We start from the raw sequence: 72,089 nt of genomic DNA, 5'->3' as shown, positions 1-72,089 counted from the left end.
GATGAAACTACAACTCCACCGAATTTTTAGAAAGTAAGCTATTTCCTTTTAGCCTATCAGCAATTTCTTTTCTCCTGTTACTTTGACCGGCAATTACAACTTTTAACTAGTAACCGGTGAGAACAATCTGACAGCAATTAGCTAAGGCAACTAAAAAAAAGTGTACCTTGAAAAAGCCCTAGAATTCGACACACACCCCTAACGTGGGGCCAGTTTAAGACGTAACAACGCATTCCTCGCTTTTGTTTTCCATAAGCAGTACAAGCATAAAGATCCTAAAAACATTTTATGATCCACACAACCGAATTCTTCCCAAGACTTGAAGTCGCTGGATGACATCTGACCTTCTTCAATCAGTCTACAGTATACTTCGACTACCAGCCACTTGGGGTCAATTGGGCGAACTGACACCACCAGTAGGAGGCAACCCGACAGGGACAAGTCCTTCAAAAGCAAAATGATGACAGACTCTAAGGAAGCGCTCTCAATTCTGCCGTCTCTGGCTTCCTTTGCGTGGGGCCCAGGTAGCAAGCGTTCTCAATTCGTCTTTTGGCCAAAATCTGGCGCCAGGTTTCAAACGCGTATTCGCAGCCTGCCACCAAAGTGAAGCCGGGAGAGGACCGCTTCGCTGGACCCTGGGAGGGTGCGAATCAGGAGCGGGGCGGCTGCGGGATACAGCGATCCGATCTCTCCCCAAGGCCAGTGTGGCCGTCCCTCCACCCTGGGAAGCGCTACCGGACCGAGGAGAGACTTCACTTCCACCAAAGTGCACTCTGTAGCGCTCTCGGAGCTGGGGGCTCATGCGGTGCTGGCGCTCTTAGAAGAGCCCTCAACTGCCCGGGATAAGAGGTGGGCGGCAAACAAGCAGCGAACTTACCCAGTTTCTTCCACATGGCGAGGTGACAAGCGAGGAAGCCTTTGCGGATGGCAGCGCAAACCTTCGCCGGCTCGGACGAGGTGAATCCCTTCTGCTTCTTGATGAAACCCCACAAATGCTCCCGGGCAAACTGTGCCGCCTCCCGCCCGCCGTGCCCGTCGCACACGGCGAAAAATGCCACTGAGGAACGGCGGCGGCAGCAGCGACCGGGAGCTGGCGAGGCCGCGGCGTCCGGGGGAGGGTCGCGAGCCTCTCGGGGTGCCACCGCTGGGTCTTTCCCAGAGACTTCGCTGCCACCAACAGCCGGCGGTGACGGCTGCGGAAGCGACGGCTGAGAGAGCGACCGCAGCGACCAGGGCTTTTCTTCAGCCGTCGGCTCGGGCTCCACCACGATTTGAGTAACGTCCTCCATGTACTTCCTCCCGCCCTGGTCGGAGAAGACGCTCACTCCCAGCGAGTACAGCCCCGCCATGGCCGGCTGGCTGGGATCCCGCCGGTCCCACGCAGCCCGCCGAATCCGGCGGCGGGAGACACACTCCGCGCCCGCCCGCCAACTATTGTTTATCTTCGACGACGCCGAGAGGGGGGAGGGGGCGGTCCCGGAGGGGGGGGCGCACGATGTCGGGACTTGTCCGCGAGAGCTGGGCCAGAGCTCTAGGGCGAGAGGAGGCAAGCAGCTGCGCCTGCGCAGTATGCTTCCCCGCCTGCCCGCGCCCACCACACAAATCAGACGTTCTCCCCGGCTGTCGTCACTCGGCTCTCTGGACCCGACCAATCCGGAGTCGAGTTGGAGCAAGCCCGCCCTCCGCCCCCAAACCTCGCTCCTCCCAGCAACGGCCGGGCTCCGTCCCCCTGCGCGGGCTATGGGCCAGCGCGCGGCGGCCTGGCTTTCTCTTTTGCTCTGGGTGTTTTCGCCCTCCGGGTTTTCGTCCCAGGCAGAGCACTTACCGAGCAACTTGGGTTGTCACCTTTTTGGCTCAGTCGCCAGAATCGTAATGCAGCCTATTGGCCTTGACGTTACGCCGCTCGCCTTGCTGGGATAGTCGCGTACGTTCGGGCCTCCCACGAGTGTGGAGAAGCTGGGCGGTGGGGGAGACCTTCTATTCCTTGAAGTGAAATGGCGGGAAACCTCACCTCGGAAGGTCGTTTGTGAGCAGGCTGGAAAAAGTGTGGCATTCTTTGATGTGGATTTGGGTGGGATGTATCCGACTGGGAGTTGAAGCAAGCAATCCAGTTTGTGTTGTTAAGGAAACTTGGGGAAATTTCCACCATCCGCTGAACAGTCTCGTTTCACATAACTAGGTATGTCGGAGACTTAAAAGGGTTATATTTTAACTAATTTTAAATAGATCTTTTAAGCTTTTGGTAAGCCTAGTATTTTTCCCAACGAGCCCTGGGTACGCATTTTACTCCTTTGGTGGTATCACTTGAAGTTATCACCTGAAAATAACTTAGGAAACTGCCAGGCACTCCAGTCCTCTAACAATTTGGTTATGTTCCCACCCTTTCTCCCAGTACGCTGTATTCTAAGCACTGAAACCTTTGCCCCGATTTCCACAAATGAAGCCTCGGAGTAGGCAGGTTAGTTTGTTCTCTGCAGCCAACTTTCTTGCAGTGCATCAGTTTAAACCTCACTTTAAAAAAAAAAGAAAGAAAAGTTCACTTTTTCCGGATTTAGCCACTTCGTCAATTCTCCGGTGTGCCCTTTCCTGTCCAGTTTTTGAGTCTCAAATGGAATTATACTGATACAGAGATAGGAGTGGGGAAAATGTTCAACAATTGGAACCAAAAAAAAAAAAATTGGCACAAGAGGTACAAATAGAAAAACTCTTTGAACCAATAAAAATATGAATAACCAAATCAGATCAAAATGTAGAAAATCTGAATTACATAAAATTACAGTTAGGTAGAAAATAAATGTAGTCAGAGATAAGCCCCTACATCAAAATACACTAGACCAGATAGTTTCAAAAGTGAAAATACTTGGAAAAAGTCCCAGCTTGTTTCGAAAGATGATCACAATCCAGGTATCAAAACCTAACAATCATTAACACTAGAAAGAAATCTATAGACTATTTTATAACTGTATATGCAAAAATCCTAAATGAAAAATTAGCAATTCTAATCCAGTAGCCTCCAAACCACAAGACCTGCAAGAGAGAACAATTTGTGTAGTTCCTTATTTTTCATCTTCAACAGTTTACCCACCTTTGCCCCCTCCCTAGAGATTACAAAAAAGATAATTCCACCATGCTTTATAATCCTTTTCATTTAATCGCAACCAGTAGCCTCCAGGTCATATACCATTACCCTGATTAGCATCTCCATACTACCCTCTACTTCTATTAATTCGATTCAGTGTCTACTTTTCACCAACCATTCTAACCATTTCACTCCACACTTGAGATTTCAACATCTGTTAACAGCCATTTCCCCTTTATTCTTCACCTCTTCTCTAAATGTTCCCATCAACTTCCTGTTCCAACTGAAAACTGGTTTATCACCTGACAAGACTACCTCTCTTGCAACTTTCCAAGTAGAGGAGATTGTTTGACTTCTTACAGTTATTCTTATCTTCAAACCTGCTCATCATTTTGCCTTCAAATCATTTTTTTCTTTCTCCTTCAAAAACCCAAGCTCTTTTAAAGTTATTGCCAACTGCTACTATGCCAAGATGTCATCACCTACTGATCCCTAGGAAATCCTTCATTTGTTCACGGTTCACTGTCTTCCTTTCTTCCACTATTTTAGTCATTTCTCAGCCACTTTTTCAAAATGTTATCCACATTTCCCATCCAACACCCCCGCTTCTCAGTTCCTCATTTTCTTCTTCATAAAGTGGCCTTGCTACTGTTAAAGGTAAATCCTCCATTTGTGTTCAAGATCCTTTCTCTTCTCTCTTTCAGAGCTTTGCTCCACCATCTATCCTTTCTTGCTCCTACCCCATCAGTTTTTCCTTTTCTACGGAGTCATTTCCATCTGCGCATAGGCATGTTCTGGTTTCTCTTTTAATTAACAACAACAACAAAAACTACCTTGACTACCCCATCTCTCTGCTCCTCTTCACAGGAAGCTTCTTTGAAAGAGTTGTCTCTATCTAAATTCTACTTCTAATTCCTACCTCGTAATTTCTCCTAAACCTATTCCAAACAAGCAACCATCCTCAACATTCTTTTAAGACCATTTTTGTGACATAACCAGACTTCTCTATTTCCAAAGCTAATGATGTCTTTTCTGTTACTGACTCTGCTCCAAATGAAGAAGAAAACAGAACCACTGTTTCCTTCTTGAAACTTGGTGGCAAGTAAAACCATCACTTCTTTTTTTAAAACTTATTCTCTTGGCTTAAAAGAAACCGCACTCCTGATTTTCTTCCTACCTCATTGACAAACCACACCTTCTCATTTTCAATTGCTGATTTCTCCCTAGCTGGACCTTAAATTGTTGGGAGAGGCCAGGGCTTGGTACCTGGCTCTTTTCTGTCTATATGCTCTCCCTGGGTAACACCATCCAGGACTATAGCTCTCCTCGCACAGTCTTACCCACATCAGTAAGCATCACCATACACAATGCTGTTCAAGCCAAAAAAGCCTAGGAGCTGGGGCACCTGGGTGGCTCAGTCGGTTAAGCACCTGACTTTGGCTCAGGTTATGATCCCAGGGTCCTGGAATGGAGGCCTGTGTCGGGCTCTGTGCTCAGCGGGGAGTCGGCTTCTCCGTCTCCCTCTGCTCCTCCCCTCAATTGTTCTATCTCTCTCTCTCTCTCAAATAAATAAATAAATTAAATAAATAAATAAATAAAATCTTAGGGGAAAAAAACAGAGTTTTTTTATTCTTCTCTTTCTTCTATTCTCCTCCCTACTCCACCCTCCCGCCAATTTCCAGTCCTTCTAATTCATCAGCAAATCCTTTCGACTAAATCTCCAAAATCAATATTGAACCTACCACTTCTCACTAACCCCACCACTATCATCCCAGTCCAAGCCACTATTACCCCCTGCTTGGACCACTACATTAGTCTCCCCACAAGTCTCTTTTCTTTCACTCTTGACCCCCTGCAGTCCTTTTTCCACCAGCTACTACCATGATCTTTCAAAATCATAAATCAGGTCAAGTCATTCTGCTACTCACTACACTCCATGACTTCCCATCACATTTAAAATAATTTGTATGGGGGGGTAGGGAAATAGATAAAATAAGTGAAGAGGATTAAGAGGTACAATATTCCAGTTCTAAAATGAATAAGACACGAGGATGCAATGCACAGCATAGGGAATATAGTCAATAATAGTATAACAACTTTGTATGGTGACAGATGGTAGCTAGAATTTTACTGGTGACCATTTCATAATGCATATAAATATCAAATCAACTATGTTGTACACGTGAAACTAATACAATATTGCATGTCAATTATTCTTTAATAAAAATAATAAAATAATATAATATACAAACTCCTTATGAAAACCTACATGAGGGCGCCTGGGTGGCTCAGTCTGTTACCGGCTGCCTTTGCCTCAGGTCATGATCCCAGAGTTCTGGGATCAAGCCCTGAGTCAGGCTCCTTGCTCAGCTCTTCTCTCTCTGCCTGCTGCTCTTTCTGCTTGTGCTCTCTTGTGCTCTCTTTCTCTGACAAATAAATAAAATCTTTATATATATATGTGTGTCTGTGTGTGTATATATATATTCTGTATATATATACACACACACATTTTTTTTTCTTTTTACCTAGAAGTTCCCCTGCTAGGAATTCATCATACAGGCATCTTTGCAAAAGGTACATATGTACGGACTTTCACAGCAGCAGTGTTTATAATAATAAGGGAATTTTTTTTAAGTACTAGAAGAAAATACGGGATAGAATATACTAAAAAACCTGTTGAGATTTCCTTTCTTACATTTCCAGTGATGTTATGCTTAAAATGTCCTTTTAACTTTTGAGATCAATTAAATAAGACTAAAATTTCATATTTTCTTCTAGTATTTTTAATGGCTGAAATGTGTTTTGACATTCAAATTTCTCTGGAATTATTCTGGCATGAAGTGAATTTAAATTTCTTTCAAATAACTGTGTTTCCCAATGTCTTTTGTGAAATGATCCATTTTGTATCTATTGGTTAGTGATACTCCCATTATTAGATAGTAGGTTTTTATACACCCTTGGATCTATTTCAGGGTTAACTACTCCTATGCACTGATTTGTTGATTTGGGAGTCATATCTTGCTTTTCCTGGGTTCAAAGTCTTCAAATGTAGACAGTAAGAATTAATCTTAGAAGCAAAATAAGAATCTAATTAATTTGCTATTTTTCCTTCCTATAGCTAGAAAAATCATTAACATCTACTAAGTATTAGTCTGTTGTTCACCTATTAGAGCCAGCCTGTGTGTTTAGAACTGTGAGATAATGTGTCTCAACAGGTTAAATTCTGTGAATCTGCCTTTACTCTGACTCGGTTGTTTTGCAACTCAGTATTTGACAAAATAATCAGTCTAAGCTGGCTACCACTGTCACATTCATTGTGTGCAAACGTAAACTAGTAGGAGACACAAAACTAGAATCATTCCTGTCGGAGTCCCAAAGGTGTCAAACCTGTATCTGTTCTTAATTAGCCATGGAAATTCAGTCTGTCATGTTTTCTGCAGATAACTAGTTGCAGAGTCATTAATGTGGAAATAATATTCGTACTATTTCTCGTTGGATAGCTCTACTTACACACTTAGCTTAGCCTTTTCTTCTTAAGAGAACTACTCTTGAACTTATTGCTTTTCCTTGATGAAAGTTCCATTTTTTTCCTTTTCTGATAAGTGACACAAAAGTTACTTAAATAATTTGGAAAAATCTTTTTTCTTTCTTGAATTACTGTGCGCTTTAGTTTTACTCAGCAGTACTCTTTACTGTGTTTCTTTTGGAGAAAATGTTAAGTTCCCAATAGTGTGCCCTTCAGAATTAGAGACAAAATCAGAGACCACCTTTAAGATAGAAATCAGTAAAATTTAAACATTACATTTTTTTAAATTTTTATTTTTTGAGTGGGAGGGGTAGAGGGAGAGAAAGAATCTTAAGCAGGCTCCAGACTCGGCATGGAGCCCAAGACGGGGCTCAATCTCACAACCTTGAGATCACGACCCTGAGATCCTGACTCAAGTTGAAATCAAGAGTCAGATGTGGGTGCATGGGTGGCTCAGCCGTTAAGCATCTGTCTTCAGCTCAGGTCCTGATCCCAGGGTCCTGGAATCAAGCCCCGCATCAAGCCCCGCATCAAGCCCTTCATCAAGCCCCGCATCAAGCCCCCGCATCAGGCTCCCTGCTCAGCAGGAAGCCTGCTTCTCCCTCTCACACTCCCTCTCTTGCTGTCTCTCTCTGGTTTTTTTAATAAATTTTAATAAATTTAAAAAAAAGTCAGATGCTTAACCAACTGAGCCACCAGGTGCCCCCATTTGTTTTTAGATGCTAACAAGATCATTTGGTTTCTGAGGTAGAGTAGGAGCAGATTATTTAGAACACTCACTGCATCCCCTATGCTGAGCTGTGAGGCATAACACTAATTTATTTTTTTTCATGATTTCTTCCTCCATCCAGTCTGTGGGACCTTAGTGAACTTAGAAGGGACTTCAAAACTGACTATTAAAGGTGAACTTTTAAATCACCTACATAGGGGCATCTGGGTGGCTCAGTCAGTTGAGTGTCTGCCTTTGGCTTGGGTCCTGGGATCCAGCCCCGAGTCTGGCTCCTTCCTCAACAGGCAGCCTGCTTCTCCCTCTCCCTCTGCCTGCTGCTCCCCCTGCTTGTGTTCTCTCTCTCATTCTCTCTCTCTGTGTCAAAAAAAAAAAAAAAAACTTTAAGTAAATCACCTATGTAAAGAAGGGAAGCTCACACATTTAAGTGACTATTGGCAAGAACACTTATAGTTTGCTTCTTTCAAGATTTATTTATTTATTTGACAGAGAGAGAGAGCAGGAGGAGGGGCAGAGGGAGAGAATCCTTCAAGCAGACTACCCGCAGAGTGTGGAGCCCAACATGGGGCTTGATTCCAAGACCCATGAGATCGTGACCTGAGCCGAAACCAAGAGTCAGTGGCTTAACTGACTGAGCCACCCAGGCTCCCCTAGTTTGCTTTAGATTTAAATCTTTTATAATTTTTTTTCCTAGGATATTCTCTCATCAGAAAAATCTTGAGTTTTTTTCCCCTTAGCATGTGCTTTAACAGAGAAATCTATTTCACTTTCTAGCTGTTTAATTTGGTACCGACTATGTTGTACCTAACTCCTAAGTTGTTTGTGGGAAAATAGTACATGGGAAATTGTCTAGGAGAGGGCCTGCATACAATAAGCATTCAGTTAATGTTATCTCTTTCCATTTGTTTTGTTTGTTTGTTTTTAAAGATTTTATTTATCTATTTATTTATTTATTTGACAGAGAGAGAGAGAACATGAGCACAGGCAGGGGAGGCAGCAGGCAGAGGGAGAGGGGGAAAAAGGTTTCCCACTGAGCAGGGGGCCCGATGCAGGACTCAATCCCAGGACCCTGAGATCATGACTGAACCGAAGGGAGACACTTAACCGACTGAGTGTTGGTTAACCCCACCATTTGCTATTTTTTTAAGATTTGTTTTTTTAAAGACTTATATATTATTTTAGAGAGAGAAAAAGGGAGCACAAGCATGCACACTCGAGTAGAGGAGCAGAGGGAGAGGAGAGAATCTCCAGCAGATGCCCCACCGTGCTTGGAGCCTGAGGTGGGGCTCAATTCCATGACCCTGAGAGCATGATCTGAGCTGAAATCAAGAGTCAGACGCCTAACTGACTGAGCCACCCAGGCATCCCTCTTACCATTTGTTTTAAAGTTATTAACGTTATAAATGTTATTAATTATTTCTATTAAACTTCTTGATTAATTTTTCTCAATATGGTAAGTTTTATTTTTCACCTTACTCTCCCATAATCTGGCCTCCATCCTCTTTACCTTCCTGAACCTCTTCTTACCTCCTTCTTACCAATTTCAATCTCAATTCTCTTGCTCATGGACTTCTCTGTTTAATTTATAGCTTTTGCCACACACATACATGCATACCTTAAATATTTATTTTAATTTGCATGAACACATATTCATTTGTCAATCTTTCAAAGTAGGGCCAAGACCTCTACTTTGCATATGAGTCCACCGTTTGGAATTCAGCATCCCTTCTTTTTTCATAAACCACATCAATAGTGTATCACCTAAGACTTTCAGTTTTGACTTCTTTATAGTGGAACGATAACTTAAAAACATATGCAAAGTGCTTGCAATGCAGAATCCTTCTGGGTTTTATAATTTACCCAAACACCATCAATCTTTTACAGTTGTCACACATATACCTAATTCACAGCAGTTTCTTTTATTGATTTGCCTTTATTAAATTTTTCTAAAGCATTGAACTTAATTTTCATGGAGATAAATTATTTTTCCTCCCATTCATATTTCATCATGTTGCACAACATTTAATTAAACAAGAACAACTGGAATAAACAGGTTTGTGAACCAGCATTGACTCACCATGTGGGAGCAGTGGTGCGTGGATGTAACAGAGAATTAAAGTCTACCCCCAAAAGGATGTCAAAATATCTGTGATATTTTATTTTATTTAAATAGGTCAAAAAAGTGTGAGGAAAATATTAACAATCTTCAATCCTTGGTAGTGAGGATACAGGTGTTCATTTTAGTGTTCTCTATATTTTCTGTATTAAAAACAAGTTCTCATAGAGAAAAAGCAAATGATTCTATAGGACTGTATGAGGAGGAAAACTAATGGAGAAACTAAAGATCTTAGATACTGGCATGTCCCAGAGAAGGTTATCCTGTGCCTGGTCCTCTCTGTGAACTAAGCCTGGGGGAAGTCAATTGAATCCCTCCACATGGTTTGAGGATCAGATGTTCCAAAGTGTTCGCCTCATTTTCTTGGGAAGGCAGTCAGCAACCTCCAAGCCTTACCTCTCCACTCTGTCCACCATGGTAAGGCATCAGGAGAGTAGAAATGGCTGCCTTGGGATTTAGGAAAATGTATCCAAGGCCCCTTTCACCATTCAAGTTAAGTAAAGCCTCAGATATGGGAGACTCTGAATGGAATCAGGCCATATGAATTATTTGAAAGAATGCCCAATTTCCTAAAATCAACAACAGGAGAAACAACAGTTGTTGGTGAGGATGTGAGGAAAGGGGAATCCTCTTGCACTGCTGGTGAGAATGCAAACTGGTGCAGCCCTCTGGAAAACAGGATGAAGTTTCCTCAAAAAGTTAAAAATAGAACTACCCTATGATCCAGGAATTGCACTAATAGGTATTTACCCAAAGAATACAGAAATACTAATTCAAAGGGATACATGCACCTCAACGTTTATAACATTATCTACAATGCCCAAATTATGAAAATAGCCCAATAGCCAAGTGTCCATCTACTGATAAATGGGTGAGGAAGATCTGGTATATATGCAGAGATATACGCGTAATGGACTATTACTCAGCCATAAAAAAAGAATTAAATCTTACCATTTGCAACCACGTGTATAGAGCTAGAGAGTATTATGCTAAGTGAAGTAAGTCGGTCAGAGAAAGACAAATACCATATGATTTCACTCATGTGGAATTTAAGAAACAAAACAAAGAGAAAAAGGAAGAAGAGAAAAAAAGAGAGAGAAAGGGGGGCAAACCAAGAAACAGACTCTTAACTATAGAGAACAAACTGATGGTCACCAGGGGGAGGTGGGGGGATGGGTAAAATAGATGATGGGGATTAAGGAGTGTACTTACGGTGAGCACCAGGTGATATATGGAATTGTTGAATCATACACCTGAAACTAATACAACATTGTATGTTAACTAACTGGAATTTAAATTAAAACTTTTTTTTAAAAAGAACACTCAATTTATTGAAATTAATTTTTCATTAACTTGGGGGAAGTGGGGGTATTAAATATAAACATAATTATAGAAAATAAGTTTCCATTCCTCCCCGACCTGAGTATGTATAATCACTATATCCAGATGTCTTTGATTTTCTCCAAGACATTTTGGAAAATATTAGGTAAGGCTGTGTGATGCACTCTATAGATTCTTGTTTTCTTTTTTTTTCCTTTTATTTTTTTATTTTTTGCCGTCTTAAGCATCCTTTGCTTGATTTTTGCATTTCCTTTAATAAATAAGTGCCTTTCTTCTGATGCAACTAGGAAGGAATTTTTTTTTTAAAGATTTTATTTATTTATTCGACAGAGATAGAGACAGCCAGCGAGAGGGGGAGCACAAGCAGGGGGAGTGGGCCTGCTTCTTCCTCTCCCGCTCCCCCTGCTTGTGTTCCCTCTCTCGCTGGCTGTCTCTATCTCTGTTGCATATATAAATAAAATCTTTAAAAATAAATAAATAAATAAAACGCTTTTTTGGGAATCACTATCTGAATACAGAAGGCTAAGAAATAGCCTAACACATTTATAAACTCATAGTGGGGTAGTACACACATACGAAGGAAAAAGGAGAGGGAGAAAGAGAGCAGCTAAGCACAATATACTCCTATTCAGATATCCTTTCCTTGTAGCTTGTCTTGCTGGAGAGTCTTGAAGGTGGTTGTCATAGGTGGTCTATAGTTTATCCAGGTTCTAAGTAGGGCTTCTAGAGAAGATTTAAGTGATCCTGAGGGTGTAGAGAAGTAACAGGACTGAAAACCACAATTATGATGAAACAAGATATTCTGCCTAGAGGAGCGTAGTAATTTGTTAAATATAAATTCCGTAGTGGCAATATTGATGGATCTGTCATACTGTCAGCAAGAAATATAGAAATGTGGGTATTCCTTGAAAATCCATTTGAAATGATAGACGTGGTCATCCATCTCTGTGATTGGTGAGCAGGGAACTCAGAGATTCTTCAAGAATCTCTAAGATTCTTTCAGGCATGGGGTTGTGAGAAACCTACTAGAGACATGTGATGCTGGTACAACACAAAGTCTACTGTGGACAAAGTTTATGGAGAGTGAGTAGAGTGCATACAGCCCCCTACGGTCTCATTATCCCATGGAGAGGTAAGCTTGGGTCAGACACACCTGAACATTCTATAAATAGTGCTCCAGGAAAACACACACACACACACACACACACACACACACACACACACAAACCCTGCCCCAAGCTGCTCTATGTATCCACAGAGAAATGAGAGGAGTAGAGGATGCTAATCAACCAGAGTTTTTTAGTTGGAGGAATAGCCATGAATACAATAGGGACATTCTGTGGGACAATTGTCTAAAGGAGTTCAAATACCAGTGCTGGTATCTGCTAGTAGTATTGTAGCCCTTCCTACTGAGCCACATCATTTCATCTAAGCCAGCTCTTTGCCAGGCTACTCAAGGGTAGAGAGGATTGCCTTTGCAATCCAGCAGATAAAGGGCTTGTCTCCTCTTACTCTGAAATCTGGGATTTAAATGAAAGGTAACACTTAGAAGGGAAGGAACCATTCATGCAGGCAGATACCACTGAAAATTGCTTGGCAATGAGTAGTCTAGTGGGGATTAGTCAGGAAATAAAATGTGCCATTATGAGAACACGTCAGATCTATAAAAAGTATAATCTCTGAGATAAAATCCAGGGTATCCTAGAAATGTTTGGTTACCAATCTCTTCAATCTCTGGGAACCAGGGCCTCCCAGGTCAGTCCTTGAGCTAAGCACAGATAGCCTTAGTGTGGTCTAAGGCATGTGTATCATGTGGAACTTCCCCAGAACACTCTGCTTATACCCTATTGCCAGATTTTATTCACATGGTCACACGAATTTATGGAAGGCCCGGGAATGAATTCCTCTTTCTGAATGGGCCATGTGCCCAGATTAAAATTCTACAGCAATCTATACCAAACCCCACACGATAGCATAATTAAAAAATAATTTGTTTAAAATAAAATAGGGGGGCGCCTGGGTGGCACAGCGGTTAAGCGTCTGTCTTTGGCTCAGGGCGTGATCCCGGCGTTATGGGATCGAGCCCCACATCAGGCTCCTCTGCTATGAGCCTGCTTCTTCCTCTCCCACTCCCCCTGCTTGTGTTCTCTCTCTCGCTGGCTGTCTCTATCTCTGTCAAATGAATAAATAAATAAAATCTTTAAAAAAATAAAATAAAATAAAATAGGGATGACTGGGTGGCTCAGTCCGGTCAAGTGTCTAACTCCTGGTTTTGGCTTGGGTCCTAATCTCAGGGTGGTGAGATCGAGCCCCAAACTGGGCTCCACACTTACTGTAGAGTGGAGTCCACTTAAGGATTCTCTCCCTCTGCCCCTCCCAATTGTTCTCTCTCCCAAATAAATAAAGCTTAAAAAAAAAAGAATTTGTTATATAAATGTGAGGGTGTTTAGTGGAACCAAAGGGCAGGGAGCCTACCAGGCCTAATTAGGACCTTGAATAGGGACTTGTCAGAAACCAAACCAAGGCACTTGTCCTCTTTATCTTTCCAGGGGCATAAAGGGCCGCAATTCCGCCTTTCTCAGCAGACCAGCCTTAACTGCTTATCAGCACATTCACTCAGCAAATACTGACTAAGCACTTACCATGGACTAGGACTGTTCCAGGCACTGGGGATAGAGAAAGGAATCAAACAGACAAAAAACATGTACTTCCAGGGGCACCTGGGTGGCTCAGTCGTTAAGTGTCTGCCTTCAGCTCAGGGCGTGGTCCTGGAGTCCTGGGATCGAGCCCCACATTGGGCTCCTCCGCTGGGAGCCTGCTTCTTCCTCTCCCACTCCCTCTGCTTGTGTTCCCTCTCTTGCTGGCTGTCTCTCTCTCTGTCAAATAAATAAATAAAATCTTTACCAAAAAAAAAATGTACTTCCAAAATATTCATCCATGCTCCTCTAGTCTGTGTGTCCTTTTAAATGCAAGGACATGTAATTTTTGGACCTCCTGTTCCTATTTTTCAATTGCAATTCTCCCACATAATTATGTGGGAGGTCTTAGAACGCCAAAGAAAATTGGTTTCAGGTTAGAATAATTCAGCCTCCAGACCTAGTATCAGCAAAGGATACCACTGAGCCTCTGGTATAGTGAAAGAGGGTTCTGGAGCCTAGCCAGACCTCTTTTCTGACTTCTCTGTTCCAGGTGCCCCTTCAGCTGTTCAGAGAGTTGTTTCTGAGATTTCAGTTGAGGGCTAGGAGCTGGGAGTCACCATGACAGTGCTGAGATGGCTGGCCTCCATGCAAAACATGGAGAAAGAGAGAAAAATTAGTGTCTGCTGGGAAACTAAAGTAGAAAACCAAACAGTGCAAATAAAATGTCAGTCTAAAGGGAACGAGCTGAGAGAGGAAAAACAGGTACAAGGAAACGAGACAACAGGAGGCAACAAGATGAGTAAGTAAGTTTGGGAGGTGTATTATTCAAGATTAAATCCAGAGGAAGCACAGACATTAGGACCGGTTGATCCAGTGATTCAGTGATGCCATACGACCCAGCTCATTCTTCACCTAGAGTTATAGGATGGTTGCCCGTAGCCACCAACTTACAAGCTGCCCCCATATAATGGGGGGAAAAGAATGGCTTTCCAGAGCTCTTTCTCAAGTACAGAATCTTCCTAGAAATCTTCAGGAAGCCTTTCTTAGGGCTTATTAGAACTAGGTTACACGGAATTACCTTTAGACCAGTGGGTCTCAACCATAGGCAATTTTTCTCCTGAGAAGACATTTAACCATCTCTGGAGACATTTTTGGTTGTCACAACTGGGAGAGGGGAGTGCTACTACCATCTGGTGGGGTAGAGGTCAAGGATGCTACTAAATGTTCTGCAATGCACAGGACAACACCCACAATAAATTAAACTGCCCCAAAATGTCCAGAGTGTTGAGACTGGGAAAACCTGTTTTAGACCAAGTAGGCACAGTCCTCTGAAGCCCCCAGACGGGGTGTGGGAGGGGTGCATACCAGAGAAAAACTGATAACAAGTGGCCAGAGAAGTAGGAGAAGATGGAAAAAATATCCTGTTCAAAACCCAAAGGAAAATTTTAAGGCAGATATGGCCAGTAATAGCAAATGCTGTAGAGAGGTCAAGTAGGTTTATGACTGAAAACCATCCAGTGGATTTATCAATAAGGGGTTACTTATTACCTTTGCTCAAGAAGTTCCAGGAGGGTAATAGGGACCAAAGTTAGGCTGATACAGAGCGAATGAGAGGTGGTGACCAAGACCTCTTAATTATGGTATAGGCAAATCATTCAAGAAGTTTGTGAATGGAAGGAGAGAGAGAAGTAGCTGAAGGGTCAGAGAATCATTTGTTTAATTATTATTATTATTATTATTTTGTTTTTAAATCGTGAAGAGAGAGGATCGTTTTTAAAATGCTGACAGGAAAATCCAAGAGAGTGAAGGGAAAAAGAGAGGGGAAAAAGGAAACCGCCATCTACAGTAGCGCTTCTCAAACTTTTTTTTTTAAAGATTTTTTTATTTATTTGTCAAAGAAAGAGAGAGCACAAACAGGGGGAGTGGCAGGCAGAGGGAGAAACAGGCTTCCTGCTGAGCAGGCAGCCCGACATGGGGCTCTATCCCAGGTCCCCGAGATGACCTGTGCTGAAGGCAGACGCTTAACCAACTGAGCCATGCTGGCGCCTCCTTCTCAAACTTCAATATGCATGTGAGTCACCTGGGGATCTTGGAATCACCTGTGGGAGTCTATTAAATGCATATTCTGATTCAGTACGTCTGGGGTGGAGCCTACGAGTCTAGAGTTCTAACAAGCTCCCAGGTGATATCAGTGCTGCTGGTCCATGGGCCCCACTTTGAATAGTAAGAATTTACAGCAGTGGTTCTCAAACTGATGTGTGCATTAGAATCACCTTGTGGGCTTGTTAAAACAGAGGTTGCCGGGCCCCACTCCCAGAGTGGGAGTACATCTGGGATTGGGCACAAGAATTTGCATTTCTAACAAGCTCCAAGGTGCTGCTGATGCTGCTAGTACAGGGATCACACTCTGAGAATCATTGATTCAGTGTATATGTGGAGAAAATCACCTTCGAAGAAAGATCGCTTCACCACTGAGAAAATAAGGAAAAGGCAAAAATTGACAGGGCTACAGATAAGCTGGTAGATTTGGAGGGAGGTAGGATGCTGAAGAATTTACTGCTTATTGGCCTGTATCTTCTCTGTGAAGTAGCAGTAAAATGATCATCTGAGAGCAAAGAGAGAGGATGAAGGGATAAGGAACTATAAATATTAGGTAAAGCCTATTGCCCTACAATTAGCTCTCCTCATAACACCATACGAAAAGTCTGTTTGTTTTGTTACTTATTAAGGCAATGTTTTGCAATTAATTCACCCAGACAAGTTGACCAGGAAGTTATGTGGTGCAGTGGAAGAATTAGCAAGATTTTCCTTTGGCTGGTAACTAGAAACTCCTGCTTTGGAAATTTCCAAGCTTGAATCTTGTTGACAATGTGCTTTGATGTAGAAATGAAGCAATTCAATGGTTTTAAAAGGCAGAATGACATAGAATTTATGAAGGGGTAGACTCTAGAATGAGAGGCTCTGGTTTCTTTTCTCTTTTTCTAATTATTATTAATTTTTAAAGTAGGCTCCATGCTCAGTGTGGATCCCAGTGCAGGCTTGAACTCAGGACCCTGAAATCAGGAGTCAGATACTCAACTGACTGAGCCACCCAGGTGCCCTGAGGCCCTGGTTTCTTTCTTTCTTTCTCTGCCTCTCTCTCTTTGTTTCTTAGAGCACACACACGCATATGAGAGGAGCAGAGATAGAGGGACAACCAGACTCTGCACTCAGTGTGGGGCCCGACATGGGGCTCGATCTCAAGACTTTGAGGTCATGACCTGAGCAGAAACCAAGAGGCGGACGCTAAACCAACTGAGCCACCCAGGCGCCCTGAGGTTCTGGTTTCTAATCCTGCCTTAACCACACACCAGTGTGAAACCTTAAGCAAGCATGTTAACTTCTCTTAGCTTTAATTTCTCACTTGCAAAATGGGGATAAGAATGGGAACGGTACCTATCTCACAGAGTTTTGGGGAGAATGAAACAAGATAATGTAGTAAGTACATGGCACCATGTCTGTCACAGGAAATGCTTCAAGTCAGTTTATCATTTGAATCTATTTCACTAATATCTCTGCATCTAGAGCCACACCCATCTTCATCCACAATTCCAGATGACAATTCATACGAAGTTGTGAAAAATGTATACATCATTGTTACTGTAATACCTAACATTTATTGAGCCATTTTTGTGTGTGTGCTAGGCATTGTTTTAAGCTCTTTACATGTATGAATTCAAGTGACCCTCACAATAGCTCCATGAGAGGCATTCTATTATCCTCATTTTGTAGGTGAGGAAACTGACACCTGAAGAAAATACTTTACTCAAAGTCACACAGAAAATAAGTGGTAGAGTTTGATCCCACACAGTCTAACTCCAGGGCTATATTCTCAACCACCTCATGGTATAGCCTCTTCAGGGCTTCACAATGTGAATTCAGGTCAGATGAAGTGTCAAATAAGTCGATCAAATGAGGCACCTTTCATTTGGTATTAATAAATTTTGGGATTCCAGAGTCTAGGAACAACTGCTTTCAGTTTTGTTCAGATCCCAAGTGGTGATCACTAGGGTATATGTAGTACCAATTCACCAGAGATTAGCTTTAAGCATATTACTTCACACAAACTCTCAAGTTTCCTCTTTAGGCTGCCAACTAATTATTTTTATTCAACTGGACTACTATGATACTTTAAAAGTACAGTTTATGTGGAATGAAAAATTATAATACTGGTCACTATTTGTTGAATGGAATGCCTATTTCATGCTGGGTTCCTTATACGCTCTAGCCTTAATAAAACAGCTCTGCAAAGGTAAATACTCATACGCCATTTTAACAGATAAGAATCTGAAGATAAAAATTTTCTGGGAGGGGCGTCTGGGTGGCTCAGTCAGTTAAGCAATCGCCTCTTGGTTTCAGCTCAGGTCATGATCTCAGGGTTGTGAGATTGAGTCCTGCTTCTCATCAGTCTCTGCACTCAATGGGGAATCTGTTGGAGATTCTCTTTCCCCCAGCCCTCCTCCTCTGCTCCTCCCCTGCTTGCCCACATGTGCACTCTCTCTCCCTCTCTCTCTCTGAAATAAATAAATAAAATCTTTTTAAAAAAATTGCTGGCAGTCAGGAAAGTTTCCCTATCTCCCATACTGTAGAATGAAAATAGTTATTTCCAAAAAAGTAGTGTACATTGAACTCTCACAACTTCAGGGTCTGCCAATCTCTCTAACAGGGCTTTACTTTTAATTTGTAAGGTGCTTTTTATATCTGGTTCTGGGTAACTGATAATCCTATTCAACACCTCCTGTACTGCAGCATAGTAAGGAGGAGGAAACAAATCAATAAACAAACATATAGTACAAAACACTTGTCCCTAAGGAAAAGTGACAATATTGTTGAGATTAGATCCATGGAAAAAGATCCAGAAGATGAAGTGAAGTGATACATGTCCCAGTTGTAGGTTGATCGGATGGAGGTGAAGGTAGGGAGTGAGTGAGAGGGGGCAGAGAGATTGTTTAAAACACATTTCCTCCACTTCATCTGGTGATGGAATGATTTCCTTATGTTCCTTTTCGGAAGCTTGAGTCTCATAGACTTTTCGGTGAGTGACTCTTGGACATGTTTCATGGTATGGAGTATAATGAATTCTTCCCTCCACCTCCTCCTCAACAAATACACCTCCCTACCCAAGATAAAGTTCAACTGGTCCATACCCTTGCCTTTGGGCAAGATAGTCTCTCTTCTATTCCAGTTCTCTGAGGTAGCCCACTCCTATCCCACCCTGTTCCCCAGTCCTAGGACTGTTGGTAGGACAAATAATTAATATAAATTAAATAGAATGACTTGGAAGTTATTGAATGATAGAACCAAACTAGACCAACTCCCACGTGACCCACTAGCTGCCCAGCTTGGATATCATGATACAGAATCCACTGAGACCTTTTCTGAATATCAGCCATCTCAGGAGATCACCTGAACCCAGACACCAGGATTTCATCTAGAGGCCAGCTCAACTCACCTATTATTCTTGGATTTTACCCAAAATACAGGCAACTCATCATTTAACCACTCTTTTTTTTTCTTTTCTACACTTCCAAACCAATATCACTTTATTCTCTCATTCCTGACTCATCATCCCACTGCTCCCTTCCCTAAAATATTTTTTCACTGTGCCTTCTTGATATTTATTTCCATTATAAACAAACTCCCCCACACTCTCTTCTCCCCTATAATCTTCCCTTCCTCCTTTCCTTCTTGTCTTATCCTGAAAATCCTACTTCTGGTACTATTCTTTTGAAGTTAGGGGGCTTATGGTCTCTCCTAATCCACACATTATAGGGGCTGATGGGAATTTTGAATTTTTCTCCTTTCCATTATTATTAAATCAGTATTCCTCTCAGATGGGTACAAATCCTTCTACCACTCTTCTTTCTCATCTTCCAGGTTATGGTCACTATTCTACACTTAGAAGAAGAGCTTGCAGTACTCGGCTCTTATCTACCTCTAAACCCTATATTGTGCCGGCACTCTGATAACTTCACTTTCCTTGGAAAATTAAACCCCAAACCTCATGCTTTCATGACTTACTCAAGTGACGTACATCCTTCACTCCAAGTCAACCAGACTCAGCACAGGACCATTCTAGAAACTGCTCCACATTAGAAACCTTTGACTCTGTTAGAGTTACCATTCTCTATCTTCCACCTCTGACATGCTCTAACTTTCACCACTACTGTTCTTAGGTCATAAAGAGACCTATTGTTTCTTTTCTTTTTCCAGCTTCATTGACATTTGGCTGACAAGTACTTACAGGTTTTTGAGCTTTCTTCTCTTCCTGACCTATCAGCCCCTTCACTGTTTCGTTTCTTTCACTCTTTAGTCTGACCTCCATGGCTTGTCACCTCGAATACTCTTTTAGAAGCGCTCTCACCTCCCTCACAACCCTTCCTTCTTCAATCAACTTGCACATCAAAACACCATCTCTGAAATAAATCCCATACCCTACAGAAGACACGAACAGACATTTGTCCAAAGAAGACATCCAAATGGCCAACAGACACATGAAAAAATGCTCAACATCACTCAGCATCAGGGAAATACAAATCCGAACTACAATGAGATACTACCTCACACCAGTCAGATTGGCTAAAATTAACAAGACAGGAAACAACAGATGTTGGTGAGGGTGTAAGGAAAGGAGAACCCTCTTGCACTGTTGGTGGGAATGCAAGCTGGTGCAGCCACTCTGGGAAACAGGATGGAGGTTCCTCAAAAAGTTAAAAATAGAGGTACCCTATGACCCAACAATTGCACTACTAGGTATTTACCCAAAAGATACAAACGTAGTGGGGCGCCTGGGTGGCACAGCGGTTGAGCGTGTGCCTTCGGCTCAGGGTGTGATCCTGGCATTATGGGATCGAGCCCCACATCAGGCTCCTCCACTATGAGCCTGCTTCTTCCTCTCCCACTCCCCCTGCTTGTGTTCCCTCTCTCGCTGGCTGTCTCTATCTCTGTCAAATAAATAAATAAAATTAAAAAAAAAAAAAAGATACAAACGTAGTGATCCAAAGAGGCACCTGCACCCCAATGTTTATAGCAGCAATGTCCACGATAGCCAAACTATGGAAAGAGCCCAGCTATCCATCAACAGATGAATGGATAAAGACTATGTGGTATGTGTATATATATATATATATATATATATACACATACACATACATACAATGGCATATTACTCGGCCTTCAAAAAAATGAAATCTTGCCATTTGCAATGACATGGATGGAACTAGAGGGTATTATGCTAAGCGAACTAAGTCAGTCAGAGAAAGACAAATATCATATGATTTCACTCATATGTGGAATTTAAGAAACAAAACAGAAGGACATATGGGTAGGCAAAGAAAAATAAAATAAGATGAAAACAGAAAGGGAGTCAAACCATAAGAGACTCTTAACTCTAAAAAACAAACTGAGGGTTGCTGGCGGGAAGGTGGGGAATGGAGAATGGGGTAACTGGGTGATGTTCATTAAGGAGGGCGCTTAATATAATGAGCACTGGGTGTTATACGCAACTGTTGAATCACTGAACTCTACCTCTGAAACTAATAATACACTATATGTTAATTGAATTTAAAAAATTAAATTAAATTAAAAAATTAAAATAAAATAAATCCTGTGCCCTTTTCTCTGCCCCATACCAATAATGATAAAGAATACCATGAGGAAAAATTCTGGTAACAAATTTCTGGATCTGCAGGGGCAGAGAAATGCTTGAGAACCTCATATCTTGTCCTTGGTTGAGTCCCCTCCTATTTTCTCACATCTTTCCAAGCTTTCCCCATTCACTTTCAGCCCCCTTAAATGCAGAGCTACTCACTCAGCAGCTCACTCTCTCTCTCTCTTTAAAGATTTTATTGATTTATTTATTTATTTTTATTTATTTATTTATTTATTTGTCAGAGAGCACAAGCAGGGGGAGCGGCAGCAGAGGGAGAAGCAGCCTCCCCGCTGAGCAGGGAGCCCAATGTGAGGCTCGATCCCAGGACGCTGGGATGAGCTGAGCCAAAGGCAGACGCTTAACTGACTGAGTCACGCAGGCGCCCCTCTGCGGCTCATTCTTGACGTTCTTATTTCACTTTCATGTTATGTCTTTGTACAGATCTTTTTGGTCAGTTTTGGTAATTTTTATTTGTCTCAAATGTTTCACTTAATCCAGATTTCTGACACAATACCTATTTTTTTTTTTAACTTACATCCGCAGAAGGAAAGTGACTGAATCATAGAGAAAAAGCGGAACAAAGAGATTGGACAAAAAGCGCATATTGCTCCTCCTTTTGATTGACCCGTCCTCAGTAATGGGAGCTAATAATCTCTTCCTACTTAAGCTAGTTTGAGTTGGATTTGTCATGACCAAAAGTATCTTAACTAATATATCTATCTCTTGTGTATGCTGTTTATCTTTTTCTTCCATGTTTCATGAGAGTCACAGACCCAGTGTTCTCCTTCAGTATTCATATTTGAGTGAGGTTAAGTCTAGATCAGCAAACGATAGCCCATGGGCCATATCTGGCCAGCCACCTATTTTGTTTTTACAACCCACAAGCTAAGAATGGTTTTTATATTTTTTGATGATTACGTTTTAAATGATTTTATAACTATCGGCATAATAGCCTTGATTGTGTCTCTTGGCTCACAAAGCCTAAAATGTTTACCTATCTGGCCCTTTAAGAAAAACCTTGTCGACCTCTGACTTAGATAGACATTATAATTGACTAAAAATATTGTGCATTTATTTTTCTTGGGGACCTCACTATTTACCTGGCCTCTGTGGGAATCCTTCATTATGTGGGTTTAAATAATCAGTTCAGCATTTCAGCATCCTGCACAGGACTGAGAGGAAGTCAGAGTCATGGGTCATCTCACCTAGAAGTTTGTCTTGGTGAAACTTTTCCCATTGTTTGTTCAAATTGCTGCCCCAGGTAACAGCTCTTGGTATCAATTTTCTGTTTGGCCTGGCTTCTGCTTTGGGTTCAGGTGAATGGCTTCCTTCCTAGCTGTTCTGTAAGCTGAGTTGAGAGTAGCTGCCTCACGGGGTCAGCTGCCCATAAAAATAAGGAAACTTCTCCCAGTGTTGAGATGAGCTACATGCTCTAATGAGAGGTAAAGTCAGGGAAAGACCTCTCCACAGGTTTTTCTGTTTTCATGGCCTCCTTTTCTAAACTCTGCACCTGCCTTCAGGTGCTATTGATCTCTGGTATCAAAAGAGTTTCCAAGTAATAATGGCCTCCATGCCTCCAAAAAACCAGCTTTTTCTAGGAGATTTTATTTCTTTGATTAGTAGGAACTCGTGGGGCTCTGCCAGGACTTCCTCTGTTTAGTTTTCATGACACTGAACTCTTCTCTTGGAAATGAGATGAAGGGGGGCGCCTGGGTGGCTCAGTTGATTAAGCGTCTGCCTTTGGCTCAGGTCATGATCCTGGGGTCCTGGGATCAACCCCCACATCAGGCTCCTGGCTCAGTGGGGAGCCTGCGTCTAGCTCTCCTCCCTGCTTCTTCTCTCTCTTGCTCTCTCTCTCTCCACAATAAATAAATAAAATATTTTTTTAAAAATGATATCTATGGGTTTTTGCCTTTCATTGAGTCCTCGGGGACAATTAGCTAGCAGAAATTCTTCTGTGATTATGGTATATATCTATGTATCCCTTCCATCATTTCATCATTGGTGTTATTTTCCTTTGATTATTTCTTTCTTTTTTAAGATTTTATTTATTTGACATAGAGAAAGACAGCCAGTGAGAGAGGGAACACAAGCAGGGGGAGTGGGAGAGGAAGAAGCAGGCTCCCAGAGGAGAAGCCCAATGTGGGGCTCAATCCCAGGACTCTGGGATCACGCTCTGAGCCGAAGGCAGATGCTTAACAACTAAGCCACCCAGGCGCCCCACCTTTGATTATTTCAATCAGTTCCACAGAGATAGGGGAGTAGATGTGTATGTCTCAACATTGGAGGATTACAAAAACTCAGTGAAGACAAAAAGCTTTGGTCAGACTAGCACCTAGGATGCCAAAAAAGCACAGTTCATGTCCCAGCAGTAAAGTCATGAATGACATGGAGATGATATGAACTGATCCTCAGAGGAGGGACTGAGAAGTCGGCTCCACAAATGCCAGGTGAAAGGTCCAGGAAAGATTAGCACTCATTCTGAATAGCTCATGCTGCTTTTCCCTTCCCCAAAGGTAGCAATGATGAATCAAGAACACATCCTGGATGATAGGATGGATAAAAAACAGAACCAGAAGTATCTACTGGGATTTGTTTCAGCCAGGACAGTTGTACAGAGATCTTGACAATACTCCAGACACCACCTTCTGTCTAGGGTCTACCAGCAAGCAATCTTCTATTGCCCGGCAGGCTAGTGGGATGCTCTCGATGAAATATGTTCCAGCGACCTCTGGAAGTTCCATTTAAGAGAACCGTACACTTTAAAGCTAACTGGGGTATTTCACATCAGAATAAGTTGAAATCACACTGTGATGAGGACTCCACAGTCTGACCTTGAGTCCACTGGAAGCAGCACAAACTTTAAACAAAAGCTCGGCTGCGGAGATGTGGGATATGTGCGAAGAACCACGTTGAGGAACGAGCTTGCCTGGAGATCAACTCCTGGAATGTCAGAAGGAGGACCTCAGCGAACTTGTTTTTCTACAAAAACAATAAAAATATTGGCAAAACAACTAAGATGAACCATTTTAAAACTTTGGAAATTAACCAGAGCCCCAGAACAAACTGGAAGTCATCTATCCAAGAGAAACCACTGAGCTTTGGTTAGGAAGTGGGATCTGTGGTATTTTAACTTGTGGATGGGATGCTATTCCCATCCATGCTCCCTCCCCAGCTCAGTCTGTGGGAGCCACAAAAACCCAGCAGTCTCGCAGCCAATGGAGAGGACTGACCTCTTGTGGAGCTCACTTAAAAGCAACATCCCCAGAACACAGTCAATATTTTGTCCGAATTTGCGGCTCCCTGGAAAATCTCTATCTTTAGGTAGTTCTGGCTATTTGACTGGACTCAAAATTCAGCCCAGTAGAAAGGAAAAAGAAAAAAAAAAAGCCCTTCTCACAGGGCACTTTCAAAACAATAGCCATCTACTGGCAACATTGCTGCTGCATAAGGCTATGCTTGTATTTGGGGTTAGCAAGAGACAGGATGGGCATTTAAGAGTACATCCTGCAGAACTAGATAACCGTAGGGAACTCTGAAAACCTATATTGTATTCCAGGGGATTAAAAGGCTATGTAAGGGTGCCTGGGTGGCTCAGTCAATTAAGCATCTGCCTTTGGCTTAGGTCATGATCTCAGGATCCTGGGATCAAGCCCCACATCAGGCTCCCTGCTCAGTGGGAAGTCTGCTTGTCCCTCTCCCTCTGTGCCTCCTTTCTGCTCGTGCGTGCGCCTGAGTGTTCTTTCTCTCTCTCTCAAGTTAAAAAAAAAAAAAAAAGCCGTGTAGGGGCACCTGGCTGGCTCAGTCAGTGGAGCATACAGCTCTTGATCTTGGGGTCGTGAGTTTGAGCCCCACGTTGGGTGTAGAAATTACTTAAAAATAAAATCTTTAAAAATAAATAAATAAAAATAAAAGGCTGTGTAAATGCACAAGGCTGTGCACATGCGCAGAAGAGACATGGGAATGGAGAAGGTCCTAGTCACTAATTTCAGGCTGACTTTCAGCTCTTCACAAGCAGCAAGTGAAAGCTGAGGCTGTCTTATAGACTGCCTGAGGTTTGAAGACATGCTTTCTCACACAGATTCCCTTGGCAAAGACATCCAAGTAAAGAATACCGCCTGTTCCTAATGGATTTTAATTTTTCTTCATAAGTTTAGAAAATGAATTATAAGATCAAGGACCCCATTCCCAAGGAATGTGGGAAGAGGGGAATTACTGCTCTGGACAAATTAGAGGGGGAAATGGGGAAACTGATATAATTGTGTGATCCTGTAAGGGTACAAAAGTGACCTGGCACTGAGGCTGGGCCACAACTCCTGAACCTGCAAATCAAATATACAGGGTGAAAGTGAAGAGCTCAATGGCTTTTGCCTTCCTCTAACCTATCATGAAAGTCTACCTGATGACCAGCTGGATGTATCAAGAAAAGCAGGGAGGTAAGGGGCTAAGGAATGGTGGAAATGAGCTAGGGATCCTTGGGCATAAGGCCTGAACCATGCACTCCCTTCTGTCCTTAGAATTTTCTTACTTGCCATATATCATCCCTAGAATGGCGATAATAGCCATTACTGCATGCTCCTGCATGTGTCTGGGGCTCACAGAATCCCCAGAGCTATCAGAATAAGAATTAGGGGAAGAATAGAAAGGCGGAGTAATATGTCAACACAGCCTCAATATAGTCTTGAGCTAGTTTCCTTTCTAGAGTGAAGGTGTATGCTCTGTTTCAGATTGTCCAGGATCCCCACTCACCTCTTCCCCATTCCATCAAAACCCTTCCTCTCCTGCCTTGTCCGGGTCTGAATTCTTTTCTCTCCTCCCTCACCTGTCTGTTTGCTGCAGTATTATCCCATATTCAAAACCATCAGTTTGTTCCCACATGTCCTCAAGCATCATTTCCTAGAGGCACCAAATGCCAAGATACCCAGGTTCCTGTAGAGAGAACTCAAATACCAATGATGACTCTTGGCTTCACCTGAAAGCAGAGCCTGCAACAAGGAATTGATTGAAGGTAGTTTATTTGGAAGATAATCACAGGAGGGACTGAGGAGAATAAAATAGAGAAGGAAAAGATCATGTAAGGGCCATTATCTAGGTTGTTTCTGTGAACGATAGGGGCTCCAGTTAGTTGGGGCCTCCTGAGAAACTACAGGATGCCTCCCAGAATGGTCCGCCTGAAGGACAGGAGGGTGGATCATCATCCCCTCCCATTCCCCTTTGGATGAGTTTGCCCTGGACTGCACTTGTCTTTGGGTCCAGCAGATTCCTGTGGCATTGGAGAATGTCCTGGGGCAGAATATGCAAGATGCAGGGTGCCTGGGTGGCTCAATTGGTTAAGCGTCTGCCTTTGGCTCAGGTCATGATCCCAGGATCATGGGATCGAGTCCTGCATTGGGCTCCCTGCTCAGCAGGGAGTCTGCTTCTCCCTCTGCCCCTCCCCCCTGCTCGTGAGCACTCTCTCTCTCTCTCTTTCACACACACACACACTCTCTCTTTCTCAAATAAATAAATAAGAATATGCAAGATGCACACTATAATGTCATAAGCACGGTCAGTGTTAAGCATGTCTGAGCTCAGACAGAACCATCTACCACAGCTGTGACAGAAAGCAGAGATGAGTCAAGGGGATATAATGCAGAAGCCAGGAGGTCTGCCACAGACCTTTCCCCTGATTTTTAAAACTTTCTCATCAGAAGCTATTATTGATGACATAACTTGTAATGGGTGTTTATTTCTGTCATTTTCTCTGACTACATTCAAATATGAAATTCCTGATGGGGAGCGAGGGAGAAATTTACTATTCCGCTCAACCTAGGATATATCAACAAAAGGGAAGAAACACGAAAGGGCTTCCATATGTCTCAGGAAAAGTACAGCCACTGATAATTTGACATTTCAAGTACTTGCATAAGTTTCAGATAGTTTTTCTGTTTAGACCCAGATTGGATTTCAGTTTTACTCTGACATTTCTCAAGAGAAGATTTCAAGGATCTTATCTGTCTGAGGTCAAGGAATGCTCCGTACCTTTATTTAAAAGACTTCCAGAGCTTTTAGCTGCTACTTTTATGGGTGGGGAGAAACAGTCATAATTTCATACTGTTCGCAAACAATAAGGCATCTATTGAATTCTTATATAGGATCTTTGGTTTAGTGGTTTTCCTGCTGGGTGTTCTATGCTGCTGAGGAGTGGATACACTAATTACTAACTTTCTGTAATTGCCTAACACCTGAACCTTTACTGCATATACTTTCCTAAAATATCTTGTTACCGCAAGAGCTAACAACTTGGACAGCATGGTAACATGCATTGGAACAACAAATATTTTCCTCTCAATGATTGTATTGTGATTAATTTAGAGGGAAGCAGAGAAGACAAGACAAAAGGTAGTGGTCATCAAAGGCCATATTGGCTGGATTACACCGTGAGTGGACCCAAGTGGAGGGTTTGTTCACCCCCGTGCCCGCTTTATTATCCCTAGTGACTGTTGTAATGGGTTTTTATAATGGCAACTATACTATCTCTGTCCACCAGGGGGCGTTTTCAAGAGAAGGGATAAAATTATGTTGCAAGATTTGTTCTTGCCTAATTGGGGAGTGATCCAAAGTTCTAAAGTTGACATCCAGTTTCAGAGAGGGTGTGCTTCTTCTGAAGAAACCAGGTCCTTTGAGGACACTTTTTAGCAGAAAAGAAAGATTTACATATCATCAGGGTGTAAGAGAGATTTCTGCTGCTCGTCCACAGTAAGCAATGGCAACTCTGGTGTCACCTGGGTTCCAGATCTTAGTACATCTGACTTAATGATCCTGATCTTTCATAGGATCAATAGGCAGGTTCTGTTTGGTTAGGAGTACCGGAACTCGCCCCTTTTCTCTTGGGGGGACATCAGACATTAGGTCTAATGCTTTGATCCAAAACAGGGAATTTTCTTCTTCTCTTTTTAAAGATTTTATTTATTTATTTGATAGCGAGCGAGAGAGAACATGAGCAGGGGGGAAGGGGGCAGGGAGAGGGAGAAGCAGGCTCCCCTCTGAGCAGGGAGCCCCATGTGGGGTTCTATCCCAGGACCTGGGATCATGACCTGAGCCGAAGACAGATGCTTAACCGACGGAGCCACCCAGGTGCCCCCAAAACAGGGAATTTTCTTGTTCCCTCAAAGAAATCCTAACCCACCCAGTGGTCAGGAAAGTACCAGGAATGAACTTTTTACGTATCTCTGGCAAATCAACAAGAAAACAGACACCTCGATCAAATTTATACAGACCAGGTGGGAGGGTACTTTGTAGGGGTCCTCAAGTACTGAGGTACTTACGGCTTTTATCTGCTTGACATCTCTGCTATCACTTTCTTCCGGTAGCAGACTCACCTTCCAGGCGGACAGAATATGACCAAACCAGGCTAATCCTAACACCTCATCTGCAGGGATTAGGCCACCAGCGGTCATGAACATGCAGATTCTATCTCCCAGGAATTGCAATCTTGAATGGAGACACAGAGAAACAGTTTAGAATAGAGATGCCCTGTGGCAGCATACCAACGAGAAGTTCTCTGAGGTGCCTGGGCTGCTCTAGGGTCTATTCTTTCCAATCTAAGCAGAGCTTTTAAGAAAGAAAAAGAAATAAAAGTTATCCATTTTAGAACGGAAGAAGTAAAACTATTTCTATTTGCAGATGGTATGATCTCATATGCAGAACATCCTAAAGAATCCCTAAAAAACAAGCCCCTGGTGGCTCAGTCGGTTAAGCAGCTGCCTTCAGCTCAGGTCATGATCTCGGAGTCCTGGGATCAAGTCCCATAGCATCGGGCTCCTTGCTCGTCGGGGAGTCTGCTTCTCCCTCTACCCCTCCCCCCTGCTCGTGATCTCTCTCTCTCATGCTCTCTCTCTCTCAAGTAAATAAATAAAATCCTAAAAAAAAAAAAGAATCCACAAAAAAACTGTTAGAGCTAATAAAAGATATTAGTAATATTGCAAGATACAAAATAAACACACAAAATTCAGTTCTATTTCTATACACCAGCTACAAACAATATAAAAAGGAAATTAAGAAAAAAATTCCAAATAGCTCATGGGAATGTCATGTACACCATAGTGACTATAGATAATAATACTGTATTGCATATTTGAAAGTTGCTAAGAGAGTGAATCCTGGAAGTCCTCATCACAAGAAAAAAAATGTTGGTAATTAGGGATGATGACATATGATAATTGGATTTATTGTGGGGATCATTTCACAATGTATACAATTATCAGCTCCTTCCTCATTAGTATAGTGGTCAGTATCCCCACCCGTCACAATGTATACAATTATCAAATTGTTATGTTGTACACCTGAAACCAATATGCTGTTGTATGTCAATTATACCTCAATTTAAAAAAAAAAGATTTCTTGTATATATACACTCCTAAGTCAGCTCCTTGAAAACAAACAGACAAAAAAATTCTGCTTACAATAGCCTCAAAAAGAATAAAATATTTCGGAATAAATTCAACCAGGGAGGTGTAAGACTTGTATACTGAAAATCATGAAACATCATTGCTGGATGAAATTAGAGACCTCAGTAAACTGAAAGACATTCCATGCAATGGATCAGGAGATTTAATATAGATAAGATGTCAATACTACTCAGAGATTTACAGATTCAATGTAAGCCTTAGCAAAATCCCAATTATTTTTTGCAGAAATGGAAAAAGACAAGATTATTTTATCCATTCTAAGATTTCTGATATGATCACATTTAAGAAATACTTTCTAAATCACATAAGGAATCAGTAAAAAATAAACGTTACTGAAAGATTAAAATATGGAAAACAGTATGGTGGTTCCTCAAAAAATTAAACACAGAATTACCCAATTATCCAGCCAATCCATTTCTAGGTCTATGACCACAAGGACTGAACATGAGGACTCAAATAGATATTTTGGGTTTTTTGCTGAAAACATTACGCTAAGTGAAATAAGCCAAACACAAAAGGAAAAATATTGTATGAGTCCACTTACATGAGGTACCTAGGGTAGCTAAGTTCATAGAAACAGGAAGTAGCATAGAGGTTACCAGGGGCTGGGAGGATGGGAGAATGGGGAGCGTTGCTTAATGAGTACAGAGTTTCTATTTGGGGTGATGAAAAAGTTTTGGAAATAAATAGTAGTGATGTTGGGGCGCCTGGGTGGCACCACGGTTGGGCGTCTGCCTTCAGCTCAGGGCGTGATCCCAGCGTTGTGGGGTCGAGCCCCACATCGGGCTCCTCTGATGTGGGCCTGCTTCTTCCTCTCCCACTCCCCCTGCTTGTGTTCCCTCTCTCGCTGGCTGTCTCTGTCTCTGTCGAATAAATAAAATCTTTAAAAAANTTTGGGGTGATGAAAAAGTTTTGGAAATAAAATAGTAGTGATGTTGCACAATATTCGGATTGTAATTAGTGCCGCTGAACTGTACACTTTGAAATGGTCAAAATGGGGGAAAAAAAAGACTACTATTTTTTCCAAGACCTGTGAGCTGCTTCGACATTAAATTTCTTTTCTTTCCCTTAGCGTGTCGCAGGCACTTTCTGTTTACATCCAAAGGAATTTAGCTGATACACCACCACCACTTTCCCATTCCTTGCTGCTTAGGAATTCTGAGTAGTTGTTAGATAAGCCCTTATACTTTCGGGTTTCAGACATCCACGGGGTCTGTTCCACAACAGTGAAAGGAAGAATCCATGGGAACCATGTGTGGCTTCTTGAAAAAAGGATAGGAGAAAAATGAGTGATGTTTTTGGCCTTTGGCTTTATGAAATTTCATTTAAAGAGAATCTGGATTTGGAATCCTCAGTTTTATGGGTTAGGTTGAGAGAGATAGAGGAAGGGCCTCTGGCAGAAAGAATGACTATAGGAAATTTTAAACAAAGAAACAGACAGCAGTTTTTTTCTTTTGTTTTGTTTTTTAAGTGGGCTCCATACTGGGTGTGGAGCCTAACGTGGGGCTTGAACTCATGACCCTGAGATCAAGACCGAGCTGAGATCAGGAGTTGGACACTTAACCGAATGAGCCACCCAGGTGCCCCCAAATAGCAGTTTTTTAAACAGAATTGGCAGAGGGTAGACTAGGGGGTCTCAGGATGTGAAAGAGGAGAGGACCCTATCAGAAGAAAGGCTGTGCTCTTATAAGTGAAAAGACATATGAAAAAACCTTTTCCCAGCTATAATGGTCTTGGAAAATAGGCAGTCATCACTGTTATTATTTCACGGAGGATTTGGGACACCAAAGATTTAACTGAGGAGGAGTCAAGTAGTACTTTCAGAAGTAGCTGGATCTCCTCCCAGAAAAAGCCAAAGTTCGGGAAACTGTTGAAATTTACCCTCTGAGGGACGCCTGGCTGGCTCAGTGGATAGAGTGCAACTCTTGATCTCAGGGTGGTAAGTTTGAGCCCCACGCTGGGTGTAGAGATTACCTAAAAATAAAATCTTTAGGGGCGCCTCGGTGGCTCAGTCTGTTGAGTCACTCTTGGTTTCGGCTCACGTCATGATCTTAGGCCTTGGGTCGTGCTCCTCGCTGGGCGGCGAGTCTGGCGGAGATTCTCTCCCTCTTCTGCTCCGTCTGCCCCTCCCCCGGCTCGTGCACTCTGTCACGCTCTCTCCGCCTCTAATAAATAAGTCTTTAAAATAAAATGAAATGAAATAAAATAAAACAAAATAAAATATTAAAAAAAAGAAAAAAAATTTACCCCTCCGATAGCTGCAGCTAAAGAAGAGGCGGGCTGGTAGCAGGGTGAAGTAAGGGAGGCACCAGTGTCTAGGATTAAGGAGGCTCCCGCAAGTGCAGGCTGTGTCTAACACACAGCTCTTCTCGCAATTCGCTGTACTTTCTGACCTTGAGTCCCCGGCTCGCCTGAGGCAGAAAACAATCTTGCCCATCTAAGGCAAGCACTCAAATTCTGTCATATCTTAATTCATGTTTAAAATATAGTGTGTTTAGGTTCGTTTCTAGTTGGTCCTTCTTCCCTTTGGAATTCATCCTCCTCTGGAGTGAGGTTGGATAGGTGATTATGGGAGTGAGAAGTTACTTTCTCAGTCTCTACCTGTCTGGTCTTCTCTGCTAGATATTTTTATCAAGTTTCTTAATATTTTTTGCTTTACAATACAGAAATGGCCTTTGAACCTACAAATCCAAATTTACTGACTTTTTAAAAAAGATTTTTTTTTTAAATTTATTTGACAGTGAGTACAAGCAGGGGGAGTGGCAGACAGAGGCAGAGGGAGAAGCCGGCTTCCCGCTGAGCAGGAAGCCGGATGCGGAACTCGATCGCAGGACTCATGACCTGAGCTGAAGGCAGTCACTTAACCAACTGAGCCACCCAGGCGCCCCTAAATTTACTGACTTTTTGTTCCTAATGGTGCACAGTGATGTCCCCACCTCTTCCCCTGTTTTCCCAAAGCAACAGGGGAGTGAGAGCTAATTGCAGGTTGTAGAAAAATCCCTCCTGTAAAAAGCAAAAAAAAAAAAAAAATTTTTTTTTAATAATTTTTTGGTGTGCGATCTGAAAGGTAAGGAAATACACATTAACGTTTGAAATATTATAGCCCATCTTACACACAAAGACATACACTAAAAGCAGCATGCTTAGGGTACATATGAGACTGGGCTTAGAATGTAAATGCAGCCAAGGGAAACCACAGGTGTTGAGAGGCATGAAATGGGAGCCAGACAGCACCACAAGTGACACCACCACAAAAGGTCATGTGTGAGACTGGGTTGGATCCTGAGCTAACAACAGAAGGCTAGTTCTCTGAGAACTCCACCAAGGAGGTGCAGGGTTAAGAGGAGGTTTTCAGACCTTAAGCTCATTGACTTCATATCTCGGTCTAGAAGCTCACCACGAGACAGGAGTTGGAAGAGTCTGTTATGAAAAGAACTCTAAGTGCCCAAATTCATTTCCTAGGGCAACTGTGGCCAATTCCACAAACTGGTGTCTTTAAACAGCAGCTTCCCTTATGAAGAAATTGACCATTGCTTCATCTTTTCATCCCTCGATCCAGGCTCTGTGTTTGGTTCTGTGTGTTGCTGGGAAGGAGAAGGAGCCAGGGAAGATATGCCTCTTTGGTTTCTGTCGTGGGAGGTGAACTGCTATTTCTCACCATGAAAGAGGTTAGAAGATGGACAGGAAAAAAAAAAAAAAAGCCCATTAGTCTTAGGAGTAACTATTGTTAAGTTTCTTTTTCCTTTTTCTTTTTGCAAAGAGACAAAAGAAATTCACATGCTATGTCTAGGAAGGGAAAGTTTATATGCGAGGTGAATTTTTCTTCTCAGGCCGTGGGAAGCTTAGTGTCACAACTTCTTACAATGGACCTCCTCCCACTCGAGTTATAATTTCATAGGTAGTGTGTTTTGAATATCTGGAAGGGACTGATAAGATTCATGGCAAGTCTAAAACGAGGAAGCCCTTTCTTGTTGTCTCTACCCTTTGGCCCCAGCAATGCAAATTCTGCTAGATTGGTATGTAGCCTGTGGATTTAGATTGCTGCTAGATCATCAAAAACGCTATTGCTTAGGAAACAAAGTCTTGTGGACAAGGGGATTATGCTGAAACATTTTCCATGTGTCCTTCTAAAACTCAGGAAAAGTACAGAATTGGATTGGAATGTTCTGGGAGGAGCTGGAAGAACCACAGTGGGTCTAATGAAAGATGGATAGAGCTGCCGTTGTCAGGAAAGAACCCTGACGATGAGGCACCTGAATGAGCCCTTTCCAGCTAAAGCCCAGAACTGGGAAAGGGAAAATTGGGTGATTTTGATTTTTCACTAGAAGTAAGAGACGTTCATTTGGGGGATATTAATTTCTCTTAAAACTCAAGGAAAAGGGACATTACATTCCGAATGCTACGATTTTTTAAAAAAATAACTGGCATAGTATTATTTGGGTGGTGTCATCAAATAAACCAGACTTAAAATATAACTGAGCAGAAAACAATGTGTGACTTCTTGGAGAGTATATAATGTGGCTGTTGGATAAAAAGTGAATGCTCTGCCTTGACCCATTTCAAAGGCTTCAGAGGCCAATATCAAAGAGGCATTCATAAAGGCCTTGAGGAGCTAGACTGCTTGTCTCATTTGCTCCAGACCAGTGTCTGGGAGGGCAGCCCAGGACTTGTCTGATATTACCTCGATCCCCTCCCCTAGAACATCCACAGGGTACACTGTGTTCCAGGAAAAACTGACACAAAATGGTCAGCACACAACAAATTCTGAAAAACTTGCCTACTGGACTTGTAGTCTGACAAGATACTAGAAACCATTAAAAACACAAAACAGAACACACAGAAATTTAAATTTCTTCCAAGGCCAAAAGTTACCATTAACGAAGACAGACTCCAAAGGACAAAACAAGAGAAATACTTTGTACCTGTTGATGAAGTGCTCATGTTCTTAATATATAAGAGGTAAACCACTCTCTAGAGGGAGAAAAAGGAGGAAAACACAAATAGCATCTCATAAAAAATAATAAACAGATGGCTAATAACATGAAAAGTTTTTCAGTGTCACCAATAATTTAAAAATACAGATAAAAAAACCAAAACAAAACGAATGCAGAAGTAGAGGCAGCAACGTGAAAGACTAACACTATCTAGTGAATTTCCAGATTATGGAAATCAAGCAGGCGTGCCCTGTCAGTGAAAATGCAAAGTGGTACAGCTTTTCTGCAAGGTTACATGGCGATGCTCGTCAACCTTCACAGCATGTAGTCCTTTTAAAGCATCAGCTCCTTCCCTAGAAATGTATCTTCGGCATAGTCATACAAGGGGAAAAAGATGTATGTACAAGGTTGTCCATAGAAGCATTATAATAGGAGTTTCTAAAAACCTTGAAAAACCCCTAAGTTCAATGTAAATACCCAATAAAAGGGAAACAGTTAAATAAATTAGTAAGTGTCCATCTAATGGAAGACTCTGGAGCCATTAAAAATAATGAGATCGATATCTTTTTACCGCATCGGTGTCCAGCTCAATAAATTATTGCAAAGTACCCACAAACAGCCCAGATGCCCCTTCATATACCTTCCTAGTCACAGGCATCCTCTCCAGGGGTAAGCACTTCCCTATTTCTATCACTACAGATGTCTTTGGCTTGTTTTGAACTTACAAGTGTAACCCTACAGAATATTTTCTTTTGCATCTGGCTTCCTTGGTCATCATCATAAGATGTAGTCACATTGAATCTTGCTATAGCTGGTTAACTTCTGTTTTTACATGGTATTTTTATTGAATATACCAAAATTTATTTGTGCAGTCTACAACTGGTTGCCTCTAATATTTTACTTATTATGAATAATCTATGATTGTTTCTCTTACGTATTTTTTTTTTCACATATATCTACATTTCTGTCAGGTATATACCTAGGAGTAAAACTGTATACGTTTAAGTCCTTTAAAAAAAAAATAACAGAATTCTTTCTTTTTTTTTTTTTTTAAGATTTATTTATTTATTTTTGAGAGAGAGAGAGAGAGAGAGAAAGAGAGCCTGAGCAAGCAAGGGGCAGAGGGAGAGGGAGAGAATCCCAAGCAGACTCCCTGTTACGTGAGGAGTCTGATGCGGGGCTCGGATCATGACCTGAGCCAAAACCAAGAGTCGGACGCTTAACTGACTGAGCTACCCAGGTACCCCCAGCATTATTTCTTTTTTAAAAAACTAATATGCAATATTTTTCTTCTTTTCTATATTCAACTGATTTTATAAGTTAAAAAAACCAAATCTTATATATAAAGGCAGAGATCTGGTCCAAAGAAATGGAAAAGATAATCAGGCTAATTAATACGAATTAGTAATAACAGTTCAGTGAGTAGACATCAAATTTAACTTTGAGCTGCCCGACAGCTCAGGAAGGATATATTCTGAATAATTCAGGGTAAATAGATGTGCTCAATATTGATAATGTATGTCAAAAACATGATTCATCTGTGTTGCCTAATAAGACAAAGGCCAGTTTTTTGGCATAGTTGAAAACTAGATTTCAAAAAATAGGAGAGTGGTGTAGGAGGTAGGGTAGGAATAATGGAAGAAGTGGAAATGTAGTGGAAATGGATTAGACTGTGAAGGTCTTTAAAAGCCAAATTAGGAAAATGTAGACTTTGTGATTTGGGCACTGATGAATCACCAGAGGTCTTTAATCATGGAAGTGAAACAATATATTTATACTTTAGAAATATACCCTGCTATCAATAACTATGTAACAGTAAGCCAACAGCCCACCTTTCCAACTATTGCCCTGAATAGTATAGCTTCCTATAACCATTGGCACCAGGAATCAAGTCTCTACTTCTCCATCTATCCAGTGAAACAACAGAACAATGGTGAAGGAGAAATGAGCCCTTCCAGTCTCCAGTCAATTATTTTTCAAACCAACTCTGAGACACAGACCTTGTTCTTTTCCTCAGCAAAAAGAATCCTGGGGTGCCTGGGTGGCTCAGTCCATTGAGCGTCTGCCTTCGGCTCGAGTCATGATCCCAGCATCATGGGATCGAGCCCCGCGTGGGGCTCCCTGCTCGGTGGGGAGCCTGCTTCTCCCTCTCCCTCTGCTACTTCCCCTCCTTGTGCTCTATCACTTGCTGTCTATCAAATAAATTTTAAAATCTTAAAAAAAAAAAAAGAATCCTTTGGGACCACCTCTCTACATGCCCTTCTTCATCTTGAATCAATAGAATAGCTCCTTCATCTAGGAGCTACTCAACAGGGAGGATTGATTCCACTTTGGAGGTAGTTCAAATGGGGCTTCACTTTTGGGGGTGGGGGGAGGATTTGAGATTTAGCTACTGCTTTTGGAGACCGGATTCATCAAGCCCAATAGAAATTGGGGAGAAGAGAATTTGGGGCTTTAATTTCTAAAAGGAAGGGAATTTCATTTTTTGACTGATTTCTCTGCAAGAATGCCTGAGTGCGTGGGCCATAAGACCTGAATTCAGGCCTGCAATAAAAGTCTGTGTTTTGGCCTCAGACCTAAGCTAAATTTTAGCTTAGCATTGGAATAGTAGGATCTTTCCATATTAATGGAATTTCATTTCAATTACCATTTGACCTTTTTTTTTTTTGCTGCATATTCTTCATTAATCAGAATTAGGGTAGAGATGGGGAAAGGAGCATCCAAAATCTCCAAAGATACAGTTCCTGAAGGTGTACACTGGAATTTTTTTGAAGACAATCTGGCAATATTTATCAAATGTTTAAATATACATACTCTTTCACTCAGCAATTTCATTTCTAAGAACTTATTTTAAAGATAATGTACAGGATATAAAGATGTAAGGAATGTTTATTGTTTATTAATAATATTAAAATTTTGAAATAATTTAAATGTCCAAGGAAAAGACAGCTGAAATATGGGTGGTTTGGGAGTGGGGGAAATAAGAATATACTAAAAATATCTTGTGTTTCATGAAAAGGAAGGAAAAGTTGAAGAATCAATACTCAGGAATTTATGGAATCAGGGCAGCTTCAGAGAATGAGGGCGTTGTCCTCTTTACTTCACATAATTCTGTAGCGTGTGTGTGTATGTGTAACAAGAAGGACACATTATGTTTATAATTTTTAACACTTTAAGAAAAAAATGTTTTTTTGTTTTTGTCTTTGCAAAACCTAGCACGAGTCACATATTCCTAGGGCAGCAGTTTAGATTCATTTGGCCTAGTTTTCCAAATGTATAAACCCTGAGTTAACTCTTTCAAAATTCTCCTGGCCAATCAGGAAAATTCAAATCAAAACCACATCGAGATACCACCTTACACCAGTTAGAATGGCAAAAATTGACAAGGCAAGAAACAACAAATGCTGGAGAGGATGTGGAGAAAGGGGAACCCTCTTACACTGTTGGTGGAAATGCAAGTTGGTACAGCCACTTTGGAAAACAGTATAGAGGTCCCTCAAAAAGTTAAAAATAGAGCTACCCTATGACCCAGCAATTGCACTACTGGGTATTTACCCCAAAGATACAGATGTAGTTAAAAGAAGGGACACAGGCACCCCAATGTTCATGGCAACATTGTCCATGATAGCCAAACTGTCAAAGGAGGTGAGATGCCCTTCAACAGATGAATGGATAAAGAAGACGTGGTCCATACATACAATGGAGTATTACTCAGCCATCAGAAAGAACGATTACCCCACATTTGCCGCAACATGGAGGGGACTGGAGGAGATTATGCTAAGTGAAATAAGTCAAGCAGAGAAAGACAATTATCATATGGTTTCACTTATTTGTGGAACATAAGGAACAGCAGAGAGATCATTAGAAGAAGGAAGGGAAAAATGAAGGGGGGGAAACAGAGGGGGAGATGAGCCATTAGAGACTATGGGCTCTGGGAAACAAACTGAGGGTTTTAGAGGGGAGGGGGGTGGGCAGATAGGGTAGCCCGGTGATGGGTATTAAGGAGGGCACATATTGCATGGAGCACTGGGTGTTATACACAAACAATGAATCATGGAACACTACATCAAAAACTAATGATGTACTGTACGGTGACTAACATAACATAATAATAAAAAAAAATTCTGGCCATAGAATATTACTATTACTGCATAGGATATTATCCTCAAATTTGGTGGCTTAAAGTAACAAACATTTCTTTTTTTAATATTTATTTATTTGAGAGAGAGAGAGAGAAATTGTGCATGAATGAGGGGAGGGGCAGAGGGAGAGAGAGTGTGGAAGCCGACTCTCCACTGAGCAGAGAGCCCCACGTGGGGCTCAATCTCACAACCCCAAGAGCATGACCCAAGCCTAAACCGAGAGTCACATGCTTAACCGACTGAGCCACCCAGGCGCCCCTGTAACAAACATTTCCTATGTATAGTTTCAGTGGGTCAAGAATTCAGAAAGGACTTAGTTGGGTGGTTCTGACTTAGGGTGTGTTATCAGACTGCAGTTCAGATGTCATTTGGGGCTGCAGTCATTTCAGACTTACTGGGCATGGGGACCCAGTGCCAAGATGGTTCACTCACATGGCTTTTAGCAGGAAGCCTCAGCTTCTTTCTCACTGTTGGCTGGGGGCTTCACATCCTCTCTCCATGGACCTCTGTGTAGGGCTGCTTGAGTTCTTCACAACATAGCAGCAGCCCTTCACCCCACTCCCAGTGAGTGATCCAAGAGAGTGGTAGGTAAAAGCCATAATGTCTTATTATACCCTAGCCTCAAAGTGGACATACCAGGACGACTGGGTGGCTCCATTGGTTAAGCATCTGACTCTTGGTTTTGGCTGCCCCGTGTAGGGCTCCACATTCAGTGGGAAGTCTGCTTGAAGAGCCTCTCCCTCTGTCCCTCCCCCCACTCACTCTCTCTTGCTCTAAAATAAAATAAATCTTAAAAAAAAAAAGGGATCTCTGTGGTACTGCTGGTCATATAGACTAGCCCTGGTACAGTGTGAGAGGGGACTATACGTGGGAGTTGTTAAGGGAAGATACGCTGTTTTCCTACTCTACTTCTGGTCACCAAATGTGTGGGAGAGGGGTGGTTTTCCACACACTGACAAATATTCCAACATCAGCTGGGTGTCCTACAATTCAATTCAGTTCTGTCACTATCTACTTGCAGTTAGCAACAGATCCCGTAAGTTAGGGGCTCAGTCCTACAACACCATCTTTAAGACTTCAGATGTCAATTGCAAGTCCCAGGTTGTCACTTAAAATTCTGATGACTGAAGCTATATATTGGGGTTCCCACGACCCAATGCTTAGGTTTGATCATTTGGTAGAACAGCTCACAGAACTCATGGAAATACTTACTTATTCCTACCATTTTACTATGTAATGAAGGATATGATAAAAGATAAAGATGACAGCCAGACAAAGAGATACATGGGGCAAGGTCTGAAAGGGTCCCAAGTGTGGGAACTTCTGTCCCTATGGGGTTTGAGTGTGCCACACTCCCAGTATGTGGATGTGTTCGCCAACCTGGAAACTCCCTGAAACCTGTAGTTCAGGGATTTTAATGGAAGCTTCCTAATGTAGGTATGATTGATTATTAACTCCTATTCTTGGGTTGGGGGTGGAGGTGACAAAAAAGCTTCTCCTCATGGCTTGATCTTTATGGTGACCAGCCCCCATCCTGAAACTACCCAGGAGCACACCGAATCAACTCATTAGAACAAAAGCTACTCTTAACCCGGGAAATTCCAAGAGATTTAGGAGCTCTGTCAAGAATCGGGGTCAAAGACCAAATATTCAAACAAAAGATACTCCTAGCACCTTTATCATTTAGAAAATTACAAAGGTTGTAAGACCTCTGGCCAGGGATTGGGGATAAAGACCAAAATATATGCTTGTTATTACATCAGAATATCAGAGGAGCAAATGCCAGGAGGCATGGATCAGTGGAGGCCATACTGGAGGCTGCCTACCAACATACCATTTTGATTGCTTCTGGAGAGGGGGAAATGGGTGGTTTGGGGCAGGGCAGGAAAGGAAGCTTTTCACTGCATATACTTTTGTGCTTTAAAAATTTTTGAACCATGTTGAATGTATTAAGAACAAAATTTTGGGGTGCCTGGGTGATTCAGTCAGTTAAGTGTCCCACTCTTGGTTTCAGCTCAGGTTGTGATCTCAGGATCATAAGACCTAGCCCCACAGCAGACTCCTCACTCAGCGGGGGTCGGTTTAAGATTCTCTCTGCCCCTCCTCCCACCACGTGGGCTCTCTTTCTCTTATTTATTTATTTGAGAGAGAGGGTACACATGTGTGTGCACGAGCAGGGGTAGGGGCAGAGGGAGAAGGAAAAGCAGGCTCCCCACTGAGCAGGGAGCACGACTCAGGGCTTGATCCTAGGACCCTGGGATCATGACCTGAGCTGAAGACAGACATTTAACCAACTGAGCCACCCAGGCACCCCAATAAATAAATCTTAAAAAAAAAAAAAGAACAAAATTTCTCCCACCAGTTCCCCATGATTTAAAAGTAAAAGAAAAAAGATTCTCATTATCAGTTCCCCATGGTTTAGACTAATGGTTCTCAAATTTAACATGTGACAGAATCACCAAAAGACTTGATAAAATGCAGATTCCTGGGCCCCCCCGTCAGAGTTTCCAAATCAGTAGGTCAAGGGTAGGGATTGAGAATTTGTATTTCTAACAGCTTTTAGGGTGATGCTGATACTGTTGCGGGATTGTGTATGAAGGTCAAGAAAGAATTCTTGAGACATCTTACAGTGCAACTTGGTAAATTTAGGTAAATAGCATGGGAACAGGACCCATGGGCAGAAAAGAGCCGCACTTTGCTGTTAAGCTGGTGGTTGCATGCTCTAGTGCTCAAGGGGGAGGGGATGTGCAGGTGATGAGCGAGCAGAAGGCTAGCTGAAGTCAAAGATAAGCTGATATCCTGTGACCTCCCTCCATCCCCCACTCCTGGTTGGGACATGTGTGACTTTCTTCCAGGAATCTCCCAACTATCTTAATGTTAATACTTTGCTAGAGTAGGAAACAACCTTAACTTGACAATGGCGAGGCCTCCAGTATCTTGTAGGTATCTTGTAGGTCCTCTTTAGCATATGAAAGTTCTTTTGAACCTTCCTTTTCCTTCCCCCCAACTCCTAAGTATGTAATCAGCCACCTCTCACACCCCTGGTGCAGCAGCTTTTTCTGCCCACGGTTCCTGTCCCTGTGTTTTAATAAAACCATCATTTTGCACCATAGGCTTCTTAAGAATTCTTTCTTGGTTGTCAGCTCTGGACCTCACCTCAACGAACCTCACCTATCTTCTAAAACCACATCACAGGGAGTGTTAGATCATAAATGTTTCTTCAAATTTCTACTCAAAAAACTACTTTCACAAGATTTCTCTGGTGTTTATCATTCAGTTCAATATTAACTATCAGTGAGATTTATAGGTAGTCATGAGACCTTCTAAGAATGTAGCAAACAGCACGTATTTGATTCTTATCGAAACTATGCAGGCTATAGGTCAGCCTTCGGAGCTAAAGGTGAATGTTTTTCTTTTTTCCTTTTTTTTAAGGATTTTACTTATTTATTTGAGAGAGAGACAGAGAATGCACAAAGGGAGAGGGAGAAGCAGACTCCCCACAGAATAGCCTGATGTGGGGCTCAATCCAGGACCCTGAGATCATCACCTGAGCGGAAGGCAGAGCTCAACAGACTGAGCCACCCAGGCGCCCCTAAGTGAATGTTTTTCTGCTTTTATCCCTCATCAATATTGCTGGTCCAGGGAGCATACTTTGAGAAGCTCTGATTTAGACCCACTCTGTCCAATATGATCGCCACTAACCGCATGTGACTATTAAGCACTTCAAACGTGTCTAGCCCAAATTGATTTGTGTTAAGTACACACGGGATTTGACTTAGTAGGAGAATGTAAAATATCTCCTTAGAAATTTTCTTCATTAATCCTATGTTGAAATGATAATATTTTAGATATATTGTTTTAAAAAATCACAAATAATTCCACGTTTCTTTTTACTTGTTGGTTACTGGACAATTTCAGTTAACATGGCTTGTATTACATTTCTATTGGACAGTGCTGATTCAGACAATTCTTTGTTCTCTTCAATGCTTACTATTTCTGGTCCTTTAACACTAGGATTTTTCTAAGAGACTAGATCTGATAAACTGAATTGTTTATATCGTTAATTGTTAAATTGTTAATAAGTGACTTCGTAAATTTGCTCCAGTTAAAACCTGTTTCAACATGCTGTCCACTTATAAAAGAGTAACTAATAGGAGGAATTTTCTGACATCTTGACAGCCCGGTGGAGGAGACACCTTTGGTTGGGCAGACCCTCTCCCTCCACCCCTCTCCCGGCTTGCACGCCCTCTCACTCTCTCAAATAAATAAATAAAATACATTTTTTAAAGATTTTATTTATTTATTTGTGAGAGACAGAAAGGAGAGAGAGGCAGCGAGAGAGGGAACACAAGCAAGGGGAGTGGGAGAGGGTGAAGCAGGCTTCCCACTGAGCAGGGAGCCAGACTCAGGGCTCGATCCCAGAATGCTGGGATCATGACCTGAGCCAAAGGCAGACGCATAACGACTGAGCCACCCAGGTGCCCCAATAAATAAATAAAACCTTTAAAAAAAAAAAAAGAATTCATTCCCTTTTCTCAGGCTTAAGAGAAGTTTTTCTTCAAAATGTAGGCATGTTAAAAAAGGAAAACAAAATTAATGTTGAAATACAGGATACCCATTTTAAAGGTCTTTAAGTCACCACTTCAGGAATGTCACATTGTGTTTTTTTAATGGGCCAAAGGAATTTTTAAATATTTTTATTTTTAATTAATTAATATTTTATTTTTTAATCTCTATACACAACATGGGGCTCTAACTCACAATCCTGAGGTCAAGTGTCATAGGTTCTTCTGACTGAGCCAGCCAGGTGCCCCTCAAAGGAATTTATTGAATCCATACACTAGTAAACGTTTTCACAACATTTTAACTGAATCACTTGCTAGTTACGTTATCAAGTAGAAAAATTTGCTTTTAATTTCCCTATAAGAGTAATTAACCAGCTAATTCAGTCATCATGAGTCATTTTATTTTTAACATAGTACCCAAAGAGAATTACATAAGATATTTTATAATTAGTTTTTTCAAAGTTATACATTCACATAATTGAAAGAGTTAAATAATTCTACAAGTTTTATTATTTAAAACAGCACTCCTTTCCATTTTCTGTTCTCGGATTGTTTCAGATTGAAAATAATTTTTCCTTCAAAGGTATTCACTGAGCCTATATACTAATTAACAGTTTCCCAACAACAATGTCTCTTTTGAAAAGTTTAATGCCTTTGTTACTTGTTTACCCTTTCATGAAATATTTTCCCAAGAGACAATCGGTTTTCGACTTCTTAGGTGGTTCTTCTGGAATGTACCTCCCTGTCTATAAAATAACATGCATTGCTACTCCTGATTTCGGAAATCAGGCATTATCTATTGTTCTCCTTTCATGGAAGATGACGATTTAATTCTTTTGCTGTCCCCAACCATGTCACATATGTGCCCTTCCCATTTCCTTATCCTTATTCTATTTCAGTACAGCACCACACGGCATTTGCTTTATTATGACTGAGTGAATGCTGCACACTCATCATGATGAGTAATGTGTAGAATTATTGAATCACGATATTGTGCGTCTGAAACTAATACAGCACTTATGTGACCTATACTAGAATTAAAATTAAAAAATTAAAAAACTAAATAAATAAATGCTGTTCTTATCAAAGTTAGTATTACACCATGATAACTTTTCCTTTCTTTCACATTTTGTCTATTGTGGGATTGTCTTGGTTTTTCATTGATTAATTTAACCCCAAATTTCCCCTAGTTATAGATAAATCTGTTCTTGATACATTCAAAAACATTGGTAGTCTAGCAATAATATTTTATCAATTTAATTTTCTTTCAGACACCTTTTCCAGAGCTTTCTGTCTGGCTGCAGGTTTCTCTCCAGACCTGTACCACTGTTTTACTTGTCTCTGCCTTTACCATCATCCTAGGGGTTTTCTTTAGCTCTGTTTCTCTGTTTTGATTGGGCCCTCAATTTTGTATCATATTTTTCCCCCTTCTTGGTTTACTCCTTAATTTTGGTGGAGGGCATTTCCTAGTTGTTTTTGAGACAGGGTAAATGGAGAACAATTTTCTTTTTTTTTAGATGTTCTATGCCTGAAAATATTTTTAGTTTACTTTCACACTTAATTGATAATTTGGCTGAGTAGGGAATTTTAGGTTAGAAATAATTTTCTCTTAAAGAAGTTTCCTGTGACTGTACACTTATAAATTTTTTCTCTCTCTCTTTTTTTAAGACTTTATTTTAGAGAAAGAGAGCAAGTGTTCGTGCAAACAGAGGAAGGGGAAGAGGGAGAGGGAGAGAGAGAATCTCAAACAGACTCTGTGTGGAGCACGGAGCCTGATCCCATGATCCTGAGATCATGACCTGAGACGAAATCCAGAGTCGGTCCCTCAACCAACTGAGCCACCCAGGTGCCCCTATAAATATTTTCATTATAGTGTTCCTACCAAGAAGTTTGATGTCATTTTGGTAGTGTTTTAAAGTCCTGTTGAAGGGTTTATCTTTAATCCTTGGTGTTTTAAAATTTCACAGTGATAAACCTTAGTGGTAGTCCATTTTCATCCATGTTTGCTAGGCACTTGATAGGCCTTTCCTGTCTGGAAACTCATGTCTTGTGGTTCAGGGAAAAAAAAATCCTAAATTATTTCTGGATTATTTTATTCTCCCCTCTATTTTTCTCGATTCTCTCTTTTAAAAACAAAAAACAAACAAAAACTCTTATTATTCGAAAATGTTATTCCTCTCAGTCTGATCCTACATAATTTTTCTCTTCTAGTCTGTTGTTTAGTTTTTCTTCAACTTTCTGGAAGATTGCCTCAACTCTGAATTTTAAAACTACTATTGAAAAAAATTTTTTTAAGAGAGAGAGGGCAAGAGAATGCTAGAAGGGTGGAGGGGTGAGGGAGAGTCAGAGGAAGAGAGAAACCCAAGCGGACTCCACACTGAATGCAGTGCCCAACTCGAGGCTGGATCTCAACTGGGGCCAAACCCAAGAGTGGGATGCTTAACCAACTGCACTACCCAGGCGCTCCTAGTTACTATGTTTTATGTTAGCTGCTTTCATCTAATGCCTCATGGGGTGTGGCTACGTGCTCATACTCAATATTGAGCTTCCTCTAGGCTCTGTATGTGGGTGGGGCTTGTTTACTGGGGCCTTTACCATATGGTAACCTCACTTAGTTGTTCAGTCAAGGAGCCACTGATGACTCTTCTTTAGCTGGTTTGGGCTGGTCAGACTTAGAGAAGCCCCTTCTCCTGAACAACAGGTAGGGACCTGGATGTCAGCCTTCCGGGACCTGAGGCAGGAAGAAGGACAGGGAGTAGGGGAAGTATCTTAACATTTATTATAAAAATTTTCACTTAGTATACTTGTTTTTAGTGTGAAACACCAACCTTCAAGTGAACCTGGTATCACTCAGTCCAGACTCTGCATTTTACCCTCTCTAAAGAATAAGTTTCCATTCTTCTGCCAGATGGGAGAAGCAAAAGTTGTTTGTCAGCATATGTGTGGGTGGACCCCTGAGAGCCTAACATTTCCTAATCAGATTTTCAGTCTTTCTGGTTTTAACCCCTCATTTTCCCCCAATTCAGAAGTACCCACCACCACCAACTTCTGAGTCTCTTCTGAGTTCTGTGATCTAAATCAGATTGACTCTGTGTTTTTTCCATTGCTGGCTTAAGATCTACTAAGTCAGTTAATACCCATAAATTTACATTCCAGTTGCCAAAATATTATTGCTATTGTCTTTTTGTTTTCTTTATTTTTGCTGGTTTGTGCCCCTTTTTATTTTATTTTTAAAATACCTTCGTTGTTTCTTTAACGGAGTTTTGGAAAGAGGGAACTTTTTGGCAAGAAAAAAACATAGCTGTCCAAGGGCACCTGGCTGGCTCAGTTGGAAGAGCATGTGACTCATGATCTCAGGGTTGTGAGTTCGAGCCCCACATTGGGTGTAGAGATTACTTAAAATAAATAAATAAAGTTTTTAAAAACACAGCTGTTCAAAGCACCTTTTAAACTAGAAGTCAGGAATATTTTAAATATCATTTAGTAAAAAAATTAAAAAATGGATGATGAATTGGCCAAGGTAGTAAACAAGTCACACACATTTTGTTTCCTATCTCTCCAACTTCCTGATGAAATGATTCAAGAATTGTAAAAAGAATTGTTTTGCTTCTGGAAACTAAAGAGGAACCCCTTTCCCACCTTAGTCCAGAAGTAATTTCCACGGAGCTGAGTCAGATGAAAGGCTTGGAGCTGAGAAGCAACTATCTAGACAATTTTTTAAAGTTTGAAAATATATCATTTGGAGATGAACAAGAAGGCTTGTGCATTGATAATTCCCCCAAAGTTTACCTCTATTTGGGAAAAAAATATAAGCCGGTATTGTCTTTACTTTAGGTTACTAAAAAATAAGCCACATCTAGATATATCCTATTCATTCAATTCAATGAATATTTACTAAGCACCTGCTATGTGCTGGGTACTGTTTTAGTCACTGGAAATAGAACAATGAACAAAACAGACAAAAATCCCTACCCTTATGGAACTTCATTGCAGCGGGAGAAGAGACAATAAACAATGCGCATAATAATTACTAGTATAGGTAAATACTGCAAGTGTTATGGGAAAAAACAAAGCAGAGAAAGCCGAGGATTAGGAGTAACTGGGTTGGAGGGCTAGCTACAACGTTATTTAGGGTGGTCAGTGAAATCAGAGCCTCACTTGAAAGGTATCATTTGAGTAAAGACTTGAGGAAGGTGAGAAAGGTCATAGCGAAGTTATCTGTAGGAAGAATGTTCCAGGCAGCAAAAACAGAGGAGCAGGATGACTACGGTGCTTGGACTAGAAAGAGGAAGGCAGCAGTAGAAGAGCAGGTCGGAGAGGTGAGGTAGGGTGGGGGGAAGCTTCAAATCCTGTGGAATCTTGTTGGCTATTGTAAAGACTTTTGTTTTTACTTTGAGTGGAATGGGGAGCCATTGTGGGGTTTTGAGTAGAGAAATGACAAGAGTGAATGCAGTGAGATCATTTTAAGAAACTATCTCAGCGTCCAGAGGAGAGAAGATGGTGGCTTAGGCCAGACTGGTAGTAATAGATACGGTGAGAAATCATCCGAATCTACATATATTTTGAAGGTTGAACCAACCAGATTTTCCTGGTGGGTAGGATATGGAGTGTGAGAAAGAAGGGAATCAAAGATGATTCCAAGTGAACCCTGGTGAATTTTCTATATTCCAAAGATAATAAGAAACTCATAAGTTTCCATGAATTCTCATACGCAGCAGTAGATAACAAAATGACAATGAAGTAGTGTTAACCATTTTAAGGGGGAAAAAAATCATGATTCTAGTTGGCTATACCTAGCTCTCCCTGAAGTGGCAAATTACTTTGGCAGTCCGAGAGATTCGCTGGCTGAGATCCAACTAATTTCAGCAACCACAACAGAGAAAGAGAAAATTAGTTTTAAACAAAACGCTCAGAACAATAGTCAAATGACATCAATGAAATACCTTAAGCCTCCACCACCTCCTTTGCTTTCTTGCCTGGGAGGGTCTTCTCTTGCAGCTCTGTTCCGTGCCCATGAATCACACGGAGGGTAAAGCCTGCCAGCAGAACAATACGGCCTCAGAGTGGGAGTCCTGGCTCAGGGGGAACCAAACAGCTCAGTGACTGGCACAAGTTCTGGGGGAATGCAAACCATCTATCAACACAGATTTTTTTTCCTTAATAAAAAAGAGTCACAATAAAAAGCTCAAAAAAAAATAATAAAGCATGGTATATACGAAACAGTGATAAGCAAAGACATTGGCAAGCTTACAGTTAGGTATAAATAGCTGTTGATAAAGTGGTTTTAAAGTTTAATGCAATTCCTCAGAAGAGATTCTTAAAATAGAAGAGACAAAATAAGAAAAATTAATGGCAATCTCGAACTGAATCACAATATAATGGAAGTAGGGTATGAGACGTGAGAAAAAAATCTTGCTAAAAGTATCCTCTATAGTACGCAATAGGCAAAAGACAGTCTCTTCAACAAAGGGTGCCGGGACAACTGGACAGCTACATGCAAAAGAAGGAAACAGGACCACTTTCTGACACCATACATCAAAATAGATTAAAGACCTAAATGTGAGACCTGAGACCATAAAAATCCTAGAAGAAAGCACAGGCAGTAACCTCTTTGACATCAGCTATAGCAACTTTTTTCTAGACATGTCTCCTGAGGCAAGGGAAATGAAAGTAAAAATAAACTACTGGGACGTCATCAAAATAAAAGCTTCTGCATAAAGCTTTAGCATTTCATTTATGCTAGTAAAGAAAACAACTGACAAAACTAAAAGACAACCTATGGAATGGGAGAAGATATTTGCAAATGACACATCTGATAAAGGGTTGGTATCCAAAATATAGTAAGAACTTATACAACTCAACACTGAAAAACCCTGTATAGTCCAATTAAAAAATGTGCAGAAGACATGTCCAAAGAAGACATCGAGCTGGCCAGCAGACACAGAAAAAGGTGCTCAACATCCCTGATCATCAGGGAAATGCAAAACAAAACCATGATGAGATATCATCTCACACCTGTCAAAATGGATAAAATCGAAAACACAAGAAACAAGTGTTGGTGAGGATGTGGAGAAAAAGGAACCATCAAGCACAGTTGGTGGGAATGTAAATTGGTGCAGCCACTGTGGAAAACAGTATGGAAGTTCCTCAAAAAATTAAAATTAGAAATCTCATATGACCCAGTAATTCCACTGCTGGGTATGCAAAGAATACAAAAAATAATTTGAAAAGTTATGTGCACACCTACATTTATTGCAGCATTATTTACAATAGCCAAATTATAAAAGCAGCCTAAGTGTCCTGTGATGGATGGATGGATAAAGAAGAGGTGGTAAATATAATGGAATATTACTCAGCCATAAAAAAGAATGAAATCTGGGGTGCCTGGGTGGCTCAGTTGTTAAGCCTCTGCCTTTGGCTCAGGGCGTGATCCCAGAATCTTGGGATCGAGCCCCGCATCGGGCTCCCTGCTTTGCTGGGAGTCTGCTTCTCCCTCACCCAGTCCACCTGCTTGTATTCCCTCTCTTACTGGCTGTCTCTCTCTCTGTGTCAGATAAATAAATAAAATCTTAAAAAAAAAAAAGAATGAAATCTTATCATTTGCAACAACATGAATGGATCTAGAGAGTAGAATGTTAAGTGAAATAAGTCAGTCAAAGAAAGACAAATACCATATGATTTCACTCATATGCGAAATTTAAGACACAGAGTAAACAAAGAAAAAAGAGACAAACAAAAACCCAGACTCTTACATGTAGAGAACAAACTGGTGGTTACCAGAGGAGAGGTGGTTGGTGGGACGGGTGAAATAGGTGAAGGGGCTTAAGAGCACAGTTATCATGATGAGCCCTGAGTAATGTGTAGAACTGTTGAATCTCTACATTGTACACCTGAAACTAATAGAACAATGTACATAAATTATACTGGAATTTCTTTAAATTAAAAAATTAAAAATAAATAAATAAATAAAGAGGAGATTAGGACATAGACATGTACAGAGGGAAGTCTATGTGAAGACGCAGGGAGAAGGTGGCCATCTGCAAGCCAACGTGGGAGGCCTTGGAAGAAATCAACTCTGTTGACATCTTGATCTCAGACTTCTAGCCTCCAGAACTGTGAGAAAAATAAATTCCTGTTGTTAAGCCATAAAATAAAATAAAATAAAATAAAATAAAATAAAATAAAATAATAAAATAAAATAATATAATCATCTATAAGGGAACAAAATTATAGATAATGTATCTTGATGGCTATGAAAAATATTGGTTCATATTATAATTATTAACAATTTATGGGTAACCACAAGTAAAGGAGAAAAAGAATTTAAACAGAAATTGAAAAGCCGGGGGCGCCTGGGTGGCACAGTGGTTAAGCGTCTGCCTTCCGCTCAGGGCGTGATCCCGGCGTTATGGGATTGAGCCCCACATCAGGCTTCTCCGCTGGGAGCCTGCTTCTTCCTCTCCCACTCCCCCTGCTTGTGTTCCCTCTCTCGCTGGCTGTCTCTATCTCTGTCAAATAAACAAATAAAATCTTTAAAAAAAAAAAAGAAAGAAATTGAAAAGCCGAATGGCCACAGGGGTTAGAGAGGTAACATAGAAGTGGGCAGTCTTACTTTTTTTTTTTCTTGAAACATGGCGCTATTATTCAGCCCAGGCCACCATAACAAAACCATAGACAGGTTGGCTCAAACAACAGAAATGTATTTTCTCAGAGTTCCAGAGGCTAGAAGTCTGAAAACAGGGTGCTAGCATAATCTTCTGGTGAGAACTCTCTTCCTCGCTTACAGATGGCCGCCTTCTTGCTGTGTCCTCACATAGAACAGAGAGAGAACAAGCCCTCTGGTATCTTTTCTAATAAAGGCACTAATTCCCTCATGACTTCCTCTGAACCTAATTATTGCGCAAAGGCCCCATCTCCAAATACCATTACATTGGGGGGTTAGGACTTCAACATATGTATGGGGGGCAGGAGACACAATTCAATATCTTAGGTCTTCAGTAAAAATGATCTCCCATGGGAACAGAGGCATAATCTACCGTAAGAAAACAATAGTGCAAGCAAAGATTATAAATATAAACTGAGATTTACTTTCCACTTTGGAAAAACAAAACAACAACAACAAAAACCCCACAAAACAGTGGGGACTATGGTGAACCCGAGGGCACACCTCTCCTCTAGGGAGCCAGCTGCTATTGCGTTCTAGATGATTGTTGCCATGTGAGACTAGAAGCCCCTTAGCATAGATCTGGTTTTTCAAGTGCGGCTAGATAGATATCTGAATTTCTGTGTGAAATAACCATAATTTTAAATATTAGCTCAAAAAATTTTAAATACTCTATGAGGCCAAAGCAGAAACAAAAATAAAACCAAAAACCCACCTGGATCTGTGGGCTGAATATAAGCCATCAATTTGCAACAACCACTGATGTAGGACTTCAAAATTACTAAAGACCAGGAAAGTAAAATACAAAAAATGCATGAGCCAAAATAACAAGAATAAGAATAAATGTATGATTAAGCAAAATAAAACTAAATATAGTGAATTCTCCCATTCATAGGCAGTCATGATGAGAAGAGAAAAAAACCGAGCCAAAGCGACACCTAAAATAATATAGCTAAAAAAGTTTGAAAATAGAGACGTTTTATATCAAACATATGGTAACAAAAGAAAGCTTTTGTGGCTAAAATGATTTGACTCATATAACCGGAAGGTAAAGTTAAGGTGGGATTTATGGCTATTTCTATAGCTCAATAATTTTATCAAAGACCCACTTTATTTGCCCCCTGTGATATTATATTCATCCTAAAATTGGCTTCCTTTATGATAGCAGGATGGTTGCCAGTTACAATATGAATGTAGGTTTTCATGCTTACGGGTAAGTGGAAGACAGTTTAAAAAAAAAAAAAAGGGAAGCCTATCCCTTTGGTTGATTTGGGACAGTTAAGTAGCATGCCTGTTTCTAAACTAATAGAGTTTCCCTGGGAATGCTATGTTCTCACTGGCGTAAGCCTGGATTCCTAAACCAATCTTGTATTAGTTATCTATTGCCACGTAACAAAATACCCTAAACTTCATGGCTTAAAACCACAACAAACATTTATTATCTCTCAAGGTTTCTATGGGTCAGGAGCAGCATTTGCTGGCTCAGGATTGCTCATGAAGATTCGGTCAAGATGTCAGGTGGAGCTGCAGTCTTCTGGAGCTCAACTGAGACTGGAGGGATCCCTTTTCAAGGTGGCTCACTCACTCCTTTTCACAAGGTTAGATGCGTACCCTGACAATATGGTAACTGGCTTACTCCAGAATGAGTAATTCAAGGAGAATGCCAAGCAGAAGCTCTGTCTTTGGAAGTCACATAGCATCATTTTCACCATATTGCATTTGTTAAATTTGAGTCACAGCAGAGAAAGAGAATTTCTCTTTCCCGATAGTTTCAACCAAAGCTCCAGAATTGTTTTCCATGAGCCTTGCCTGGGTCATCATCCCGACCAAACCTGAGTCTTGTGCTAGTCCTTGGAGCTGAGGGGCGGTGAGGTCAGTCCCATCTGAAACACATGGACTTAAAGTGTGGAAGAGAGAATTATCCAAAGGGAAATCAGGGTATTGTTACCAGAAAAAGAAGAACTAGATAAGGACATGCAAAACTAAAAGATGTCCACTATGGTGCCCATGTATTAATTGAAATTTTTACGGGGAGTGTGAACAACTTCCTTAAAAAAATTTAAAAACACAAAAAGTTTAAAGATATTAATAGCGGTTATCTGCACGGTGGGATTACAGTAAAACTTTTCCTAGTTTTCTATGTATTCTTAACTTCCTTTCATATGTATGTATTACTTTTATAATCGGATAATAACAAATAACTATTATTTCATAAAAGGTAAAATTCACCACTCTAAAAATGGAAATAGGGTGTGGTACTTCAAAAACAACAGATTTTTTTAAAAATGTATTTGGCCAAAGTCAGGGACAGGGAAAAGAAAGGAAACAAGAACATACAATGGTAGAAAATGTAAAGCATGATGGCTGGTCACAATCATATATATCAGTTATATATATATATATATATATTTTTTTTTTTTTTTTAAGGTAAAGTCCAACTATATGCTGTATTGACCATAAAACTAACAAACATGGGACTCTGGGATTGTTGGGGCGTGTGGGTGACTCAGTCAGTTAAGCATCTGACTTCAGCTTGGGTCATGGTATCAGGGTCCTGGGATCAAGCCCGCACATTGAGTTCCCACATCCAGCTCTGAGATCAGCAGGGAGTCTGTTTCTCCCTCTGGACCCCTCCCCCCCCGCCGTGCCACCCATTTATGCTCTCTCTCTCTCAAAATAAATCTTTTTTTAAAATGACATGGAATTGTGACATGGAATTGTTGAGAATAAAGTAGAAATCACATCTTTACAATATTGTCTTTCTCTCTGGGAACAAAGCACATCCCTCCTTTCTTTAAAAGAATCTTTAAAATGTAAAAATAACCTTTTTTGCATCCCTTGATTGGTTTTGTGGCTTTTCTGACATTATCTTTCACATTTCTTATTGACTCTATTCTTCAGGTGTTCATGTTTTTATTGCTCTTACAATTTTTCCTTCTATCATATATATACATAAAATATATATCTTTCCTTCTATTATATATATAATACCTATTATATATATATATATATGCAAATACACATTTTTTTCTTTTTAGCAGGGGATAGGGGCAGAGGGAGAGAAAGAATCCTAAGCAGGCCCCACACCCTGCTCAGAGCCTGACACGGGGCTCAGTCTCACAACCCTGAGATCATGACCTGAGCCAAAATCAAGAGGCAGACACTCAACCGACTGAGCCACCCAGGCACCCGTCCATTATATTTTCTAACTTACTATGATTGTTATGTAGGAAAATCACCACCACTACTGGCAGGAATGTAAATTAGTGAAGTATAAAGTACTTAGAAGTTTGGTCTTCAAAAATGATATATCTTTCCAAACAGCTGGATCTCTGGGAAGGAAGGTAAGAGCATGAGGAGTTGTAAATAAGCAGGAAAGTGGAAAAGAGTGTTTCTTTCTTCTTATAATTTATTTAAAAGACAATGTTTAAAACAAAAAAAGGAAAGATGGGTTTATAATAAATATAGAAGGAAAATATATGAGAACGATCATGCAAAATACAGGAGGGCTGGGAAATTTATTTGTAAATTTTTATTTGTTGTCAAGTTATTTCATTGTGAAGCAGGAAGTATCACATAAGTAGGGGTAAGGGTTAAGTAGAAAGTGGGAAATGGGAAAAGATACAGTTATGACTCTAAATAGACTCTAATAAGAATACTTATTATTAGCCTTATAGAAAACACTGAAAAAATAAAAAAGATGTATAGCTAAGAAGTTAATAGGAAAGAGGGGCACCTGGGTGGCACAGTCATTAAGCATCTGTCTTCGGCTCAGGGCGTGATCCGGGTGTTCTGGGGTCGAGCCCCACATCAGGCTCCCCTGCTAGGAGCCTGCTTCTTCCTCTCCCACTCCCCCTGCTTGTGTTCACTCTCTTGCTGGCTGTCTCTCTCTGTCAAATAAATAAATAAAATCTTTAAAAAAAAAAGTTAATAGGAAATAAAATGAAATATTTAAAAATAATGAATTATTATTCCATTTATATGAAATTCCCAAACAGACAAAACTAATCAATAATCCTAGAAATCACATCAGTGGTTGCCTGGGATGGGGCAGTTGGAGAGACTGACTGCAAAGGGGCACAGGGAACTTCTGGGGAGTTGGAAATGTATACCTTGATTGGGGTAGTGGTTATATACATTTGTACATTTGTCAAAATTCATCAACTTGTTCACTTAAAATGTGCAGCTTTTATTGTATGTAAATTATGCCTTTAAAAGGTTGATTTTAAAAAAAAAGTATTGTATCTTTGACCCAGGAAATATATTTGGTAAATTCAGCTATGGTACAGATCTGTAGTTTTTGCTTGTCAGACTTCCCTGACCTCATCTTTTGGTAACATCATCTGATTTATCTTTTTTAGGTAACCACCCCTTTTCTACTTGATATAGTCTTGGTGAATAGCCGATTATATTGCCTTGTACTCCCTTGGACAAAGGCGGACATGTAACCCAAGCTAGCCAATCAGATTCTCTGTCCCTGGAATTCGAATCTTGAGTCATGTGATCCTAGAACTAAAAAGGGTTGGAGCTGTTTTATCTGGCTAATGATCAGCATCTTCAAGATGAACAGTGTCCTGTTTAGATCTTTGCCATGGTCCATGCCCATCACTGCTGTACTTTTCTCCTTTTGGAGGTGCTTTTTTTTTTTTTTTTGCGGAGAAAGAGCACACGTGAGCCAAGGTGGGGGCTAGGGAAAGGGGCAGAGGGAGGGAGAGACTTTTACACAGACTCCATACCCCGCACGGAGCCTGACCCGGGGCTCGATCTCACAACCCTGAGATCATGACCCTGAGACCGTGACCTGAGCCAAAATCGAGTCAGCTGCTTAACCAACTGAGCCACCCAGGCACCCCTGGATCTCAGAGGTTCTTAAGAGACAAATTTCTCTCTCCTCCTTCATGGGCACTCTCTGGTATTTTGGAATTGTCAGCCTCTGTGACAGGTTGCCAGTGACCTGCTCTGGGAGGCCATGTAAGGCTCTTGGGCATAGAAATCATTCTGAGCGATTCTTGGGCTGTTCAAAGCCCTTCATAGATGCTGGTCACCCCCAGGTAATTAAAGAGAGTCATTCTACTACTCCCATATCATGCTGGGGGGCCCTGTGACGTTGTCTTAGGCTCACCTGCCTGGGCTTATCAGCCAACCATTCCCGCTATGCATTCTTACTGCCTTTCTGGACTCGGCTTATGAAAGTAAACCCTCTGCACTCAGACCACCATAAACCTTTTTTATATCTACTCTAGGATCCATATGGAGGTATGGAGGTGAGTGGTAGTTGTGGTCAGGGGACAGGGTGTAGGGCACTTCCTCCATTACGAGGTTCCTATACTTTTTACTTTGGGTTTTCCCTCTTCTTTCTTTCGTCTTTTCCAGGGAAACTGGAAGAGAGGGAGAAGCTCTATTCACCAAATTACTGTGTTGTCTATGCATATAAGTTCTTTCTGTTTCCCTGCACGGCCTAGACTTTTAAAATGCAAAAGTAAAGAAAAGGCTCCTTGTTTCCCTCTTCTGTGTCCTCTCACTAAAAACAAAAGGCATAGAACGATTCTATCTGCTGTGTCGGTGGGGGGAAGGGCTGCTCTTCATATTTTAAAACTGATAAGCACATAAACAAGCTTTTTGAACATCCTTATACATATGTCTATTTCAACATGAGAGGAACCATCTATAAATTAAGTTGGAATTTGCACATTTTTAAGGCTCTTGATGTGTATTGCCTAAATGTTTTCTCCAACATAACTTTAGCCTCTTCAACTATGTATTTAACATATTCGCTCTTCTTTTTTTTATTTATTTTTATTTTTTTTATTTTTAAAGATTTTATTTACTTATTCAGCAGAGATAGAGACAGCCAGCGAGCGAGAGAGAACACAGACAGGGGGAGTGGGAGAGGAAGAAGCAGGCTCATAGCAGAAGCGCCCGATGTGGGGCTTGATCCCAGAATGCCGGGATCACGCCATGAGCCGAAGGCAGACGCTTAACCGCTGTGCCACCCAAGTGCCCCTCTTCTTTTTTTAAAAAAAGATTTTATTTATTTATTTGAGAAAGAGAGAGAGAGAACGCATGAGCGCACAAGTGGGGGGTGAGGAAAGGGAGAGGAAGAAACAGGCTCCCCACCAAGCAGGGAGCCAGATGCAGGGCTCAATCCCAGGACCTCAGGATCATGACCTGAGCCAAAGGCAGATGCTTAATCAAGTGAGCCATCCAGGTGCCCCTACACTTTCTCTTCTTATTGGGCTAGCTCATCATTCTAATGTGCATTTTGGTGCAACACAAAAATATTTTAATACACTTCACAGTCATTAGGATGGCTATTATCCAAAAAATGAAAAAAAATGGAAAAAAACAAGTGTTAGTGAATACATGCAGAAACTGAAACCCTTGTGAATGGCTTGTGGTAATAGAAAATGCTACAGCTGGGGCGCCTGGGTGGCACAGCGGTTAAGCGTCTGCCTTTGGCTCAGGGCGTGATCCCAGCGTTGTGGGATCGAGCCCCACATCGGGCTCTTCCGCTATGAGCCTGCTTCTTCCTCTCCCACTCCCCCTGCTTGTGTTCCCTCTCTCGCTGGCTGTCTCTATCTCTGTCAAATAAATAAATAAAATCTTAAAAAAAAAAAAAAGTAAGAAAATGGTACAGCTGCTGTGGAAAACAGTCTGGCAGTTCCTCCATAAGTTAAAGGTAAAATTACCAAATTATCCAGCAATTCTACTCCTAGGTATATATCTAAAAGAATTGGAAACGGACTCAAACAAAAGTTTATATACTTATGTCGATAGCAATGTCACGCACAATTGCCACAAGTCAGAAACAACCCAAGTGGCCATGGACAAATGAATGGATAAACAAACATGTTATATACATACAATGGAATATTATGTAGCCTTAAAAACTAATGAAAGGGGTAAAAAACAAAAAAACAACTGGAAGGGGCACCTGGCTGGATCTGTCAGTTGAGCATGCAACTCTTGATCTCAGGGTTTTAAGTTTGAGCCCCACATTTTTACTTGAAAGTAAAATCTTTAGGGGTGCCTGGGTGGCTCAGTCTGTTGAGCGTCCAACTCTTGATTTTGGATCAGGTTGTGATCTCAGGGTCATGGCACGGAGCCCTGCGTAGGGCTTCACACTCAGCAGAGTCTGTCCCTCTCCCTCCCTGCCTGCCCCTCCCCCTGCTCACTGGCTCACTCGCACTCTCTCTCTAAAATAAAAACATTTTAAAAATATTTTTTAAAAAAGTAAATTAAAAAATAAAAATTAAAAATTCTTTTTTTTTTTAAGATTTTATTTATTTATTCGACAGAGATAGGGAGAGAGGGAACACAGGCACGGGGAGTGGGAGAGGAAGAAGCAGGCTCATAGCAGAGGAGCCTGATGTGGGGCTCGATCCCATAATGCCGGGATCACGCCCTGAGCGGAAGGCAGACGCTTAACCGCTGTGCCACCCAGGCGCCCCTAAATCTTTTTTAAAAAATGAAATTCTGATACACATTACAACATGGATGAGCCTTGAAAACATGCTAAATGAAATAAACCAGGCACAATGGGACATATGCGTGATTCCACTTACATGAGGTACTTAAAACGGGCAAACTCATAGAGATGGAAAACAGATTAGAGGTTTCCAGGGGCTGGAAAGATGGGGAAAATGGGGAATTATTGTTTAATGGGTATAGAATTTTTGTTGGAGATGATGAAAAAGTTCTGGAAATGGGTATGGTGATGATTGCACAACATTGTTAACATAATGTCAATGCATTGTACATTTAAAAATGGTTAAGATAGTAAATTTAATGTTATGTGTATTTTGCCACAATTTTTTTATAAAGGAACAAAATAGGGATGCCGGGGTGCTCAGTCAGTTAAGCATCTGCCTATGGTTCAGGCCCAGTGTCCTGGGATTGAGCCCCTTGTCAGGCTCCCTGCTCAGCGGGGAGTCTGCTTCTCCCTCTCCCTCTGCCCCTTCCCCCTGCTTGTGCTCTTTGTCTCTCTCTCTCAAATAAATAAATAAATCTTAAAAAAAAAGGAACAAACTAAGTGTATGTTTTTGAAAATTCGAGAATAAAGGAAGTAGATACTTTGCAATACAGCCAACTGTGTGGTTTGCCCCCTGAAGGGAAGTAGGAAGGCCTATTCATTTATTAATATAATTACTAAATGCTCACCTTATGTCTGCACTAGGCTTGGTATCTGAAATACATAATATTTATTGTCCAGTCTTCAAGATGTTTATGGGCCAGTTGGGGAGATAAGCCATCCACACATGATATAATTGACATATGACATCATTATAAGAGATGTTACAGGGTAGATTATAATGTGATCTCTTAGTTTTTTTCTTCTGGAATACACATTCTTTCTCTCTTTTTAATATACTCTCTTGTATTCAACTATCATAAACAATTATCAAGGTTTTTTTTTTTTCCACACTTGAAACCTTTCCCACATCGGTCTGTGTATATTATAGATACACCATACTTAAAAAATCCAAAACTAGGGGGTGCCTGGGTACCTTAGTTGGTTAAGTATCCGACTCGATTTTAGCTCAGGAGGTGATCTCAGGATTCTCTCTTTCCCTCTCTCTCTGCTCCTTCCCCCATGCTGTCTCTTAAACAAACAAACAAATTCCAAAATTGGACCCTAACTCTTCAGTATGCTGTTAACCTCAGTGCATGGGTTCGTTATAGATTTTGTCGTCTAAGTTAAATATCTGCGTCATTTGTTTATTTATTTTATTACAACTTTTAAAAAAGATTTTATTTATTTATTTGAGAGAGAGAGCGTGTGAGCGGAGGGAGGGGCAGAGGGAAAAGGACAAGCAGACTCCCCGCTGAGCAGGGAGCCCAATGTGGGGACCCTGGGATCATGACCTGAGCCAAGGCAGACACTTAACCGACTGAGCCACTCAGGCGCCCCTCATTTGTATATTTTAACTAAAACGTTTGGTAGGGAGTTGGATCCCACAAAGGCAGGATAGTAGTATTTCTCTCAGATTGGCTCAAGAGTCATTATTATATGACTATATCACTTTGCATATAGTTTACCTTGCTCCTATTTCTAGTTCATTGAAAAAGTCAAAATTTTTCACTGTCACAATTAAAGAACTACAAGTTTGTTTCACATTTTCCCCTGTCTTTTTTACATTCTGATAATTAGAAAATTTCCCAGAAATTAGAGGTGTAGTGTCATGGCAAAATGAACCTATTTAAAGTTATTCAAGTAAATCTGTTCAAGTGTTCTTTTCCTATGCATTTCATTGCAACTAAAAATACTTTGAGAACTGACCTACATTGGAATCGTTATAGCATTACTACATCCCAAACCAACTCATTTTCTCCTCTTTAGCCCTCCCACAATGTCCTGTGCAAACTATCCCGGTATTTCTCACACTGTATTGTTATTATTATGTGACTGTCTTTCCAAGAATAACCCTTAAGCCTTTATTATATACAATGGAATCAGCCCAAGTTTTCTACGGATATGGGTAATAGTACAGAGGAATGAGAATTGGGCCGAATCTCCTATCTGCATCCCCCAAGCGACAAGAACTTGATGGCAAACCCTTGCGCTGTTCTTTGGTGATTACAGTACAGGACGCAGTCATTTTGCCTCTATGACGTGTGGTGCCTGCCATACGTGTCCCTCGACAATCTTTTTTATGAGGTCCGTGTGATTTTTTGGTCTGTGGCTAATGGGTGTTGAATATGTGGATTTAGAGTAGGAGGGCTCTGAAAAAGATTCTTCAAATGTAGGACAAAAATCATTGGGCTTATGCTGATACTCTATGGTTGGGCAATTCACTGTTATAGGTAGTGTAGCAGAGCCATCATCAGAAAGTTAGGAAGATTGTCCAGTACGGGTTATGAATTGTATCATTTTCATGAATACATTTTATTCTTAGCAATATGTAGCCCTGAAAGGGAATAGGTTCAATATGCAGCCTAAGGTGATGGGTTCCTGGGAACTTTAGTAATCTACTGTGGTATAGTAAACCACTCAACTTTAGTGATACATTAACAATCATTTTATTTTGCTCCTGTGGGTCAGGAATTCAGACAGAGAACAGGGATGTTTGTCTCAGCTCTGTGACGTTTGAGCCCTCATCTGAGAACACTGGAATGGCTGAGGGTGACTCAAATGTCTTGGAGTTGGAATCATCCAGAAGTTTCTTCACTGAAATAACTAGCACCTGAGCTGGTATGACTCAAAGGCTGTACTCAGCTGGAACTCTTGACTGGAGTGCTTACACATAGTCTTTGCCTGTGGCTTGAGATTTCTGAAAGCATGGTTGCCTCAGGGTGGTTCTTCTTTTTAACATGGTGGCTCAGGAATCCAAGAGTGAGAATTCCAGAGAACAAAATGGACTCTGTATGGCCTTTTCTGACCTAGCATCACTTCTGCTGGACTCTACTTGTGGAAGCAGACACACTCTAACCAGATTCAAAAGAAAGGTACTTATAGGGCACCTGGGTGGCTCAGTCAGTTAAGTGCTCGACTCTTGATTTCAGCTCAGGTCATGATGTCAGCGTCCTGGGATAGAGCCCAGTGTCAGGCTCCATGCTTAGCAGGGAGTCTACCTGAGGATTCTATCCCACTCCCTTTGCCGCTCCCCCACTCATTCACTTGCATGTGCCCTCTCTCTCTCAAATAAATAAATCTTTTAAAACAAAACAAAACAGGGGCGCCAGGATGGCTCAGTTGGTTAAGCATCTGCCTTTGGCTCAGGTCATGATCCCAGAGTCCTAGGATTGAGCCCCACGTCAGGCTCCCTGCTCAGTGGGGGAGCCTGCTTCTCCCTCTGCCTCTCACCCCGCTTGTGCTCTTTCTCCCTCACTCTTTCAAATAAATAAATATCTTAAAAAAAATAAAAATGAAAGGAAGGTGCTTGGACCCCACATCTCTATTAAGGAAGTAGTTGCAATTTAAAAATGATCACAATGTATATCGCCTCTTAGGATTTTTTTGGACCGGGTTTAGGCCTCATATAGCTCCGTATGCTAGAAGGCCTCCTACCAAATTTGAAGCTACCAAGGCTTAAAGGGGATTTGGTGCACTGTAGGGTTAACTTTGTGATACAAAGAACCTCTGTCCATCAAAATGTATAGGTGATCATGACGGTTTAGCAGGCCTCTTCTGTATTCTTCCTTCCCATAGCTAAGAGTGCATGATTCTGGACCTTCTTCTGGCTCTTCCATCATTATGATTGCTGTCTTTTTTCTGACACACAAATCTGATCCTTTTACTTCCCTGTTTCTAATCCTTCAGGATTCCCTATCATCTCCAAGATGATAGTCCAAGGCCATTAGTATCACCTATAAGCCCCTTTATGATCTGACCCGGACCACTGAAAACTCAGATGCTATGCTATTGTACAAAATATGGAAAGACAATGTTTATATAATTATTGAGTTCAAATCCCAGTTCTTTTGGGACTCATTAATTTCCTAGAGCTCAAGGGAGAAACTTTCTTCCCTCAGTTAATGGTAGTGTACAACAAAAATGTCCTAGTTGCCACTGGTTTCTTTGGTAAGCCAGTTCTTGATGGCCCAAACGTGCAGTTGGGTTCTAGTTCTGGAGTCAAGGCTCCCCTTCGATGCTTAGTCCTTTGTACTGATGCCAGCTGTTGGTCCTGACTCCTCCAACATTTAATTCTCAGGGGTCCTGTCCTTTCAGGTAATCTGTCTGCCCTTGGTCAGGGCCTCCCAGACCATCATACACATTTTAATAACTTTCAATCTCAAAACAATGAAGAAAGGATCAAAAGGCCCTTTGTCCATAGAGACCCGTCTATGTACATTTTTGGATATCTAACTCTGCCCAACAGCATGTAAGGTCCATATAGCAATCAGTAAGAGTGTCTGACACAGCTTAACCTGTTTATATGAACTGAGCCCAGGTCCTGATTCAGCCAAAATGTCCTAGAACATCTACATTCGATTTCAGGGGTCTCATGGATTCCTTGAGGTAGGGTTGCTGGATAAAACACAAGGCCCAGTTAAATGTGAATTTCAGATAAGCAATGAATGTTTTTTTTTTAAGATTTTATTTATTTATTTGTCAGAGAGAACGAGAGAAAGAGAGAGCAGAAGCAGAGGGAGCAGCAGGCAGAGGGAGAAGCAGTCTCCTCACTGAGCAAGAAGCCCAACTCAGGGCTCCATCCCAGAACCCCGGAATCATGACCTGAGCCAAAGGGAGATGCTTAACCAACTGAGCCACCCAAGTGCCCCTAAGTGTATCTCTTTTTTTACCAAATTGTTTAGCCATTTAACATAGGAATACCAGCGTGAACTGGAAGAACCACTTACAATCCCTTAAGCTCTAAATGTCAGGATATATCATCATTATTTTCTTTAGGTTTTGCATCGTTAGAGTGACTATGAGACAGTGTCATCAATTATGCCCAGTAACTTCCTTGTTAAATTCCTAGAGCAGAAAGATGTTGCACAAAGTTCTTGAGATGGCTGACTTGGAAAGTTAAGTTACATAAATAGCAGATGTTCAGGCTGAAAGGAAGGGAGCTGAAACAAGTACTCTCAATTACTCAATAATCCCTTGAGACCGGGACTAGAACTATGAGAGAAAATTGAAATCTTCATTTCTTTCTTGACACTAAGTCCTGACACAGTCAGCAATTAACCCTTTTCTTCTCCACCACTATTTGTAATTCCATAATGAGGCTAACCTTCCAACCAAATTCTTCTACAAAAGTTCTTTCTTTCTCTCTCTCTGTTTGTAAATTTTTTTTGGAAAAAAGAAATATGGTAAAAAGTTCAAACACTGCAAATGGTTATGCAATGACCCATGACGACCCTTAGCTCCCGGATCGAAGGTTCCTAACTTGGTTTAGGGACCAGAGTCTAAAGAAGGGTGTCTAGACCCATGTGAATTCCCTGAATGCATAATTTTCAATGTGCTGATAATGCGCATTTTCGTAAGGCAAGAATCCATACTTTTACCCGAGCCTCAAAAAGGTCCATGCCTAAGAACTCTCGAGGCAGGATTTGCTGAAGGGACTGATGCGCCCGCGTAATTCGGCACAGGAGAGGGTTATTCGTCTCAGTTTAAAAAGGCCACCCCCATCCACCAGCTCCAGCCCCCTCAGAAAGTACATTCTCCGCGGAAAGGATCACAGCCCTTTTCTTCTCCCAAGTTTTCCGCCTGCCGCATTCCTTCCCTCCGGCGCGTCGGCGTGCGCTGACGTCATGACGCCGCACACGCAGCCCCGCCCCTGCAGAGCTCCGCGCTGGGACGGAACCCGGGTTTCTCTCAAACCCGGAATGTGAGGCCTGGGTTTGGCTCTATCTGGCTCAGTGCCCCGCTGTTTACCCGGGCCTGCGTGCGCCGCTGCTACCCTACAGCTCGCTCCGGAGGAGCCAGGGCGGCCGTGCTCTTCTGCCCTGTGCCCGCGTGGCTGCTGCCGCCCGTCCGAATCCTCCGGGGCCGTAGAGGAGTTCGCTACGGAGGGAGGCGGGGGCCTTCGGGAGGAGGAGGCGGAGGAGGCGGAGGAGGCGGAGGAGGAGGGAAGGAAGATGGCGGCCGTGGAACTAGAGTGGATTCCAGAGACTCTGTATAACACCGCCATCTCCGCTGTCGTGGACAACTACATCCGCTCCCGCCGAGACATCCGCTCCTTGCCCGAGAACATCCAGTTCGATGTTTACTACAAGGTATGGGCAGTGGGCCTGCTCTTCGCTCTCCTGACGCAACCCCTGGGGCCGCACCCCCTTCCACGTCTGCGAACCCCCGCAGTTAACCCCTCACCCCTCGTAGCAGGATCGCCTCCCGAGACATCTGGTGTGGTCTCGGGGTTGCCAGTATAGGAATACTCTGTCTCCGTATCCTCTGACTCTCAAGCTCTTGGGCCTTGGTTGGTATCTCTTCCTAATGAGTCTCTCCCCGTTTTTGGTGTTCCCTCTTGCGCTGTGCCCCCCCCCTTGGGTAGGCCTTTTGCGTGGACTTCCTCTCTTGCACCCCTGTCCCACTCAGTCCTTCGCTTCTAGCCTGTGCCTTCAGGATATTTTCTGCCCTTTCTTACCCAGATTAAGTGACAGCATCAGCTGAACTTTTTGCTCTGCTCTTATCCCCCCTTCCTACTTTATTCTCTTGCCGCCCCTCTTCCCAAGTATTTTTTTTTTTTTTCTGCTTCGTGTTCTTCGTTTTTCTTTTCTCGTCCTAATCGAGAAGGAGTTGAGGATTTACTGGAAGTAGTTGTGTGCTTTATTCGCATATTCTTTAAAGCTTTGGTTTTTGTTTATACTTGGGGTTGAATTGGGGATTTTGTTAATGTGTGAGTGGTGATAAACTATTTGAAAGAAAAGGGGGAGCTCTTTCCTGAAAGAAAAAATACTTTAGAATTTAAATTATTTTCATGTATCTGAAAGTTGCAATCTTGCAGCATTCCTGAATAGCTCCCCCTCAGAAATCTGAACAAAAAGTCTTCCAAGGAGTTTCAAGGGTAAGTGTCTTAGACGTGGACAGTTTTTGCAGTGTTTGGAGAGGGAGGAGAACTTTATGGACTCGGAGCCTCCCTTTTCCTCTCCCCCCTACGTTTGAATGTGAACAGTGGACTTATTATTCAGTCCTCATTGCCTTGAATCGGGGTGGATAACTCTCCAGTAGCCACCCGGGCAAAATGTGACCAGAAGTGGAGTATGATTTATTTTTTAGATCTTAAATACTTCCTCTTGATTAGTAACTTGGCTAGAACACAGCGTAAACTGATATTTAACAGATGTGTATGTTCTTATATATGTATGGTGTTTTATGGCAGTTGTTTTAGTGGGAGGATTGCCCACTTTCTCCACCCCAGAATATTTTTTCAGAAAGCAGCTGACTTGCTACATTCTGCTAAATCCAGCTGCATTACACCAGTTCTAACAATTCAAATGGTTTTTTCCCCCATAAATATTTGGAGAAGATTTATTTTGGTTATTCATTTTATTACTTGGCCCCAGGGTAGAGAAAACCTCCCTTCATCCCAAATCCCTTTGATAAATTGATTACTTTAGTATGTATCTAAGGAAAATTTGTATATTTAAGATTCATTCCTCCCAAGGTAGTGTGAGTTTAAATTTGTCTTTCTTAGCCTGGGAAACTACAGCTTTGTGTGTATGCTTACTCTGTCCATTATATTAAATCTTATGTAATCTTTTACACTCCTAAGAGGAAACAATTGGAGATTCAAGCACCGTACGGTTACTGCTTGAATTCCCTCAGAGTATACTTGACCATCTTCTAGTAACTTTTGCTCCTAATTGAACCTTTCATTTGAAGATTGTTATTAGTATGAAGAGATGGTGATTTTGCTGCATTTTCTGTTTCACGTAGCTCACAGAGTTTTAATATTGCTTCTTTTTGGTACACTTCTAAATAGTTCTATGTTCAGAGTGTGGCATTGTGCTATAAAGTGAAGAAAGATATTTGACATGTGCCTGGAACTGTGTTAAGTGCTTTTACACGTGTTGTTTAATTCTCACAATTAAACTAGAGAGTAAGGCATAACCTTGTGTTAAAGGTGATAAAGTAATTTAGTCAAGGTCTAATACTTAGTATTTAGTTCGTGTGTTCTTTGCTTTCTTGCTTGAGAAGATTTTGCATTTTGAGGTAATTGATGAAAGACATTTATAGAACTAATTCCTGGTCTTGAATCTTTGATGGAAATAGAAGAAGGAACTTTTCCTTTAAAAACGGTATCAGTACATAAATATAAATACTTTTTAAGCATTTTAATGCATATGAGTATAAGGTACTCATCCCCTGCCCAATTTGTGAACATTTTAAGAGGCTGTTTACAAGTTCCCAATTTTATCCAATTAGAACCAAGGAGAAAGTCATAATCAGATTCCTTCAGCAGTCCCAACTTCCATCAATAGGCATAGTCACAGATAAAATTATGATATTTGTGGAGCCAAAAAATACCCCATTCCTCTTGATTGTTATAGTCCAGTGTCACTGTGTTAAGCAAAGGCACAGCCATAAAGCTTTAGGAGATGGGGTTATGGAATGAATGGGAGGTGGAGTAGGCATGCTGACTTCTCCCTAAGGAAGGGAAAGGAGAGAGGTGTTGATTTATAGAGAGGGTAAAATGTAAAGGGATTTTTTTTTTTTTAAAGAATGGAAGACATTAGAATATATTTATTGGTTGAATGGCAGAAACCAAAATGGAATTAGAGTTTAATTGTACAAGTGCGGTGGGAAATGAATTACAAAGCAGAGTCCCTGAACAGGAGAATTAGTTAGTCTTGCCTCTTCCCTCACAGTGCGTAAATTAAGGTATTGGTCTTAAATTGAAGTTGGGGAAAGAATACTTGTTTCTCTAAGATCAGATGGAAGGAGTTGGGGCAAAAAGTATCAGAATAGTTAAGTTTGCAAAGAATGGTTGTTGTGAATGGTAAGATCATCTGCTGAGAGTAAGAGGTAAGAGTGGTGGCTTCTATGTAGGAAGGCTAAACTGAAGTTGGAAATGGCTGCTGATGTATATGGGAAGGGAAGTTCACTAAAAATGTGTTTTAAAAAATGACGGGTGGGGAGTGCCTGGGTGGCTCAGTCAGTTAAGTGTCTGAATCTTGTTTTCAACTCAGGTCATGATCTCAGGGTGGTGAGATCCAGCCTGGCATCAGGCTCTGTGGTCACCAGAGAGTCTGGGATTCTCTTTCCCTCTCCCTCTGCCCCTGTGCCCCCACCCCATGTGCTGTCTCTCTCAAATAAATAAATCTTTTTTTAAAAAATGACAGGTGGAAAAAATAAAATTTTAAAAAATGACAGGTGGTATAGATGGTTCAGTAAAAATCCATATGTCTTTGAATCTGAATAACTTTTAACCAAGGGTGCTCAATCATTTAGGTATAGAAATGGAAAGATAAATAGAAGGAATCATAGAATTGTATACCAAGTGAAAACAATATAGTGAAGGGCTGAGTTTTTTAAAGAATGAAGTTTATGATCTTTTAAACTGCTGAATGGTCTATTTTGTGTCCTATTCCAATTACAAAATTGGTCATAAAGTTTTCGGTAGGTGAAGTGTTTCCGTAATGTGTTCTATTTATTATTTTCAGTCTTAACCTTAGCGATTTTGGCTTTTATTATAATTGTAAGTCTTATGCTGAAAACCATTAATGCCTGACTTTTTCTACGTGTATTTCTGTTGTTTAGCTATATAATGCCTTAACAAATATTCTGATAATCTTTTAATTGTTAACAAATTGGAAAAAAATTCTTGCAACATATTTGACAGCCAAAGAGTTAATAATCTTTTCATATAAAGAGCTCTTGGTATTAATAAATTAAGAACTAAAGCTATGGGGGAGGGGTATAAAAGACCATAAATAGCCCACCATACCATGTATCTCTGGATGGTAAGGTAATATGTTATAAATAATGTTAGCTCATCTCAGTTTAAGCTGTGAATTTATCTGATATATGAATCAGGTACTCAGAACTTTATTGGTATAAGATAGTGATTAAGTATGAAGTTTGTCTGGGGGACTTGATTGTATGAGAATAAATGAGTCAAAGAAATTTTGAGTTTGCACAATACTTAGGAGAGATGTGTGTTATAAGATAATAAAGTATTAGAAAGCTACATATTTTAAAACAGTGTAGATTTGGCACAAGAACAACAGAGAGATAAATTATAGAACATAGTAAGCAGTCTAGATATAAAACAAAGCATATTAAAGAATTTGTTAAATGATAAAGTTATGAGACAATGCTATAAATTAAATGGGGGAAGTATCTAAAAATACCTTGGGCAACTGGCTATTTGCGGGGGGGGATGGCCTCCAACTTACTCTGTATTAAAATGACTTCCAGGTGAATTAAAGATTTAAATATGGCTGGGGCACCTGGGTGACTGTCTGTTAAGCATTCGACTCTTCATTTCATCTCAGGTTATGATCTCAGGATTGTGGGATCAAGCCCTGTACTGGGCTCTATGCTTGGTATGGAGTCTGATTAAGATTCTCTCTCTCTCCCTTTCTCTCTGCCTTTCTCCCCACTTTCTCTCTCGCTCGCTCTGTATAAAATAAATGGATAAAATGTTTAAAAACAACAACAAAAAAACATTTAATATGGCAAATGAAATCATAAAAGTTTCAGAATAGGGGTGCCTGGGTGGCTTAAGTGGGTTAAGCATCCAACTCTTGATTTCGGCTCAGGTCATGATCTCAGGGTCATGAGATCAAGCCTGCTGTGGAGTTATAAGCTCAGCTCAGAGAATCTGCTTGTCCCTCTCCCTCCCCCTCTACTCCTCCCCACCCCCTCTCAAATAAATAAATAAAATCTTTTAGAAAAGTATCAATAAATTATTGGATCAGTATCTTGTAGTGGGAAATGACTGAAATTTCTTCTTTAAAAAAATTATTAAGGGTGCTTGGGTGACTCAGGCAGTTAAGAGGTTACCTTTGGCTCAGGTCATGATCTAAGAGTCCTGGGATTGAGTCCAGCATTGGGCTCCCTGCTCAGTGGGGAGTCTGCTTCTCCCTTTGCCCCTTCCCCTGCTCACACGTGCACACACGCTCTGTCAAATAAATAAATAAAATCTTTTAAAAATTACTAAAGTACTTTACAAATTTAAAAAATGTCAAACATTATAAAAATAAGTAATGTAACAGTCGAAGTCCTCTGTTACAACGGCCAACATTGTAATGCCATCTTGTCTTGGGGAAGGCTTTTCTAAGCATGAAACCAAAACCTAGAACAAAAAAAAGAAATTGATACTTTCAAGTACATTTAAAAAAAGGGGAAAAATTATAAGCATTTTTTAAAAGATGATGGAAATGACAATATTTGACAGATAAGGGGTGTATTTTCTAATACAGAAAGATCTAATACTAATCAGTATGTAAAGAGTAACCAACTCATTTCCGGAAGACCTGACAGATAGCTCATAGAAGGGGAAGATATGAAAGGCCAATAAACATAAAAAAATGCTCAACTGAAATGGAGAATCAAGCCAAGGCAGTCATGAGGAAGAAGGAAGAAAATCTGGACAGCTCACATTACCAAATATCAAGCCAGTGCAATTAAAATAGTATGGTATTGGCACATGGATAGACAAATAGACCAGTGGAATAAAACATTCCAGAAACAGTCTGATACATATACTGTCACCTGACTTATGATACAAGTGACACAGTGGTACAGTAGGGAAAGGAAAGTCAGGTTAATGGTATTGGTCAAATAGGTATCCATTTGGAGGAAAAATAGTATGACCTTACCTTATACCATACATGGTAATCATTTTTGGATGGTTTGCTGACCTACATGTGAAAAACAGTTTTTTAGGAAAAGTTTCACTATGTCAGCAAAGATTTATTTAATAGTATAGAAAATGGCCTAATTATAAAGATAGTTTGATAAATTGGACTATATTAAGATCGAGAACATCTATCCATGAAAAGATACCATTGAGAAAGTGAAAAGCCAAGCACAGAGTGGTAGAAGTGGGAAAAGATACTTGCAGGACATATGTCTAATGAAGGACTCATCCTGCATCTAAAGAACTAATACTAAGGAAATGAAAAATAACCCCCTTTTTTTTTAATGGGAAAAGAACTTGAGTAGGCATCTGAAAAGAGTATATTTAAAGGACCAATCAAACTTTTGAAAAGGGACTCAACCCCATTTTGTCTTCAGGGAAATTGCTGTCTTACATTGCATTCCTCAGAATAACTAAATGAAAAAACTGTTAGTAAGGACATGGAGGAAACAGAACTCAAACATTGTTAGTGGGAGTGTAAATCAATGAACTGTTTTGGAAAATTAGCATTGTTTACTAAAACCAAGCATGTACATACCCTGTAACACAGTAATTCCACTTCAAGAAATGTGCACTTAAGAACGTTCAAAATGGGGGCACAGGGGTAGCTCAGTTGGTTAAGCCTCCAACTCTTGATTTTGGCTCAGGTCATGCTCTCAGGGTCCTGGGATCAGCCTTATGTTGGGCTCACTGCAAAGTCTGCTTGTCCCTCTCTTCCCCACCGTCTCTCAAATACATACATACATACATAAAATCTTTTAAAAATTTCAAAACAAAGAAAAAAGACTTAAATATAAAAAGCAAACTGGGGGCGCCTGGGTGGCTCAGTCAGTTAAGTGTCCCGACTATTGATTTTGACTCAGATCATGATCTCAGGGTTATGAGATCAAGCCCCAGGTTGGGTTTAGAGCCTACTTTAAAAAAAAAAAAAAAGAAAAAAGAAAATGAATGAACTGCAACTGCTTGACACAATATGAATCAATCTCACAAGTGATATTGAGAATAAGAAGCCAGTGACAGGAGTATACACCAAAGGCTCCCAGACTTTCTCCCTTCCTAGTAGTTGGTTCATGGCACTCCTAGGCCAAAAGAAATACCTAACAGTTCTATTTATTAAGTAGTAGATACAAACAACCTAATAATGTGTCCTAACAACTTAAGAGCCATTAAAAAAATAATGCACAGAAATTGAAAGAAAAAATAGTATTTTTATTTTATTGTTAAACACACCTACTTTTTTTTAAGATTTTAATTATTAGAGATTGAGAGCACAGGTGGTAGGGAGGGGCAGAGGGAGAGGGAGCAGCAGACTCTTTGCTGAGCGGGAAGCTGGACATGGAGCTGGATCCCAGGACTCCTGGATCATGACCCTGCCTAGCCCAAGGCAGACGCTTAACCAACTGAGCCACCCAGGCGCCCCATAACACAATTACTTATTATTGGGATGTGTATGTTCAGCACTGTACAACTTCTCAAATCTTGGAATCCATTGGACACCCACCACTGTCATTTTCTGTTCCACAATGGATTTTTTTAAAGCTTTTATTTATTTATTTTAGAGAGAGAGTATGGGGGTAGGGGGGAAGGGCAGAGAGACAAGCAGACTCCCCACTGGGTACGGAACCCAACATGGGGCTTGATCCCAGGACCCTGAGATCATGACCTTAGCTGAAGTCAGACACTTAACCAGTTGAGCTGCCCAGGCGCCCCTGTTCCATGATGACTTTTATACGTTACTTATTATTATACCAACCACTGAAAACGCAGCTTATTAACAAAGATTAGACGTCACTGAAAAGAATATAGCAATCTAGTAGTTGGTATGGTTTAATACAGATGTTGGGTATCATTTCTCTCAAAATTAAAGTTCCTTGCTGTTCCCCAGGCACCCTTGGTGTAATTTGGAAACTGTGGGTATATTGTGTATGATTCCGTTTATACAGTGTACGGAAACACAGGATCCC

General features: G+C 41.1%; 2 protein-coding genes and 1 long non-coding RNA gene across 3 annotated transcripts in view; 1 reads left to right on the top strand and 2 right to left on the bottom strand.

The window, feature by feature from the left end:
* Window positions 1-1,578, bottom strand: part of PPM1D (protein phosphatase, Mg2+/Mn2+ dependent 1D) — a 45,116-nt gene extending 43,538 nt beyond the window's left edge. The window contains exon 1 of the mRNA XM_034640130.1: window positions 878-1,578. Within this exon, the coding sequence (XP_034496021.1) occupies window positions 878-1,349 (472 nt within the window). The 5' untranslated portion in view covers window positions 1,350-1,578. The remainder of the gene's footprint in view (window positions 1-877) is intronic.
* A 26,901-nt stretch (window positions 1,579-28,479) lies between these two features.
* LOC109490250 lies at window positions 28,480-48,212 on the bottom strand. Its single transcript, XR_002143539.1, has 2 exons — window positions 48,153-48,212; window positions 28,480-28,591 (listed from the first exon to the last, which is right to left on the bottom strand). It is a non-coding gene; the product is annotated as an uncharacterized LOC109490250 (long non-coding RNA).
* A 15,864-nt stretch (window positions 48,213-64,076) lies between these two features.
* APPBP2 (amyloid beta precursor protein binding protein 2) overlaps window positions 64,077-72,089 on the top strand; it is a 56,221-nt gene continuing 48,208 nt past the window's right edge. Inside the window, exon 1 of the mRNA XM_011230049.3 lies at window positions 64,077-64,534. Within this exon, the coding sequence (XP_011228351.1) occupies window positions 64,397-64,534 (138 nt within the window). The 5' untranslated portion in view covers window positions 64,077-64,396. The remainder of the gene's footprint in view (window positions 64,535-72,089) is intronic.

This window comes from Ailuropoda melanoleuca, chromosome 13 (genome assembly GCF_002007445.2).
Source record: "Ailuropoda melanoleuca isolate Jingjing chromosome 13, ASM200744v2, whole genome shotgun sequence".
NCBI lineage: Eukaryota > Metazoa > Chordata > Mammalia > Carnivora > Ursidae > Ailuropoda > Ailuropoda melanoleuca.
This window is presented reverse-complemented; position numbering and strand designations above follow the sequence as displayed.